This window comes from Bombus affinis, chromosome 17 (assembly GCF_024516045.1).
Source record: "Bombus affinis isolate iyBomAffi1 chromosome 17, iyBomAffi1.2, whole genome shotgun sequence".
NCBI lineage: Eukaryota > Metazoa > Arthropoda > Insecta > Hymenoptera > Apidae > Bombus > Bombus affinis.
In genome coordinates, this window is record NC_066360.1 from 1529364 (window position 1) to 1601452 (window position 72089).

General features: G+C 37.1%; 1 long non-coding RNA gene across 1 annotated transcript; it reads right to left on the reverse strand.

Annotated features, from left to right (window-relative positions):
- Nucleotides 1–20240: 20240 nt before the first annotated feature.
- Nucleotides 20241–27965, reverse strand: LOC126926107 (uncharacterized). Its single transcript, XR_007714270.1, has 4 exons — nucleotides 27828–27965; nucleotides 21008–21055; nucleotides 20467–20935; nucleotides 20241–20387 (listed from the first exon to the last, which is right to left on the reverse strand). It is a non-coding gene; the product is annotated as an uncharacterized LOC126926107 (long non-coding RNA).
- Between the last annotated feature and the right edge of the window lie 44124 nt (nucleotides 27966–72089).

The window sequence follows — 72089 nt, forward strand, 5'->3', positions numbered from 1 at the left end:
GAAGTAATAAGATATCTGTGAGTAACACTGGATAATGCCAGGAAATACTCCTCGCACTTGGAGCAGGTATGTGAGGAAGCAGAGAGATTTGTAAACGCTATCGGAAGCCTCCTGCCTAATGTGAACGGACCCACTGATTCGGTAAGGAAACTTTATTATGTTGTTTGGGAATCGATGGTGTTGTACGCAGAGCCGATTTGGGCATCTTCCCTGGACATCGAGAAGAATAAGAGAATAGTGGTCAGTGTCTAGAGGGCGGCACTGGTAAGGACATCGACAGCGCATAGGATAGTGCCGCACGGGGCACTGTGAGTGTTAACGGGCAGTATGCCCATACACATAAAGGCGAAACTCAGGTGCGAGGAGTATAACGTTAGGAGAAGTCTAGAAGATGAAGAGCTGCCGGATAGGCATACCTGGATGAAGGGAAAGAAGGGGATTAAACAGGTGGCCGAGGACAGGTGGAGGATAGAATGGGCGTTCCACAGTCCCAAAAACTGGACCTGGAGGTTGATAGATGATTCTTTGATCTTTCAGATGATCAAGTACCGGTGTAGGATCGAGAAAGAGACCAACTCGAGATGTTGGGATTGTGGGGAATGTCCGGACGACGCCGAGCATGTCCTTTTCAAGTGCCCCAGATGGATGGAGGACAACGCTACACTCGAGATCGATTTGGGAATCGAGTGGAGTGTCTCGTAAAATAAAAAAAAGGAGTAGCTCAGACGAAAAGAAAAATAAAATGTAACAAAAGAAAACAAGAGAATTTATTTCTTGAACTCTGAGTTTACACTGACTGTGATTTGGTTCTGAGCTCCAGCCGTGACTTTCCAAGACTGAAGCTCTTACAATTTGACTTTCGGTGGGATCTGTTTCCTTTTTGTTTGTCACCCCTCAATATCCCCACTACCACGTAAGCTTACGTGACCGTTGCTATGCTTCTAGAATATTCGGTGGAAGGACCGTTGGGGTATCGACGACTCATTAGGCACTTCGGCGATATACATTGTCGCCAAGGCCGCCACATCTTTATCTCCATCATCGGTCCATCGGATTTGAAGGGTGCCGATCGTGACAGGAACATTGAAGCGGACATCGTGGCGAAGATGGCTGAGGATGATCGGTCGTGGCAGAAGTTCTCAGAGTTCTGTACGCTGGCGATGGTCTTCAGGCAAAGGAAAGAAAAAGAGGTGGAGACGCGCGATGGACGCTCCAGAGGAATAGGAAGAGCAGGAAGAACGGTGTTAAGTACATGAAGATTGGTGTAGGGTACGTAGTGTAGAGGCCAACCTGAAGTATTATCGAATGATCGGGCCGGGTTGGAACCTCGAGTACCTTAGGAGTGAAAGGGGGAGGAGTTTTTAGTTTGTATAGCAATGACATCTGCCGAGTTCCACATAACCCACATACAAATGGCATGGGGTATGCGTAAGTGCATTTTCCTCTCCTCCGAAAAAAGTCCAATTCGAGCATATTCACGTAGACATTATCGTAATGCAGTATTCGCAGGGCTATGCCGGTTGCTTGGTGTCACCCACTTACGCATGTCTGCCTATCATCCCGCGTCTAATGGAATAGTAGATCGCTTACATAGACAACTTAAAGCGGCGGTCAAGTGCCACGACACGAGCAACTGGATCGAAATTCTGCCGAACGTTCTATTAGGCATCCGAACCGCGATGAAGGAGGATCTAAATGTAACGGCAGCTGAAATGATCTACAGCACTGGCATATGATTGCCGGTGAAGTTCTTTTTGGCAACTAATCAGCGGACCAACTCAGAATTCTGTGATATAACATGGCGAAAAACAAATATTCGTTTTTGGAACGCGAATTGGAATCCTCGCCGTACGTATTCTTACGACATGACGCGATTAGAGGCCCTCTACAGCACCTTTACGACTGGCCGTTTAAAGTAACGCGAAGAGGCCAAAGCCAGCCTTTATAGTATCAGAGGACCTTGAAGCAAAAACCGCGGAAACCCGTAACGTGCTTATTCTGGTAGAACATACGAACGCCCGCAACAAAAGCGGTGCAACTATACCAAATCAAAATAACGAAGAAAACACTAACAATAGGTACGTTACGGGGTCTGGGTGAAGAGTACGTTTTCCCGATTGTATACAGGTAGGTTTCGGTTAAGCATCGTAAATTATCCTGACTTCAATCCGACATATATAATACTATATAAGTTATACTATATACATGTCGGATTAGGGTCAGGATTACGGAGAGCGACGTTTAATGAATTCTCATTAGAATTAGCCATTGCCGTGATACAATGAAGAGTTTATTAGCACAGACTTATTAACAAGATTAGGCACTCGTATCACTAGTGATAATGACCTTAGGTTCGAAACGAATCCGCGGTCACGGGATGATAAACGTATGTTCTCGCACAGTTCAAGTCTAACTCTTTGTTAACTAGACGTGAGATATTCACGCGTTGTAAGATAATACTGTCACTCGTCAATGAGATCGCATGAAAGAATGACTCTCCGTCCCGATGATGCCGTCGAGGAAATCTATAATGAGTGTGTCTAAGGACATGAGATCCTCGGTTTCGTTAAAGAAAGCTTTCTTTCCAAAGGTGAGGGAAATTAGCGCTGTTGCTAATTGGTCGATCTCCATATTGGCGTTTCGAAAGAGATGCTGGCCGCCCTTGAGGGGAGGTTGTTGACGGTGGGCATCGTTCGTGGAAGATAGGTTTCTCCTATCTTCCCGTAGTTGCAACAAAGTCTATTTGAAGGACTTCGCTTGACTAAATCGTAAGATTTATAGCGGGTCCTCACGTTAGCTAACCATACACTGCAAAGGCATGCCGACACCCGGCGATCATCTTACCCGGAGGACAAAATCTGCGTGTGGCGGGCCGCGGGACAGAAACCATTGAAGTATTTACTGCCACGTGTCGCTACCACTATTTCTTTTAAGGAGAGGTATGGAGTTACTCTGTGACATTGTTAGATAAAACGTTCATCCCTTTGACCGCGGCTACGTTCGGCGACTGATTGTAGCCTCGAGCCCACGCTCATGATCATAAATCTCGAACAATCGGAGCGACATTTGTTTAATCTAAGTTACAACGTTACGGTATTCCCGCGAATACAAGGAGGGGTTCCGGCGTTCTTTCATCTCCGACATATAGTATTACCATATCACGTATAACGATATATAGTATTACCGTATTACGTATAACGTTATATAGTATTATCATATCCCGTATAACGTTATATATTATTACGTAATATCGTATAACGTTATATAGTGTTACGTTATAACGTATACCGTTATATGGTATTACCATATAACGTATAATTATCATACAATAAACGTTTATTTTCTATACAGAAAGACCGGTTCCATATTTACATACCATTAACTATTACGGAATAACGTATAACGTTGTATATTGTTACGTTGTAACGTATAACGTTATATAGTATTACCAAGTAACGTATAACGTTACATAGTATTGCCATATAACGTATAACGTTATATACTGTTATTTAATAACGTATAACGGTATATAGTATTACCTAAAAACGTAAAACGTTATATACTATTACGTAAAAACGTATCACGTTGAATAGTATTACCATGTAACGTATAATTATCATACAATAAACGTGTATTTTCTATTCAAAAATTCCTGTTTCATATTTACATACCTGGTACTATTACGCAATAGCGTATAACGTTGTATATTGTGAGGTTATAACGTATAACGATATATTGTATTACCATATAACATATAACGTTATATACTAATACGCAACAACGTATAACGTTATATAGTATTACCATATAACGTATAACGATATATTCTATTACGTAATAACGTATGACGGTATATAGTATTATCATATAACGCATAACGTTGTATATTGTTACGTTAGAACGTACACCGTTATATAGTATTACCATATAACGTATAACGTTGTATACTATTACGTATAACGTTGTATATTATTACGGTATAACGTATAACGTTATATACTGTTACGTAATAACGTATAACGTAATATACAATTACGTAATAACGTACCACGTTATATAATATTGCGGAATAACGTATAACGTTATATACTATTACGTAATAACGTATAACGTTATATACTATTACGTAATAACGTATAACGTTATGTAGTATTACCATATCACGTATAACGTTGTATATTATTGCCATATGAAGTACAACGTTATATAGCATTACATTGTAACGTATAACGTTATATAGTATTACCATATGACGTACAACGGTATATAGTATTACCACATTACGTATAACGTTATGTAGTATTACCATATAACGTAGAACGATATATACTGTTACGTAATAACGTATAACGTTATATAGTATTATGTAATAACGTATCACGTTATATACTATTACGTAATATCGTATAACGTTATATAGTATTACCATATGACGTACAACGGTATATTGTATTACCACATTACGTATAACGTTATATAGTATTACCATATACCGTAGAACGATATATACTATTACGTAATAACGTATAACGTTATATAGTATTATGTAATAACGTATCACGTTATAGACTATTACGTAATAACGTATAACGTTATGTAGTATTACCATATCACGTATAATTATCATACAATAAACGTGTATTTTCTATACAAAAATTCCGGTTTCATATTTACATACCTGGTACTATTACCCAATAGCGTATAACGTTGTATATTGTGAGGTTATAACGTATAACGATATATTGTATTACCATATAACATATAACGTTATATACTATTACGTAACAACGTATAACGTTATATAGTATTACCATATAACGTATAACGATATATCCTATTACATATTAACGTATGTCGTTATATAGTATTATCATATAACGCATAACGTTGTATATTGTGACGTTATAACGTACAACATTATTTAGTATTACCATAAAACGTATAACGTTGTATACTATTACGTATAACGTTGTATATTATTACGGTATAACGTATAACGTTATATATTGTTACGTAATAACGTATAACGTAATATAAAGTTACGTAATAACGTATCACGTTATATACTACTGCGGAATAACGTATAACGTTATATACTATTACGTAATAACGTATCACGTTATATACAATTACGTTATAACGTATAACGTTATGTAGTATTACCATATCACGTATAACGTTATATAGTATTACCATATAACGTAGAACGATGTGTACTATTACGTAATAGCGTATAATGTTGTATAGTATTACCATATCGCGTATAACATTATATAGTATTATGTAATAACGTATAATGTTGTATATTGTTACGTTATAACGTATAACGATATATAGTGTTACCTTATAACGTATAACGTAATATACCATTGCGTAATATCGTATATCGTTATATACCCTTTCGTATCATCGTATAACGTTACATAGCATTATCATATAACGTACATCGTTATATCGTAGTACCATATCACGTATAACGTTATATAGTATTACCATATAAGGTAGAACCGTGTGTACTATTACGTAATAGCGTATAATGTTGTATAGTATTACCATATCGCGTATAACGTTATATAGTATTATGTAATAACGTATAATGTTGTATATTGTTACGTTATAACGTATAACGATATATAGTGTTACCTTATAACGTATAACGTAATATACCATTGCGTAATATCGTATATCGTTATATACCCTTTCGTATCAACGTATAACGTTACATAGCATTATCATATAACGTACATCGTTATATCGTAGTACCATATCACGTATAACGTTATATAGTATTACCATATAACGTATAACGTTAAATACTATTACGTAATAACGTATAACGTTATATACTATTACGTAATAACGTATAACGTTGTATACAATTACGTAATAACGTATAACGTTATGTAGTATTACAACATCGCGTATAACGTTATGTCTGAGTACCATATAACGTATAGCGTTGTATACTATTACGTAATAAAGTATCACGTTATATACTATTACGTAATAACGTGTAACGTTATAAAGTACTACCATATAACGTAGAACGATATATACTATTACGTAATAACGTATAACGTTATATACAATTATATAATAACGTATAACATTATGTAGTATAACCATATCACGTATAACGTTATATATGATTACCATATAACGTATAGCGTTGTATACTATTACGTAATAAAGTATCACGTTATATACTATTACGTAATAACGTTTAACATTATATAGTATTACCATATAACGTATAACGTTATGTAGCATTACCATATCACGTATAACGTTGTATATTATTAACATATAGCGAATAACGATATATGCTATTACGTAATAACGTATAACGTTATATAGCATTATCATATAACGTATAACGTTGTATATTATTAACGTATAGCGAATAACGATATATATTATTACGTAATAACGTATAACGTTGTATAGTGTTACGTTATAACGTATAACGATATATAACACTACCATATAACGTATAACGTTATGTAGTATTACCATATCACGTATAACGTTGTATATTATTAACATATAGCGAATAACGATATATGCTATTACGTAATAACGTATAACGTTATATAGCATTATCATATAACGTATAACGTTGTATATTATTACGTAATAACGTATAACGTTATGTAGTATTACCATATCACGTATATCGTTATATCTGAGTACCATATAACGTATAGCGTTGTATACAATAACGTAATAAAGTATCACGTTATATACTATTACGTAATAACGTGTAACGTTATATAGTATTACCATATAACGTAGAACGATATATACTATTACGTAATAACGCATAACGTTATGTACCATTACGTAATAACGTATAACGTTATGTAGTATTACCATATCACGTATAGCGTTACCTAGTATTACCATATAACGTAGAACGATATATACTATTACCTAATAGCATATAACGTTAAATAGTATTACCATATCGCGTATAACGTTACATATTATTACCATATAACGAATAACGTTATATACTATTACGTAATAACGTATAACGTTATGTAGTACTACCATTTCACGTATAACGTTATATATGATTACCATATAACATATAGCGTTGTATACTATTACGCAATAAAGTATCACGTTGTATACTATTACGTAATAACGTATAGCGTTGGATCTGAGATGATGGCGGCAAGCAGAACGGACACGTGTACGACGCTCCGTAGGCACAACCGAAATATCTGGGTAAATTAAAGAACTCGGGCGGAAAGTGCACGAAAGTGAAGTTCCTAGTGCTCCGGAATGAGTGGGAATACAAGAAATAAGGGAGCTCGCTGGTATAAAAGCGAGAGATCGATTGAAAGTGCTGTGTGTGGAAAGTGAGGTTAGGGGCAGAGGGAAGGCCATCTTGGTTCGCGAGACCGAAGCGCCACCGGGCGGGCTACCTGGGTAACCAAGGAGCGGGAGAGCGCCCCCGTGGAGGGCCAGTCAAAACTCCCCGCGTCGAACAGTGATAGGGACACTGCGAGTTTAAGTATCCGGTCATCAGACAGACGACTGGCGACCTTACGATGACATCGGCAAGTATTTAGGACACGAATCGCATACACGCGGAAGGATACACCTCAAAAATACATATATATATATGTATATTAAAATCATAAACACAATATGGACAAGTACTACAAGGTAAGTAAACTTACGGCTCAGGGGGTTTCGGAGCCTCCAGGCCCCGTCGGGGATTCGAGTAGCGTCCCAGGCTCGACCCGACGGTCACCCAACGACTGGATGAACGGCGAGGGGAAGGTCGATCCCAGGGCCTCCCCTCGTTCGGTAAACACGACCGGGGACCAAGAAACACCCGCAGATGTCACAGAGGGAAAGAAGTGCAAAAAAAGCACAAGAAGATACCTCGAATTTGATGAAGACATCGCGGGATTCATCGAGGAGGTCGAGATGCCAATGCAGGCACTCAAGGATAAGACACCACCCACCGTAAAGGCGACCCGATTCGCAAAGGAAAAAATCCCGAAAGGTGACAAGATCATCAGATATTTGAGAAAGTCCCCAGTGGAGGGGAGGGCGGGCAAGACAACGAGAAGCCTGGCCAGAAGCCAGCCGATGGCAAGGAAGGACGAAGCGGCCAGCACCTCGGAGCTGGACACACCGGCGAAAATGTCGGACAGCGGCAGCGAAGCGGCGGCGCCAAGGGAAAGTCTCAGAAGGAAGGCCATGGCGAACAGAGCAACGGCCGAGACCGAAAGCAATGACGAGGACAGCATCGTCATCAAAATGAGCGAATGGAAGACGATGACGGAAATCATCACAGAAGTCTTCCGCGAAATCCAATACATAGGTAGCAGACTCTACCTCATGAGCAAAAAGGATACCGACATCAAGGAAAGGAGGGACGCTATCAGTAAAAAAGCGTCCAAGCTCCACTCGATGTTGGACGAGATGAGGCTCAAGAGGAACGCTAGGACAGTCACAGCCACCTGGATGACCACCCCTCCGGGGAGGAGTGAGGAGAAGGAAGGAAAAAGGAAGGAGAGATCGCCCGTCGAGGGGAAGGGCGACACCAAGAGAAAGAGACCAACGACCATGGAGGCCTCCTACGCAGGAGCCTGTGCCGGAAACAGCTCGGCAAAAGCGACTACTGACTACACGGACAGCGATGTAAAGGATGACTGGATCCCTGTCCGCGGAAGGAGAGGAAAAAGAACGGACACCCCGACGGTGGTCAGTAAGGCGAACGCAGGAAGGGCGGCATTGGACAAGCCAAGGAGGCTGGAGGGACCGAAGAGGAGTCGTAACAGACCCGAAGCCATCCTCGTCAAAGTAGGGCAAGACAAGGAGTGGATCCAGGCCTACAAAGACCTGATGGGGGCAAAGGAGACCCTAAAAGAGAGCTGTGGAATTAGGAGGACCAGAACAGGTGACATTCTAATCGAGCTGAAAGCAGGTAGCAACGCCAAAAAGACCGCGGCGGATATGAACACGGCGCTAAGAGGCAAGGTGAGAGCGCAACCAATGCGCGACAAGACCTCCGTAGAGATCAGGGAAATAGACCCGCTCGTAGGCAAGGAAGAACTAGCCAGGGTGATAGGAATGCATCTGGGCATAAGCGACATCACTGAGGTCGAAGTAAAGACCCTAAAAATGGCGCCGTGGGGCACCCAATCGGCAATAGTGACGATGCCGAAAGCCTACCTGGCCAAAGAGGGGGCGAGCCGGAAGATCAGAACCGGCTTGACGATAGCCTCGATAAAGGCACTACCCAATGTAGTAAAGTGCTACAGATGTCACATGTTCGGTCATATCGCGAACAAATGCACGGCGATAAGCCCTGGAAAGGAGATTTGCAGGAAGTGCGGAGCCAAAGACCACACGATAGCTGCCTGCGCCAACGCACCCTGCTGCTCCATCTGCAGCAAGGAGAAATGTGTGAAATTTGACCACGTAACCGGATCCCTGGCTTGTCCAGAGTATAGAAGGCGATTGAAAGCGAATAAATGAGGATACTGCAGATAAACCTCAACAGATGCAAGCTGGCGCAGGACATGATGCACCAATGCGCGATCGAACTTAGGCCGGATATAATAATAATTTCCGAGCCGAACAGGCAGCTACCGCACTGGTTTAATGACACCAAAGGAGACGCCTCGATATGGGTCACACTCCTCAACGGCAAACTGCCCGATGAAACAACAGAGGTCAAGAGCGACGGGATAGTGGGCGTCCGCGTCGGCGACGTCTTCTGCTTCAGCGGATACTGTACGCCCAATATAAATAGGCTAGCATACTCCGAGTACATAGACACGCTGTCGACTATGACGAAGAGCGCTGCTAGAAGACACGACAAGGTCGTCGTGGCCGGAGACTTCAACGCAAAGTCAACCTGTTGGGGAGGATCGACCACAGACAAGAGAGGGAGAGTCTTAATGGAGGCACTAAGCAGCCACCGGGTGTTTCCACTGAGGCTCAAGGAAAAGTATACCTTCTTCATGAACGGGAAGACGAGCTTCCCTGACATAATAAGCGTATCCAATAAGGTCAGCGAGATACACGCCGGAAGCGCGGTCTTGGACAAATACTCGGCCTCGGACCATCTGTACGTGCTCCACAGGTTTAAGGCGAGGAAGACCTGAACCGTATCGAAGTTCTACAGGTACGTGACCAAGGACATATCGCCGGAGGAGTTCCTGAGCAGATTCGACGACACTCTGAAGAAGGAAGACCTCAACGCGGCTATCGGAGAGGATGGGGCCGAGCCCCTGCAAAAGAGCATCGAAGGTACGTGCGAAGGGATGCTAAGGAAGTCGAACAGTGCGGCGACCCGCAAGTACGCGAACTACTGGTGGAACCCGATGATCGCGGAACTGAGAGCGCAGGCGCACAAAGCGCTCAGGAGGGTGACGAGAGAAAGGAAGAAGAACGCCGGCAACACCGAGCCCCTCGTCAACGCCTACAAGGAGATCCGAAGGCAATTAAAAAAGGAGATCGCCCGCAGCAAAAAAACAGCCTGGGCAGAATACTGCAAGATACTGGAGAGCGACCCTTGGGGCAAACCCTATCGCACGGTCATGAAGATATGTAAAAGCAAGGGACCAACCAACGACATGCCGATCGACATGGTGAAGGCAGTCTTACAGAGGCTATTCACCTTGGGACACGGACCCCCCCCATTATGAGGGCCGCGAAAAGGCAGAGACCGAAGAAGAAGGAGATATTAGCCTCAGCGTCGCCATCGGCGAAGGCGATGTCGTCGATGCCGCCGGAAGAAGGAACACCAAGAAGGCTGCAGGAGTCGATGGCGTGCCGGGCGAGATCGCGAAGCTGGTAGCGAGTCGCAGGAGCGAACTCGTGACAAGGGCGTTCAACGGCATCACTGAAACAGGAAGGATCCCAGTCTGCTGGAAGACGGCCAGAGTAATACTGCTAAGGAAACCGGGTAAGGATCCCAGTCTCCCTAACGCGTACCGGCCGATAAGCATACTCCCAACCATGAGCAAGATCTGGGAAAATGCTTTAAGAAGATCATCGAGAGATGCATCGGAATGGACCCGTTCCATCGGAGGCAATATGGCTTCAGAAAGAAGAGGAGTACGGTAGACGCCATCACGCAGGTGATGAAGTTTGCCAACATCTGCAGACAGAAGAAGGTAGTATGCGTGATGATCACCCTAGATATTAGCAATGCCTTCAATTCGCTCAGCTGGAAGAGCATATACGAGGAATTTGACAAGAAGAAGCTGCCATGGAAGGTCAAAAGGCTAATCGGCAGTTACCTATCCGGAAGGAGGATCATCGTGAGCAACCAGCACGGCACGGTGGAGCACGAGGTGGCGGCGGGAGTCCCGCAGGGATCCATCCTCGGACCATTCCTGTGGAACTTGGTATACGACCGGTTGCTCGAGAGACTCGACAACATGCCAATGGCCAGAGCAACCGCCTTCGCGGATGATCTGGCCATCACATGCTCCGTCGGGAGGAACGAAGGGGCCTCCGCCAAGGTCAACACGATGCTAAGGATCGCCAACGACTGGTGCACGAGTGTCGGGCTCACCCTGGCGAGAGAAAAGATGGAAGTCATGTTCATCACAAGCTTGCGAGTGCCGAGAGTGGTGAAACTCAGGTTGGGCTCCTCGGACATCGAAACGGTCGATCGCATCAGGTATCTCGGAGTCGTCATTGACTCCAGTCGGAGGTTCGGTGCGCATATCGAGATGGCGTGTAACAGAGCCGACAAGTTAATAGGAGCACTTAGGGGAATTCTACCCAACATCAACGGGCCGCCCAGCTTGGCTCGGAGGCTCTACTACAATGTGTGGGAGTCCATCGTAACTTACGGAGCACCGGTGTGGGCTAGAGCAGCGAATACCGATAAGAACAGGAAAAAGCTGAAACGTGCACAACGAACGGCCCTGTGCATAACAACGACGGCATATCGTACCGTCTCCCACGCGGCACTTTGCGTGTTGACCGGGAATCTCCCGATTTACATAAAGATAAAGATGCTCGGAGAGACCTACGAGAGGAACAAGATCCACGGGCCCAGGAGTGGCACGGATGACGACTGCAAGCTGAAGGAGGAACTGGAGGCGATTCGCAAGAAGGCCCAAGAGGACTGGCAGAAGGAGTGGAACAACTACAAAAAAGAAAATATCACAAAGAAGCTAATACCGAGTGCGCTGTTATTTACCAAAAAGAAGATGGACATCGATCACCACACCATGCAGCTGCTAACCGGGCATGGGAGCTTCGGTGTCTATAGGAAAAGGATCGGCAGGGACAGCGACAGCAACTGTCTCGACTGTGGAGACCCGAACGACGATGCAGAGCACGCCCTCTTCGCGTGCCCGAAGTGGGCGGACAGAAGGATCGAGCTGGAGAACGCTCTGGGCGGGAAGATAGACGTGGGCAATCTGATCGCCACGGTGACCGCCAAGGACGAGAGCTGGAATAAATTTAGGCAATTCTGCAAGACCGTCATGTGTCACAGGAGGGTGACAGCGAGGGCCTGGGAAGAAGCAAGGAGGAGAACGAGCGAAACAACAACTACGCGGAGCAATGAGGGCAAGAACACGAAACAACGAAAAACCGCAGAAGGAGACCAGCCCAGTATTCTGAACTGGCTGAGAGGACGACATGAGGAGTAACGGCCCGAAGAAGTAGATACTACGGGGCACGAAAGGACAACCCTGATGACTGCCGACAGGTTTTACCGGGGTTGTCTGCCCCCCAAGCGGAGGAAGAAGGAGGAGGGGTTTATAGTGGGTATGGCAACGACATCCGACCGACTCCCACATAACCCAGTGATGCGGGTCACTGGGCATGCGTAATAGCATTTTCCCCTCCCCACGCAAAAAAAAAAAAAAAAAAAAAAAAACGTATAGCGTTATATACTATTACGTAATAATGTATAACGTTACATATTATTACGTAATATCGTAAAACGTTATGTAGTATTACCATATCACGTATAACGATATATACTATTACGTAATAACGTATAACGTTATGTAGTCTTACCATATCACGTATAACGTTATACAGTATTACCATATCAAGTATAACGTTCCATGTTATTCCGTAATAAAGTTTAACTTTATGTAGTATTACCATATCACGCATAAAGGTATATACTATTTCGTAATAACGTATTACGTTATATACAATTACGTAATAACATTTAACGTTATCTAGTATCACCATATCACGTATAACGATATATACTATTACGTAATGACGTATAACGTTATATGCAATTACGTAATAACGTATCACGTTATATACTATTGCGGAATAATTTATAACATTATATACTATTACGTAATAATGTATAACGTTATATACTATTACGTAATAACGTATAACGTTATGTAGTATTACCATATAACGTATAACGTTGTATATTATTACCATATAACGAATAACGTTATATGCTATTACGTAATAACGTATAACGTTATGTAGTATTACCATATCACGTATAACGATATATACTATTACGTAATAACGTATAACGTTATATGCAATTACGTAATAACGTATCACGTTATATACTATTGCGGAATAACTTATAACATTATATACTATTACGTAATAACGTATAACGTTATATACTATTACGTAATAACGTATAACGTTATGTAGTATTACCATATAACGTATAACGTTGTATATTATTACCATATAACGAATAACGTTATATGCTATTACGTAATAACGTATAACGTTATGTAGTATTACCATATCACGTATAACGTTATATAGTATTACCATATAACGTAGAACGATATATACTATTACGTAATAGCGTATAACGTTATATAGTATTACCATATAACGTATAACGTTAAATACTATTACATAATAACGTATAACGTTATATACTATTACGTAATAACGTATAACGTTGTATACAATTACGTAATAACGTATAACGTTGTATACAATTACGTAATAACGTATAACGTTATGTAGTATTACAACGTCGCGTATAACGTTATATACTATTACGTAATAACGTGTAACGTTATATGTTATTACCATATAACTTATAACGTTATGTAGTATTACCATATCACGTATAACGTTGTATGTTATTACCATATAGCGAATAACGTTATATGCTATTACGTAATAACGTATAACGTTATATAGTATTATCATATAACGTATAACGTTGTATACTATTACGTAATAACGTATAACGTTATGTGGTATTACCATATCACTTATAATGTTATATATGATTACCATATAACGTATAGCGTTGTATACTATTACGTAATAAAGTATCACGTTATATACTATTACGTAATAACGTATAGCGTTATATACTATTACGTAATAATGTATAACGTTACATATTATTACGTAATAACGTAAAACGTTATGTAGTATTACCATATCACGTATAACGATATATACTATTACGTAATAACGTATGTCGGGTTGGTGTTAAGGTTAGAGTTAGGGTTAAGGGCGTGAAACGAATCCCTATTGGCGCTAGACGTGATCGTTATGCGATAGAGGAGACTTTTACTAGTGCAAATATGACTATGATAGAATTGGACAAGTAATCGCGATAATTAGATACTCGAGAAGCTATTGACAATGTTCCTAGGCTCAATAACGCATCCGCGGTCAACGGGATGACGGACTTTACCCTTCGTTAGCGTCTAAGTTACACTGTATGTTAGAGCAAGGGGCAATTATTACGTATAAGAAAGACAGTTCGATTACTGATGAGATCGCACTAGAGAGTCCGTCTCCGTCGCGGTGACGCTGTCGAAGAAAACTATGATGGATGTGTCTAAGGGCACGAGATCATCGGATTCGCGGAGAAAAGTCTTCGTTCGAAGGGTGAGAGAAATTGACGTTGCTGTTAATTGGTCAATTTCCATGTTGGTGTTTAGAGAAAGATATTAGCTGTCCTTGGGGAAAGTTGCTAGCGAGAAGCGTCGTTCGTGGAAGGATAGATTTCTCTTATCTTCCCGTAGTTGGGGCACAGGCCATTTGTCTATTTGAGAGACTTTGTGTAATTGAAATTTAATATTCGTAGCGGGTCCTCGCCCAGCTAAACATATACTGTGAAGATGCGTTGGCATCTGGCAATCGTCTTACCCGAAGGACAAAGTCTGCGTCTAGCGTTTTTAAAATATATCTATCTCCTTCCAAAATCTCGGTTATTACGAATGGACCCTTGAATTTTGGCTTTAGCTTGGTTTGGTTTCTTTTCTCATTTTTGCGTAGTACGAAATCGCCGAGGTTAAACCTAACCACTTTAGCTTTGTTTCTATCAAATCTTTCTTTGTTGTACTGGGCTTTACTCTCTATGTTCTATACAGCCTGCTGTCTTACATCAGGGATATCGACTTCCTTTTCTTCGATATTGTCGGGTAGTAATAGGTCGTACGGTCTCGCTGTTCTACCGATTAGTAGTTGTAAAGGGCTCGAATTAGTCACGCGGTTGGTGGTGCAGTTCAACGCTAGCTGTATTTCCCCAATCGCGTCTTGCCACGGCCGCCCGGTCGTTTCTACTGTCGTGAACGTATTTTCAATGTACGCATAACACGCTCTACCTGTCTATTAGCTCTATCATCGGTCGCTATCGACTGAACTTTAATTCGTTTGCTTTCGCAGAATTCTCGAAATTCATTACCCTTAGAACATCTTTCCTGATCTGCTATTATCCGGCAGGGACTTCCGAATAAAATATAGCGGGTTTAAGCGCTTTAATGGTGTTACGGAAATCTATCTTACGAGTACGATGCAGGTATACGAATTTAGTGAACACATCGATCAAAACAATGACGTACTCCTTTGAATCGCTTTTACCACTCAACTTGCCTGTTATGTCCATGTGGACCGTATGCCAGGGTATGCTGGTCTTAGGTATAGGATGTAGTTCGGCTTGTATCTTACCTGAACTAGCTTTCGAAACTTGACAAGCATGACAGTTCTCAATGAATCGGCGAACGTACTTCGCCATCCCTTCGAACCAGTAATACTCGTACAGTCTCTCGAGCGTTTTCTCCCAACCTAAGTGCATAATTGACTGGTGCACATAGTTAATAACAGACTATCTAAAACCTCTTAGGACTATAGGTAAACAGAGAGTCCTGCCTTTTCTTTGTATCCTACGGTAAAGAGTACCGGACCGTAATTCGTATGTATTCGCGATGTCTTCCGCGAGCTCATCGTTTTGCAATTTCTTGACGATTCCCAAGGTTTGAGAATCACGACGTTGTTCGGCTAATCGCCAGTATTCCGATATTTCGGCCAGATTGATTTCTTTCTCCGCAATTTTATCAATTTTACGGTGGTCTAAATCTACGGGGTTTCGCGAGAAGAAATCTACGTGGGCTGTCCGTTTACTTTCCAGATACATAATGTCAAAAAACAAAAGTCTGCAAGTAGGCCCATCACCGATGGTTCCTGTCATTTAAATGTACTTTGTTACTCGACGCTTTCGACGAGTCGCAATCCGTGACGACAAGAAATTCCCGTCCATGTAGATAGTGACGGAAACGCTCGACTGCGTTTACGACTGCTAACGTCTCTAGTTCGTAGGAATTATACCTAGATTCTGCGAGGGTAGTTCTTTTACTCTAATAAGAGTAATACTCTATTACTTTGCCTTTACCTTCAACTTGATGCGTCAAAATCGCCCCGTAACTCTCTCCGAGCTAGCGTCAGTATGTAGTTCTATCGGGTAATTGGGGTCGAATATCATTAACACCGGCGCGTCGGTCAGGGCGGAAACTGCCTGTTGTCTTATTTTCTCGTGCCTATCTGTCCAAGTTATATTTCTGTTATTTGAGATGAGCGCATACAGGGGTTTCATCACCTGTGAGAATTTAGGGATGAACTTTCGGAAGTACGAAGCTAACCCTATGAACTGCCTGAACTGTGTGACGGCTGTTGGCACAGGTAAAAAGCTTAAGGTGTGTATTTTACCCGGGTTCGGACGAACTTCTTCGTTATGAATTACATATCTCAAATAGAGCACCGATGTCTTTAGAAAAGAACAGTTCGCAATGTTAACAGAGAATCCTGCTTTTACGAGGGTATCTAATACGGTGTTCAATCTTCCTAAAGCTTGATCTATCGAGTCGGCAATAATTAGAACGTTATCGAAATAAATAACAACGTACGAATGAGCGAGGTCGCCTAGGGCCTTGCGAATGGCCCTCCGAAAGACGGACGGCGCAATTCTTCAGTTCAAACGGCATCGTTATCTACTCATATTGTCTGGGAGTAACGAACGCTGTATACTCCGCTGAATTAGGATAAGTAGGAATTTGGTGAAACCCGCTGGCCATATCCAGGCTAATAAAATATCTCGCCTCTTGCAATCTCGCGACTTGATCCGCGATAAGGAGTAAAGGGTACCGATCCGCGACGGTACTTTGATTTAGTTCTCGGGGATCCACTCATAATCTATCTGAGCCGTGTTCTTCTTCACGAGTTACGTAGGGCTCGCGAATGGCGAATTACTAGGCCTTATGATCTTTGCTTTAATTAAAACGCTTATTTTCTCACGTACCGCTCTTCGGTCCTCCTCGCTAAATCTATAAGGACTTCCTCGTACGGTGATGTTAGGATCAATTAATCGTATTTCTAACCGGCCTGTATTTACGCGAATACGTAGGGAATCCGTAACGAATGAATCTTTGAATTTGTCGAGAAGAGAAATTGATCGACTTTTATTATTACCATGTACATCAATGTCAGCTTCATTAACGACGATCTCGTTTGCAGTGGTTTCCTTACAGACATTAATTATTTTTGTTTTACACATAGCGAGGCTATTTTGTGTAATGTTACGTCAAAACCCAGACTTAGAGTTCCACAACTAATCGCGATATCATATTTTAGATAACTATCAGCAAGGACATGAGAAATTATCTTCGATGTAAAAATCATTAATACACACGATGAACAAATGGGAGGCGTATGTTTAATACAAGTATTTCCTGCTCCTCGCATTACTAATATGTCAGTCATTCTTTTGCCAGAAATCTCGAGGTCACGGACTCTTTAATTAGTGAACGCTCGGCTCCCGAATCGGAGTAAAAATGGAAACGACTCACCCTGATGACTTGATCTAACCGATGATGCTTCCAGTACGTAGAAGTCGACTCGCCACTCGTTATTGAAATTATGGTTTTCTTTCATAATCAGGTTAACAGTTGCGCCCCGTGCAGCGGGGTCGGAACGTGCGATTTTAAGGGTTAAAACGTGGTAGCGAAAACTTGTTAGGTTTCACACTCGATTTTGCACTAGCGACTGGGTTACTCGCGCACGATGGTCGTAAGTTCTAGCACTGTTATAATCGGCACTGATCCCACTTCTGATGTCGGGTTGGCGTTACGATTAGAGTTAGGGTTAAGGGCGTAAACGAATCCCTATTGACACTAGACGTGATCACTATGCAATAGAGGAGATATTTACTAGTGCAAACATGACCATGTTGGAATTGGACAAGTAATCGCGATAATTTGATACTCGAGAAGCTAATGACAATGATCTTAGGCTCAATAACGAATCCACGGTCAACGGGATGACGAACTCTACTCTTCTTTAGCGTCTAAGTTGTACTCAATGTTAATGCATGGGGCAATCACTACGTATCCGAGAGTTACTTGAATCGTCGTCGAGATCGTACCGGAGAGTAACTCTCCGTCTCGACGATGCCGTCGAGGAAAACTATAATGGGTGGGTCTAAGGACATGAGATCCTCGGATTCGTCAAAGAAAGCTTTCGTTCCAAAGGTGAGGGAAATTAGCGCTGTTGCTAATTGGTCGATCTCCATATCGGCGTTTTGAAAGAGATGCTGGCCGCCCTTGAGGGGAGGTTGTTGACGGGGGCATCGTTCGTGGAAGATAGGCTTCTCCTATCGTCCCGTAGTTGCAACAAGGACTGTTTGTCTAAATGAAGAACTTTGCTTGACTAAATCTTAAGATTTATTGCGGGTCCTCAAGTTAGCTAAACATACTGCGGAGGTATATTGACATCTGGAGATCATCTTACCCGAAGGATAGGATCTGCGTGTGGCGAGCGACGGAACAGAAACCTTTGAAATATTTACTGCCACGTGTCGCTACGGCTATTTCTTTAAAGGGGAGGTATAGAGTTACTCTGTGCCTTTGTTAGATAAAACGTTCATCCCTTGACCGCGGCTACGTTCGGCGACTGGTTGTCGCCTCGAGCCCAAGCTCACTATCATAAACCTCGAACAATCGGAGCGACATTTGTTTAATCTAAATTACGACATTACGGTATTCCCGAGAATCCAAGGAGAGGTTCCGGTGTTTTTCCATCTCCGACATATATATATGTCGGGGAGTCAGTAGGATTGGAGGTGTGGGCAGGCAACGAATCTTCACCAGTAGTAGCCATTGTCAAGGTGTGATCCAGAGTTTATTAACACAGGTATGGAGATGTGAGACTTGACAAATAAACCGCGGCGGTTAGGTACTCGCGATGCGAATGACAATAGTCTGAGGTCCGATAACGAATACGCGGTCAACGGGACTCTTTTATTCTTAACTCGTCGGCAACGCCTATGTGGTAATCTCAGCTACCACGCGAAGTAAGCACTCTATCGAAAATGATGAAATCGTACTCGAAGCTCTCTCGGTGACGCGGTTTAGGAAAAAACTGAGAACCAATCTCTAGCGGCACCAGGTCTTTTATATTCGTGGAGACAAGTCGTCGTTCGGAGAGTGAGGGAAATTGCCGTTGTTGTTGATTGATCAGTCTTTGGAAGTGTCCTTCACGGAAAAGACTGTTTGCCTATTTTCGTTAATCAAGGTTTAGAGTTTATGACGGGTCATTAGGCTGGCTGCAGATGTTTTGCGAATATGTCTCGACAACCGGCAATTGACCTACCCATAAAATAGGGTCTGCTTATGGCGAGCCATGAGACAGAAACCATTAGTGTGCTTACTGTCGAGTGCCGTTACAACTATTTCTTTTTATGGAGGGCTATAGACTTTTCCATGACTTTGTTAGAAAATGTTCGTCCCTTGACCGCGGCTACGTTCGGTGACTGGTTGTCACCTCGAACCCAAACTCATTCTCATAGATTGCAGGCAATTACAATTGGGCTGAAGGGCGGTGATTGTTTAGCTACGGCTATGGCGGAGTCCAAAAAACAATATTAGGGATTTTTCCCCGGTTTTCGACGGAAGGCTCCGGTGTCTCTCCATCTCCGACATATACATAGATATGTGAAATAGCGTTGTATATAACCGGAAACAATACAAATGTCACACGACTTCTTCAACAACTTCGACTCTTCGTACCTGCCGACAACACCTCACACGATGACTGCGTCTTCTAGGGCCACTTACGGATTCTTTACAATTCTTCTTCTTCTTGCACTGAAATATCATATGCAGTGAATAAAATACGAAAGAAGCAGGATGAACTAAATAAAAGAAATCATAACAAGATACACACCGAGACAGTCCGCATGGGAACCTCTGACAAAGATACCTCCGTATCTATCATTAAACGCATAATAATCAAGATGCACAAACCTGATTTGGAAGTCGACACCACTCACAGCGTGCCAATGCAAGGGAGGAAAACGAATGAAATTGTATTTCGTGAAGACGTTTCACCACTTTCCATAGATCAGAAACTGGAGTTACACAACTAATAACCTAATAACAAGAAAGTAATATAAAATATACACGATTTAATATATAGCAAATATGGACATATAAATCTACAAGGAGCAAAATATATCTCATATCGTCAAATAAAACCAAATTGTCAAAAGATCATCAGGATACGACGCCAACGAAGGTGCCACTGTGCCTATTTGGATGGAAAACCGCCACTTCAGCATCATCCCTCGCACATATTCACACACGCACGTCGATCACGTCATCTCGTACCATTCACGTATCTTCCTCCTCTTGCGCTAAAACAAATTCACAAGTTTAAGGAAACAAACAACATGCGAAACGAGACAGAATACTAAAAACACACTCACACAGTTCGCATAGGCGCGGACGCTTTTGTGTCCATGACTCAACATAACCTGTAATCATCAAACTCCACGTTCTCTCATGGAAACTCTAAAAACCTGCAGCATTGCGATTCCCACCGGAACGAACTGTCACGTGACTGTCATCCCATTGGGGATGTCATTATAAAAAGCGTAGCGACACAATTCAAATCGGAGTAATCGTTACCAGTTAGAATAAAAGAGAGTAATTGTTAACGGGTCAGTTGAATAAAAGAGTAAGAGAGTAATTGTTAGCGTTCGGGAGAATTTAGCGAAAAATAAAATAGAGAGAGTAATTGATAGCGTTCGGAAGAATTTAGCGAAAAATAAAGAAGAGTCAGATTAATTGTTAGCGTTAGCGTTAGCGATTAATTGTTAGTGGTTCAGTTAGAACAATCAGAGTAATTGTGAAAAGAGAGTAACTGCCATTAGTTGGTTCAGTTAGAATATAGTCAGAGAAATTGTTAGCGTTCGGGAGAATTGTGATTAGTTGGTTCAGGAGAATTTAGCGAAAATAAGGAGAGTAATTGTTAGTCGTTCAATTGAATTTGGGTGAGTCTAATATCAGTTCGTTCAGTTGATTTAATTAGAATTTAAGTTAGGATTAGAGAATAATTGTTCGTTCCAGTTCGAGTTTAAGAATTACGAGATATAATTGTTATTAGTCAGTTCGAATTATAAAATAATATTTATTAGTCAGTTAGAATTAAAACAATAGTTGGCTCAAGTTTTTGTGTTAGAATTTCGAATTGTTAAACACGTCCGGACACACTGTTGTTTACACTGTTCAAATTAAATAAAGATTAAAACGAAAAATTATAGAAGTGTCGATCTTTGTAAAACCGGAATCACTCCAGCGGCCTGCCCGTTCATCAGCGGAGACCAACGTCAGGTGAGTCAACTTTAATTATTATTAATAATTAATAATTAAAATAATAAATAATATCAATGATTAGTATAATTCGTCATTAATTCCGCCTGTAATAATTATTTATAATATAATTGTTCATTCCAAACAATCCTCTCCCGTGCTAGTATTCCTGCGCATAGCAGGTTAGCCGAAACGTGGAGATTGTTGACCAGTGGCCTAAACTCCGGTCAACGCTACATAATCTAACAAGAAATATCTAATTGAAACAGTCCTTAGACTGTTTCTGGTGGCAGCGACTACTACATTGTTTAAAATTTCAAAATTTGGATAACGAAACGTAACAATAGTATTACCTTATAACGTATAACGTTATATACTATTGCGTAATAACGTATATCGTTATGTACCCTTTCGTATCAACGTATAACGTTATGTAGTATTACCATATCACGTATAACGTTATACAGTATTACCATATCAAGTATAACGTTCCATGTTATTACGTAATAACGTTTAACGTTATGTAGTATTACCATATCACGCATAACGATATATACTATTACGTAACAACGTATAACGTTATGTAGTATTACCATATCACGCATAACGATATATACTATTACGTAATAACGTATAACTTTATATAGTATTACCATATCACGTATAACGTTATATACTATTACGTAATAACGTATAACGTTATATAGTATTACCATATCGCGTATAACGTTATATATTATTACCGTATAACGTATAACGATATATACTATTACGTAATAACGTATAACGTTATATACTATTACGTAATAACGTATAACGATATATACTATTACGTAATAACGTATAACGTTATATAGTATTACGTAGTAACGTATCACGTTATATACTATTACGTAATAACGTATTACGTTGTATAGTATTATGTAATAACGTATCACGTTATATACTATTACGTAATAACGTATAACGTTATGTAGTATTACCATATAACGTGTAACGTTCTATATTATTACCATACAACATATAACGTTATATACTTTTACGTAATAACGTATAGCGTTATATAGTATTACCGTATCACGTATAACGTTATATACTATTACGTAATAACGTATAATGTTATATATTATTAAGTAATAACGTATAATGTTCTGTAGTGTTGCCATCTAACGTATAATGTTATATACTATTACGTAATAACGTATCACGTTATATACTATTACGTAATAACGTATAACGTTATATACTATTACGTAATAACGTATAACGATATATACTATTACGTAATAACGTATAACGTTATACACTATTACCATATAACGTGTAACGTTATATACTATTACGTAATAACGTATAACGTTATATACTATTACGTAATAACGAATAACGTTATATACTATTACGTAATAACGTAGAACGTTATATAGTATTACCATATCGCGTATAACGTTATATATTATTACCATATAACGTATAACGATATATACTATTACGTAATAACGTATAACGTTATACACTATTACCATATAACGTATAACGATATATACTATTACGTAATAACGTATAACGTTATATACTATTACGTAATAACGAATAACGTTATATGCTATTACGTAGTAACGTATTACGTTAGGTAGTATTACCATATCACGTGTAACGTTAAATAGTATTACCATATTACCTATAACATTATATACTATTACGTAATAACGTATCACGTTATATACTATTACGTAATAACGTATTGCTATATAGTATTATGTAATAACGTATCACGTTATATACTATTACGTAATAACGTATAACGTTATGTAGTATTACCATATCACGTATAACGTTCTATATTATTACCATACAACGTATAACGTTATATACTTTTACGTAATAACGTATAACTTTATATAGTATTACCATATCACGTATAACGTTATATACTATTACGTAATAACGTATAACGTTATATAGTATTACGTAATAACGTAGAACGTTATATAGTATTACCATATCGCGTATAACGTTATATATTATTACCATATAACGTATAACGATATATACTATTACGTAATAACGTATAACGATATATACTATTACGTAATAACGTATAACGTTATACACTATTACCATATAACGTGTAACGTTATATACTATTACGTAATAACGTATAACGTTATATACTATTACGTAATAACGAATAACGTTATATACAATTACGTAATAACGTAGAACGTTATATAGTATTACCATATCGCGTATAACGTTATATATTATTACCATATAACGTATAACGATATATACTATTACGTAATAACGTATAACGTTATACACTATTACCATATAACGTATAACGATATATACTATTACGTAATAACGTATAACGTTATATACTATTACGTAATAACGAATAACGTTATATGCTATTACGTAGTAACGTATTACGTTAGGTAGTATTACCATATCACGTGTAACGTTAAATAGTATTACCATATTACCTATAACATTATATACTATTACGTAATAACGTATCACGTTATATACTATTACGTAATAACGTATTGCTATATAGTATTATGTAATAACGTATCACGTTATATACTATTACGTAATAACGTATAACGTTATGTAGTATTACCATATCACGTATAACGTTCTATATTATTACCATACAACGTATAACGTTATATACTTTTACGTAATAACGTATAACTTTATATAGTATTACCATATCACGTATAACGTTATATACTATTACGTAATAACGTATAACGTTATATAGTATTACGTAGTAACGTATCACGTTATATACTATTACGTAATAACGTATTACGTTGTATAGTATTATGTAATAACGTATCACGTTATATACTATTACGTAATAACGTATAACGTTATACACTATTACCATATAACGTATAACGATGTATACTATTACGTAATAACGTATAACGTTATATACTATTACGTAATTATGTGTAACGTTCTATACTATTACGTAATAACGTACTACTCTATGTAGTATTACCATATCACGTATAACGTTGTATATTATTACCATATAACGAATAACGTTATATGCTATTACGTAATAACGTATAATGTTATGTAGTATTACCATACCATGTATAACGTTGTATACTATTGCCATATTAAGTACAACGTTATATAGTATTACACTGTAACGCATAGCTTTGTATAGTATTACCATATGACGTACAACGGTATATAGTATTAGCACAACACGTATATTGTTATATAGTATTACCATATAACGTAGAACGATATATGCTATTACGTTATAACGTCTAACGTTATATAGTATTACCATATGTCATATAACGTCATATACTATTACGTAATAACGTATAATGTTATATATTATTACGTAATAACGTATAACGTTATGTAGTATTACCATATCACGTATAACGATATATACTATTACGTAATAACGTATAACGTTATATAGTATTACCATATAACGTACAACGTTATATAGTGTTACGATATAACGTATAACGATACATACTATTACGTAATAACGTATATCGTTATATAGTATTACCATATAACCTATATCGTTAAATAGTATTACCATATAACGTATAAAGTTGTATATTCTTACGTTATAACGTATAACGTCATACAGTATTACAATATAACGTAAAACGTTATATAGTGTTATGTTATAACTTATAACGATATATACTATTACGTAATAACGTATATCGTTATATAGTATTACCATATAACCTATAACGTTATATAGTATTACCATATAACGTACAATGCTATATAGCGTTACGATATAACGTATAACGATATATACTATTACGTACTAACGTATAACGTTATATAGAATTACCGTATAACGTATAACGTTATATAGTGTTACGTTATAACGTATAACGTTATATAGTGTTACGTTATAACGTATAACGTTATATAGTATTACCATATAACGTACAATGCTATATAGTGTTACGATATAACGTATAACGATATATACTATTACGTAATAACGTATAACGTTATATAGAATTACCATATAACGTATAACGTTATATAGTGTTACGTTATAACGTATAACGTTATATAGTATTACCATATAACGTACAACATTATATGATGTTACGTTATAACGTATAACGTTATATAGCATTTCCATATAACGTACAACGCTATATAGTGTTACGATATAACGTATAACGATATATACTATTACGTAATAACGTATATCGTTATATAGTATTACCATTGTCACGTCCCGCGTTCCGCACGTGACGCCACGAACCAATAACTTATGAATAATTAAACACGACCAATAATAATAAATTAACTAATAACTAACCAATCAAAATAAAAAGAATTATACGACAGACAATCAAAATGAAATAAATGAATCAATAAGAAGAAACACTACAACCAATCAGCAATGACATATAAAATACAAATAAAATGAAATAATTAAATGAACCAATAAATAAAACAAGCCGCGATTCAAATGTATGAGATTTCTCTGCGAAAACACATGTATATACACACACGTGTATGCATATCTGTGTGTGTGACCTACTTCGTGAATCTAAATAATTGGTAATCTAATAAAATATAAAAGAAATAAAATATACTACACTACATCAGCATTCTAATAAAAGTGAAAATTGTATACAAGATTACTCTGCGACACACACATATATAGATATACACATGCGTACGCGTATCTTTGGGAAAAATTCATAATATATATATATATATATATGTATGTATACGTTATTAAACCATTAAAACGCAAAGAAATAAATATATAGATTTACATTTCTACGAACCTAGAGAATTATATACGAAATCCACATTTCGGAATATTCAACCAATTAACGATCCGAGAAACAATGAGAATAACAATACGCGCACATATACATATGCATATATATATTTTACATAATGGAAAATTACATTGTGAAATGTATATATATATACACACATATTATTATATCGAACAACTACTCATCTAATATACAAAACCACCTTGTAAAAATTACATTACTGAACATTCAACTAAACCAACTGAAGATTTAGTATAATAATATATAATAATATAATAATATATATATATACATAGATATGTGAAATAGCGTTGTATATAACCGGAAACAATACAAATGTCACACGACTTCTTCAACAACTTCGACTCTTCGTTCCTGCCGACAACACCTCACACGATGACTGCGTCTTCTAGGGCCACTTACGGATTCTTTACAATTCTTCTTCTTCTTGCACTGAAATATTATATGCAGTGAATAAAACACGAAAGAAGCAGGATGAACTAAATAAAAGAAATCATAACAAGATACACACCGAGACAATCCGCATGGGAACCTCTGACAAAGTATCTATCATTAAATGCATAATAATCAAGATGCACAAACCTCATCTGGAAGTCGACACCACTCACAGCGTGCCAATGCAAGGGAGGAAAACGAATGAAATTGTATTTCGTGAAGACGTTTCACCACTTTCCATAGATCAGAAACTGGAGTTACACAACTAATAACCTAATAACAAGAAGGTAATATAAAATATACACGATTTAATATATAGCAAATATGGACATATAAATCTACAAGGAGCAAAATATATCTCATATTGTCAAATAAAACCAAATTGTCAAAAGATCATCAGGACACGACGCCAACGAAGGTGCCACTGTGCCTATTTGGATGGAAAACCGCCACTTCAGCATCATCCCTCGCACATATTCACACACGCACGTCGATCACGTCATCTCGTACCATTCACATATCTTCTTCCTCTTGCGCTAAAACAAATTCACAAGTTTAAGGAAACAAACAACATGCGAAACGAGATAGAATACTAAAAACACATACTCATACAGTTCGCACAGGCGCGGACGCTTTTGTGTCCATCACTCAACATAACCTGTAATCATCAAAATCCACGTTCTCTCATGGAAACTCTAAAAACCTGCAGCATTGCGATTCCCACCGGAACGAACTGTCACGTGACTGTCATCCCATTGGGGATGTCATTATAAAAAGCGTAGCGACACAATTCAAATCGGAGTAATTGTTAGCGGGTCAGTTGAATAAAGGAATAGAAGAGAGTAATTGTTAGCGTTCGGGAGAATTTAGCGAAAAATAAAGAAGAGTCAGATTAATTGTTAGCGTTAGCGTTAGCGATTAATTGTTAGTGGTTCAGTTAGAACAATCAGAGTAATTGTGAAAAGAGAGTAACTGCCATTAGTTGGTTCAGTTAGAATATAGTCAGAGAAATTGTTAGCGTTCGGGAGAATTTAACGAAATTAAAGAAGAGTAATTCAGTTAGAATAAAGAAATAGGATAGAGCAATTGTGATTAGTTGGTTCAGGAGAATTTAGCGAAAATAAGGAGAGTAATTGTTAGTCGTTCAATTGAATTTGAGTGAGTCTGATATCAGTTCGTTCAGTTGATTTAATTAGAATTTAAGTTAGGATTAGAGAATAATTGTTCGTTCCAGTTCGAGTTTAAGAATTACGAGATATAAATGTTATTAGTCAGTTCGAATTATAAAATAATTGTTATTAGTCAGTTAGAATCAAAACAATAGTTGGCTCAAGTTTTTGTGTTAGAATTTCGAATTGTTAAACACGTCCGGACACACTGTTGTTTACACTGTTCAAATTAAATAAAGATTAAAACGAAAAATTATAGAAGTGTCGATCTTTGTAAAACCGGAATCACCCCAGCGGCCTGCCCGTTCATCAACGGAGACCAACGTCAGGTGAGTTAACTTTAATTATTATTAATAACTAATAATTAAAATAATAAATAATATCAATGATTAGTATAATTCGTCATTAATTCCGCCTGTAATAATTATTTATAATATAATTGTTTATTCCAAACAATCCTCTCCCGTGCTAGTATTCCTGCGCATAGCAGGTTAGCCGAAACGTGGAGATTGTTGACCAGTGGCCTAAACTCCGATCAACGCTACATAATCTAACAAGAAATATCTAATTGAAACAGTCCTTAGACTGTTTCTGGTGGCAGCGACTACTACATTGTTTAAAATTTCAAAATTTGGATAGCGAAACGTAACACCATATAACGTATAACGTTATATAGTGTTACGTTATAACGTATAACGATATATACTAATACCTAATAGCGTATAACGTTATATAGTATTACCATATAACGTACAATGCTATATAATATGTTACGATATAACGTATAACGATATATACTATTACGTAATAACGTATAACGTTAGATAGAATTACCATATAACGTATAACATTATATACTATTACGTAATAACGTATAACGATATTTACTATTACGTAATAACGTATATCGTTATATAGTATTACCATATAACGTATAACGTTATACAGTGTTACGTTATAACGTATAACGTTATATAGTATTACCATATAACGTATAACGTTATATAGTGTTGCGTTATAACGTATATCGTTACATGGTGTTACCATATAACGTATAATTATCATACAATAAACGTGTATTTTTCTAGACAAAAATTGCTGTTTCGTATTTACATACCTTTTAATATCACGTAATGAGGTATAACGTTCTATAGTACTTCCATATCACGTATAGCGTTATTTAGTGTTACGTTGTAACGTATAACGTTATATAGTATTACCATATAACGTATAACGATATATACTATTACGTAATAATGTACAACGTTGTATATTGTTACGTTATAACGTATGACGTTATATAGTACTACCATGTTTTTTTTTTTTTTTTTTTTTTTTTTTTTTATTTATTTATTTAAATTCACTATTTGTCCAATTTGGACATTTGGTGGAATTTTTTAGCGGTTACATTAGCATGTTGGTGGCTACCCCCAGCGGGGTACCATCCTCGTGTTTGTTAGGTTATGTCCTTTATAAGGTCTGCTGGGTGCTTCCTTTTTAGTCTTCTGTCCATATTTGTGATTTTGTATGTTTCCGCAGCTAGCCGGTTTATGTGTGTTGCTATTCTTGATTTGTATTTCTCGGAGTATCTGCTGATTTCTTCCTTGACCGTTGGCATTCCCAGGTCCCTTCGTATATCTTCGTTTCTGACGTACCAAGGTCCGTTTACTATTGTTCTGAGGATTTTAGCCTGTATTACCTCTATTTTGTTTATATGGCTCATTGCTGCCGTCCCCCATAGTGGTATTCCGTACGTCCAGATTGGTTTTATGATCGTTTTATATATTTTTACTTTATTTTCTGTGCTTAGTTTGGATTTTCGGCTTGTTAGCCAATACATTTGTCTCCTTGTTTTCTGTATTTTTTCTACTATTGATTTGATGTGTAGTTTCCAGGTAAGTTTTTGATCTAAGTGGAGTCCTAGGTATTTGACATGCTTTGTTTGCGTTATATGCGTACCGTTCAATAGGATGTTTGGTGGTATCTTTTTCCGTAGCGTGAATGTAATATGGTTGCATTTATTGGGGTTTGCTTTTAATTGTTTTTCTTGTAGCCAATTTTCTATTTTTACGATATGTTCTTGTAGTATTTTGACTGCCGTTTCTAGGTTAGTATGCCTGGCTAGTATAGCTGTGTCGTCCGCGAATGTCAATACTGTGCTGTTGGTAGTTGTTGGTATGTTCGCCGTGTATAATGTGTATAGTATTGGGCCTAGGACGCTTCCTTGTGGTACCCCGGCCTTGATGTCTTTAACTTGAGAATGTGTGTCCTTGATTTTTATTACGAAGGTTCTGCTGCTTAGGTAGGATTTTATTAAGTGGTGTATTTGCTCCGGGAATTGTTTCCTAATTGTTTGTAGTAGACTTTCATGGTTAATTTTATCGAATGCTTTCTCTATGTCTATAAAGAGGGCTGTGCAGTATTCCTTGTTTTCTAGTGCTACTATTATTTCGTTTATAAGCCTGTGCATTTGCTCTATCGTGGAGTGTTTGTTTCTGAAACCAAATTGGTGATCCGGTATTAGTTTTTTTGTCTCTATTATTAGTTTTATGCGGTCGTATATTATCTTTTCCAGTATTTTGGAAAATACTGGGAGCAGTGATATTGGTCTGTAGGATGCAGTTTGGTGCGGGTCTTTGCCTGGTTTATGTAACATTTTGATTTGTGCTAATTTCCATGGTTTGGGGAAGTATTGAATTCTTAGAATTGCATTGAATATTATTGTAATTAGTCTTATTGCTTTTGGCGGAAGGTTTTTCAAGATTTTACCATTGATTAGGTCGATTCCTGGCGCTTTGTTGTTTTTTGTTTTATCAATTATGTTTCTAATTTCTTGTGCCGATGTTTTAGGTATGGTGTATTCCTTGTCGGCTGTGGTAGTAGTGGTTTGTGGATCCTCCTCCGTATGACTTTTGAGGTTGCTGTTGTTGATAATGTGTGGTGTGAATGTGTTGCAGAGGTGGTTGGAGAATTCTTCGGCTTGTTCTTCGTTGCTTCTTGCCCATGTGTTATCTGCTTTTCTGATTGCCGGGACGGGTATTATTGGCTTCCTTATTTTTTTCGTGGCTTTCCATAGTGAGTAGTTGGTGTTCTCGTGTGTGGAGAGTGTCCCTATGAACTTTGCAAATTCGTTATCGTTGTGCTCCTTTATTTTGTTTTTTATTTCCTTTGCAAGTTTGTTTAAGTGTTTTTTGTTTTCTCGGGTTCTGTATTTTTGCCATTTTGCTTTTGCTTTTCTTTTTTCTTTGATTTTGTCGAGTATTTCTTGCGGGATTGTTATTGTTTGTCTGCTGGTTGGTTCGGGAGTAGTGGTTGTCCTTGCTGCTTCCTGAATAGTTGCTGTCAATGTTGCTACTGCCTGTTCTATGTGTTCAGGAGTTTTTAACGGGATGTTGCAGTTTATTTTGCTTTCTATTATTTCTTTGAAAGTTTGCCATTTGGTGGTTTTGTTGCATAGTGTTTCTGGTTTGCTATAGTGAATTGGTTTGTTTCTGTATTCAATTATTATGGGTGTATGATCGGAGCTGAGCTCGAGGTTGGGTGTTATTTTTAGTTTATTTGTGTTTAGTCCCCTTGTAACTGCAAAGTCCAGAAGATCTGGTTTTTTGTTCAGGTCAGTCGGCCAATGTGTCGGTGTTCCTGTGGATAATATATTGAGGTTATTATTTCTTATGTATTTTTCCAGTGTTCTACCTCGAGGTGTAATGTTTCTTGACCCCCAAAGCGTGTGCTTTGAGTTGTAGTCTCCCGCTGCGATGTACTTGTCCCCTAGGTCCTGGAAGTATTCTTCCCACATTTGTGTTGTTATTTTGTGTCGCGGAGGCACATATACTGCTGACAACTGGAAGTAGTTGCTGCTAGTTTGAACTGTGACAGTGGTTGCTTGTAAATATTCTTTGTTAACTTGGCTGTGTAGATAATGTTTGATATCGTTTCTGACTATCACTGCTGTCCCTCCGTGAGCTTTTCCTGAGGGGTGTTTGGTATCATATATGGTGTAGTATGGTATTTTCAAGTAGCTTTTTGTAGTGAAGTGTGTTTCTGAGACAAGTAGTATGTCTATATTTTTATTGTATATGAATGTTTTAATTTCGAGGGCTCGTTGTTGCAGGCCATTTGAGTTCCAGGCTGCTATTTTTAGAGTGTCCGTTTTTATTTTTTGCTTAGCACGTTTGTAATTAGTTGTAGCATGACTGTGATTTGTTGAGTTTGCTGTTTTAATACTGCATTTTGTTCGCTTATCATTCTGGTTAGCATTTCGGTATTCTTTATGGATTGTTTGAGTAGTTCTTTGATTTCTGCAGTGTCATTGTTACTATTGCTGTGGTATTGGTTGTGTGTATGTGTTGATTGGCTGGTTATTTGAGCATAGCTTAGACCACCAATGGTGTTGGTGCTGATAGGTTTGGTGTTTGTTGCTTGCTCTGTACTTGGAATTATTTCAGGATTTGTGCTGTCCTGTTGGGCTTGTGTGTTAGTGATTGTTCTGCTTCGTAGGGGCGGGAACAGTTTACGTTGTAATTGTTTTCTTACTTCACATCCTTTATAGCTGGCTGGGTGGTTTCCGTTACAGTTGTACTACCATGTGACGTATAACGTTATATACTATGTTACGCTGCGCAACACATCTGCACTTCATCCCGCGCTGCTTGACAGCCAACGGTCTACGTGCTGTCCTTCGAACCCTCCATAGGCCTAAGGACCCACCATAAAGTCGAAATCCTAACTGCATTGTTCTCACATATGGTTTTATTCAATCTGTTTGCTAGAAAAAACTTTCTAATTCATGAACTGTTTTCAGCTGGGTTTTTAGAAGAGTCCGTGGGTTTATTACGTGCTCTTAAGAATTGCGGAGAAAGCAGTTAGTGGTCTAACTTAAAACGCGGAGATCCACCTAACGGAAAATCCGTGTCTCCCTATAAAGAATGTCGCCTAGGACCCAAGTTAGTAGGAGGCTTCTTCGTCCTGTCTTCCTTTCCAACATTGGTCATAACCAATCGGCATCACGGATCATTGCCCTCACTTTCCTAACTGAAAATGTAAGCAACGAATCTGCGTTCTTCGTTCAAAGGGCACTCCCATACCGAGCTTTCCTCCGTACTCACATTAGAATAAACTTTAGAGTTAGATCGTCTCTCACGGTGCCTAGAGTTCCTGCAATCCCTTTAACTCTCACCGTTCCTATATCTCTCAGAGTCACGTCTTCTCTCACGGTGCTTAGAGTTCCTATAATCCGTATAGCCCTCACCGTTCCTGCATCTCTAAGAGTTTCAGCAACTCTCACGGTGTCTAGAGATCCTGCAATCCCTATAACTCTCCCCGTTCCTATATCTCTCAGAGTTTCCTACATCTCTCAAGGTGTCTACACGGCCTAGAGTCTCTTAAGGCTCTCGCATTATCCAGAAGTCCTACAGCTCCTACAGCTCTCACGGGCCTAGAGCATACACAGCTCTCCTTCTCTCATCTAAGAATAATCCTTCTCTTCGTTATCTGTATCTTAATCAACGGCGTTACTACTTTGTGTGATTGTATAAAGTCTTGGAAATATATATTTTTTATAACTCTGTGAATCACAGTGTTATACCAGAACAACTACCCCTATTATCCTGACCGAAATACGGGGATCGAACTATTCGTGGTGTCGATTATTCTAATCGTAGCGGGAATTTACGACTCCCGTTGACGCGTATTCTAACGACCGCGTCTTCCCGCGATAGCTCGAAAATACACTTAATATAAATTTTATCGGTCCGATTATTTAATACTTTATCTAATTTCACAGTAACGTCATCGACCGCCGTTAGGCTTTTTCCCCTCTTTGTTCAAACTAATTGATAGTCGAAAACTAGTATCAAAGAAGTGTGAATTTAGTCTTAGTTTGTAGAAACTATAAAAATGGGAAAAATGGATATCGTATTAAATCGTTAAAGACGTCAATTTACGATAAAAATTCAGAAATTGTTCAATTTGATTTTGTTATAATGAAAAAACCACCTCCAGCTGTGTCAAAACATTGTTACCGTTTGATTAACGTTCCGACACCTTGTTAAGTTATATAAGGAACACGCAAGTCGCGCGCGAGCTTTTTCGTGCTTGAACTCCCGGAGAGTGAACATCGGAAAGGAACTTAAACATAAGGTAAATAAAAAAAATATCAAATAATAACATTGAAACTAATAATTTATAACGTCTAACCCATTAATTTACAACACTTGAGTAATTAATTTATAACATTTAAGCCATTAATTTATAACATTTAAGCCATTAATTTATAACACTTAAGCTATTAATTTATAACATTTATGGAATTAATTTCTAACATTTATGCCATGAATTTACAACATCTAAGCTAATAATTTATAACATTTAAGGTATTACTTTATACATTTAAACCATTAATTTCTAACATTCAAACTATTAATTTATAACATTTAAGGTAATAATTTATAACATTTTAGCCATTAATTTATAACACTTAAGCTATTAATTTATAACATTTAAGCTATTAATTTATAACGTCCAAGCCATTAATTTACAACATATAAGCCACTAATTTATACTTCTAGACCATTAATTTATAACATTTAAGCTATTTATTTATAACATTCAAGCTATTATTTTGCAACATTTAAGCCACTAATTTATAACATTTAAGCCATTAATTTATACATTTAAAACATTAATTTCTTACATTTAAGCCATTAATTTATACTTCTTGACCATTCATTTCTAACATTTAAACTGTTAATTTATAACATTTAAGCTATTAATTTATAACGTCCAAGCCATTAATTTACAACATTTAAGCTATTTATTTATAACATTTAAGCTATTATTTTACAACATTTAAGCCACTAATTTATAACATTTAAGCTATTAATTTATACATTTAAAACATTAATTTCTTACATTTAAGCCATTAATTTATACTTCTTGACCATTCATTTCTAACATTTAAACTGTTAATTTATAACATTTAAGCTATTAATTTATATCGTCTAAGCCATTAATTTACAACATTTAAGCTATTAATTTACAACATCTAAGCTAATAATTTATAACATTTAAACTATTACTTTATACATTTAAACCATTAATTTCTAACAGACAAACTATTAATTTTTAACATATAAGCTATTAATATGTAACATATAAGATTTTAATTTACAACAATTGGACCTTTAAGTAACAACATTTAAAACATTTATTTTAACATTTAAATTATTAATTTATAACATTTGTCCTATTAATTAATAACATGTAACAATTAATTTATTACAATCAAACTATTAATTAACGACATTTTAACCATTACTTAAAAACAATTGTAGCATTAATTTGTGGCATTTAAGTCATTACTTAATAACAATTAGTTCATTAATTTGTAACAATCAAACCATTAATGAACAACTTTTAAGCTATTACTTGATAGCAATTAAAGCATTAATTTATAATATTTAAACCACTAATTTATAACATTTGAACAACGATATCATGGTAAGAACTGTTTTAACACAATCTAGTTTAGATCACCCAAAACTGTCTCGATGATCTAGACCGGACTAATACCTCCCGATTGGTGGGACGTCGTGGGCAACCGCGGGGTACGGGCACTTTGGCCATAATTATTCACAAGGTAAATACAGATGTAAAGTGCATTGTGATTCTACTCGGTACAATGATCCATCTTGGAACGAAATATAAAAATCTCTTTTCTCTTCATCCTCTTGCTTACTACACAGAAAAAATTGTCCTCGTTATTTTTCGCTTCGCGGTCGCTTAATTCTTTCACACTGTCGCGTGGTATACTCCCAAATCTCTTTACGTAGGCCCATGGTCAAGTAGGGTCGTACCTCGACATTCTGCCAAAGGGTTGAATGTCGAGATGGATGTATAACGTTAAATAACCCATAGGCGGGTCTCTTGCGTAATCACCTCCGCGTAATGAGACCTGGTAATTGACATCGTTTTCCAAAAAATTAATCCGTTGATTAATCTTTGGAAAACGATACCAAGCTAAGAACTACGAACCAGTCCGGTTTGGATCTCCAAATGCCGCGAACAGAATTTTGGATGATCCAGACTGGGCTGCACCGTGGGACACCGTTGGACACCGTGGGATATGTCTTGTCTCTCAAATCCATTCTGAGCCCATTCTGTATAATGGTACTTATCTGACTTGGAATCTAGTATAAAAATCGATTCTTCCTTTGCATTGAATCTTGTGGTTATTTTGTGCACGGGAGTGCGTTGCGTAAGTCCATTGATTCTTTGGAAAGATCGGGAACGAACGAGTTCGCGCCGCGATTTTTCTTTCATTGTCTGTTTGTTCGGGCTTCTTCTTACTTTCCCATTTTTAAGAGAAAATTATTGCGGTCATGTTAGAGTTTATAACTTTTGGATGTATTCAAAAGTTTTGAGCCACGAAAATAGAATGTTAAACAGTTTAGAACAATGACTCGAATGTCCCTTTTTCAGAACACGAAATTGTGTATGCAGTGTCAATAGGTTCGGTTAAATAAAGTATTGTTCTATTTCCGATATATGAGATCATTCTTTTATTTCAAACGAATTTTTAATAAGTTATTTTATTGTTTCAAATTGAGTTATATCTCAATAATTCACTTATGGAATTCAATTTTTTTTTATGTATTATGTGAATTTGCTACAGTTAACGTCATAAACTTGCAACATAGTAACAGTTAGATTCAAATACCTCGAAACAAGTATTCTTTAAACATTAGTGGCGAACTTTTGAATTCTTGCAAATATTTTCCAATATTTATAACAGGCGACTATAGTGTATTAGTGCAATGTATATTTCGTATTCTAATGACGAAAATTCACAGTATATATTCTAATTGCGAACAGTATAATTCTTGAAAACGATTGCATTGCATTCACGGTATTCGTAAGCATTTGTTTGCTATCGAGAAATATCTCACAATTTTCAACTTATAGTTTCATACTTGTTCCAGTTTCTTAATAATAATTTTTAAGTGTAAAGAAATAGCAGTATTTTCTAAATAAACGTTCAATAGGAAAAAGGAGAAAATTGTTGAAACAACGTTTCGCTTCTTTTCCACCCCCCCCCCCCCACCCCCGCCCCTAAACTGCTTTATTTTCAGGAAATATTTGTGACCGCGCGCAATGCGGTTGTAGAGTCAGTGTTTGCCACGCAATAGTTTCTTTTCAATATTTTAAAATCACGATAGTTTTGATCAAATTCGATCGAATAATCACACGCGAACATAATAAAATTTTATCAATCAAATTTGTACGCGATATTAGAGTTATTGTTCGCCGATCATAATTTAAGCGGTCGCGGTAACGTAGTCTTTTATTTTTCTTTTTTTATATATTTATTTTTTTGAATATTCGTTTCCGGTATTAGAGTCAGTGCCTCCCTCAAGAGGATAAAGCCTCTCCAGGAGCTCAAGAATGTAAGTAGTTTTATATATTGTATTTCAATTTGTTCTATTTAGTATATTTTGTTTGAAATGTCGTTAATTACAAAATAAAAATGATCGATGATTTAGAAAGCTGTAAATGTCCTTTTTAATTGAAATAAAGTCTTGAAGTCTTAACATTAAAGTACAATAAAACTGTCTGATACTCATAAAAAATCACTGAATATTTGTTCTCAAATTTTTATATTAGATTTCCAATTTACATATTTATTAGAATTTAGTCTTTATTATTGCTAAAGTTTCAAGTTTGTTATTATATATTAACGATATTAATGATATCTTATGTTTTGTTATAGATATATCACTGCTTCAACTCCTTCGTCTTCTTTGGGAATGTTTCAACAGTGGCTAAAAAGCCAAAAATGTAATTATCTTTACACATTGTACTTCAATTATGTATATTCTGTATATTTTTCTTTGATCACTATCAATTAAGAAATACAATTTGATTGAAAATTTAGGAGATTAGCATTTTCTGAGGTTATTCTTTCATTAAAATAAAATAATTATTAAAATCTTAATACCGAATTATGAAACAAATGACTAACATATTTCAGAAATCTTTAGATTCTTAATTTTTAGATTTTAAACTTTCATATTAGAGTTTCAGTTTTTACACTTATCAAAGTTTATTAGAATTTCCATCTTTATTATTACCAAAGTTACTAAAGTTAATAAACTTTCATTTTTCATTATCTCCAACTTTTTAAATAATCAGCAATCACTCATCGTGTTTTGTTCTGTAACAGATTTTTCGCAATCTCCATTTCCACCACTGGACCCTACACAGTTCCTGATGATATTCGCTGGGGTGGCGCAGCATCCATGATACGTCCTTTGTTTCTCCGCTTCGAACGGTGAGTCGCATGCATTTCTGTTCCTCCGGTCACTCAATCATGTCGTAGGATGAAAGGTCCGAATCGGCACGGGTGATCGGTTGTATTACGTAGAATTTTTTTGCGAGCATAATGACCGCGGGTATTTCTTATACCCGTGAGTAGTAACACTCATTTTTTGAAATTTATTAGTTTAGGATAGGTCTTCTCGCACATCGCGATTATAATAATTAGTTTTTTAATAATTAGGTTAAACATATACACTTGAGAATATATTCGTGTTAGTTATAAATATGCATGTTAATATTCCGTATGAATATTTGCAAATGGCAAATATCTACATGAATATATCTGTATGACACGAATATACTTGATCTTAAGCAATGAATTGATCGTGACAATCTTAAGTCACGTTCGTTTATTTCACTTCGGCTAGAACTTAAAATATGAGTTAAAATTCATTTTTTCCGTACGAAAATGTGTGAAATTTTACGTGCAAGAAGACACTTCGCGACAGGCAGAATTTTTAATCAAAGCAATAATTTTGAACATTGCTTTTACATTTTCGAGTATTTGCTTTGATAAAGAGATCGCCTGAGATTATTTCTTTCTTACTAATATATTTAGAGTCAATTATTCCATTTGATCGAGTCTCAGTCTTTTTCAATTAACGCTACCTTTTCTGCAATATTAAAATTTTCTTCCGATTTATTAAATTAATAAAGTAGAATTACTTAGTTAGTATTAAATTAATAAAATAGAGTTAATCAGAAAGAAGCAGCAAAGAACGTTAGTCCGTTAAATAAAAATTACACAAACTAATCATCTTTTTAGATCAGGATTTTCAGGTTTAACTCTTTCCGTGCCCATTGTCAGGATCTCATTCACGTGCCCAGGTGCTACTTGAATGGGAGAAAGACATTGGGCACGATGACCTAGAATTAAGTAATGTAATAATTTCTCAGCGACTGACCATGTGTTAGTGTATCGTGCACGACGTATTTTCCACATTACGCGTGTGTGTTGTTAGGTCGTGGAATTGCGTCGCTTTTTCTCATTCCTTAAAACTTCAAATATTAAAAATGTCGAGACATATATCGATTCAATTTACGTCTCGATACAATTAGAATTTCTGATAATATCATCCACGGGACTAAGTGTACTCATACTCTTAATATCGCTATCAATCGCAATTATAATTCCAAGTTTACTTATATCTATTTTAAAAATATAATTTTCTCAGACGTGTTTTATTACGTATTACGCAATGGTCACTAGCCTTCGTCAGTCGATTTCAGGAAAAAGGTACGTACCTTAGAGCGTGCATGATATGTTAAGCTCGGGTGTCGGAGGCGTCCCGGGACGTCCTCTCTAGTGTAGGACCTTTGCGCCCGGGCGTTTGTGTGAGAACCGTGGAGCGAGTGTGTTGGTGTGCCTGTTTTGCCATTTTTAAATATAGCGCTAGGTAGGATAGGTAGCATACTTTCTGGTATGTCTGTTAATTATAAGTAGGTAGGACCGGGCAGGTTGGCACAGTCTCTGGTCGGGTAGGCGCGTTTTCGCGTGACCAACCTGTTTCTGGAAATTTATTTGAAAAATCGACGGTGAAACTGGCACGAGTAGAGCATGCTCTCGTCTCTGGTTTTGCCTTTCGATTTTTCGAATTTCGCGGTCGCGGTCGCGAATGGGCTCGAAACGAACGTTTATTGCTCGAGCACGCACGTGCGAGTGGGCAACGATCACTGCTGTGATCGTTGGTCAGTCCATGTGCACTTCAATCAGCTTCCACGGTTTATATTTTTATTTTACCTTTATAAGTTTTTTTTTTGTTTGCGATTTAGAAGTCTCGAGCTTAGATTTAAGTTACAGCGGGCATTGCGCCCGAAGAAGGAAGAGGCTATAAGCCGAAGAGGCCCGACAAACTGTCACTCAAGAGGGCAACTACTAATGGATCCCCATCCTCTGGGTCATCCTGAGCATGGGAAGTCATTATCGTTACTACTTTGTTACTATGCTCGCTTTTAGTATTTGTAGTAGTAGTAGTAGCAGTAGTAGTAGTAGTAGTAGTAGTCTCTGTTTTTTTGGCCGTTGTATATATCGGTCCATCGTTCCATTGGGCAAATCGCGATTTTTTCTTATTAGTGTTGCGACAAGTTAATTACGGGTTGTATTAGAGTTACGAAATAGTATTACTACTTTTCATTAGTGTGACGAGAGAATGATTACGGTTTGAATTAGAGTTGCGATAAAATGATAATCGCGTTTGTTTTAGAGTTGCGAATTACGATATCGCGATTGTCTTTTTCAATTTTTAGAATTTTTTCTGTTTTTCTGTTTAAGTAGCAATACTAGGATATTTAAAGTAGCTTTTTCAAATAGTAAATAATAATTTTCATTAAATTCACTTTAAGAATTAGCGTTGCGACATTGTTCCATCGCGAGTTCTACTTATTTTTCCTGTTAGCGTTGCGTTAATGAACGATCGCGTTTTGTTAAGTAGAGTTGCGTTCACAAACTGCCCAAACCCTCCGACTGCATTTGTCGGACACTGCTCCTGGATCACACGTACAGACTAAAGAGCTGTACAAGTGTGATCGTTCATCCGCAACCTCCAAAATGGTTGCACTGCGATCTCTCGCTATTAGCGTTGCGTATTGCTTAAATACGAGTGCGTAGATTTATACTTATTAGCGTTGCGTATCAGATATCGGGAATTTTCAGATTTTTCTTTTTTTTTTTTTAATGGTAGATTAATTGATATTGCAGATATAACGAAGCACTCTTCGCGTTTGATTTTGAGAATTTTCTGCTTCATAAATATTAGTAGTAAATTAGCGTTGCGAAACAAGAATATTCAGTTCCACTCTCGGCGTGTTGATCGGGTTTATATAGAGTGGAAGACGATTGAATTTTAGTAGCCCTTCTGGCTACTGCTTTGTTTCTTTTTCAGCGCTCCTTATTAATGCGCCCCTTATTACTACGTTTATTACTGAAAATACTGCTATAAGACATATTCCTTTGTCAGCGTTAACGTTACCATGACTGCTAAAATACAGAACTTTATTACGAATGTATAATATATATATATATATATGTCGGATCGCCGTTAAGATTTGAGTTAGGGTTGAGGGCGTGAAACGAATCCCTATTGGCGCTAGACGGGATCATTATGCAATAGAGGAGATATTTACTAGTGCAAATATGACTATGATGGAATTGGACAAGTAATCGGATAATTAGGTACTCGAGAAGCTAATGACAATGATCCTGGGCTCACTAACGAATCCGCGGTCAAGGGGATGACGGACTCTACTTTTCCTCAGCGTCTAAGTTGTACTCAATGTTAATGCACGAGGCAATCACTACGTATCTGAGAGTTACTTGAATCGTCTTTGAGATCGTACCGGAGAGTGGTTCTCCATCACGGTAACGCTGTCGAGGAAAACTATGATGGGTGTGCCCAAGGGCACGAAATCATCGGATTCGTGGAGAAAAGCCTTCATTCGGAAAGTGAGGGAAATTGGCGTTACTGTTAATTGGTCAATTTCCATGTTGGTGGTTAGGGAAGGGTGCTAGCCGCCCTTAGGAGAAAGTTCGAGAAGAGGAAGCGTCGTTGGTGAGAAAAATAGATTTCTCCTATTTTCTCGTAGCTGGGACGAGGACTGTTTGTCGGTTTGAAGGACTTTAGTTAAACAGACCTTAAGATTTATAGCAGGTCCTCGGGCTAGCTGAACATGTACTGTGGAGACGCGTCGACATCTGGTAATCATCTTACTCAAAGAATAGAGTCTGCGTGTGGCGAGCCACGGGACAGAAATCGTTGAAATGCTTACCGTCGTGCCCCGTCCTAAGTATTTCTTTTAAGGAGAGCTATAGGGTTACTTCATGCCTTTGTTAGACAAAACGTTCATCCCTTGACCGCGACTACGTTCGGCGACTGGTTGTCGCCTCGAGCCCGAGCTCACTATCATAAATCTCAAATAAGTACAGTCGAATCGAATGACAACAGTTTCTTAATTCGGCTATGGTGAAATCTAAATTACAATACTAGGGGTCTTCCCAAAGTTCCGAAGGGAAGGTTCCAGTATTCTTTCATCTCCGACACGGCCATTCTGACTATCACACGTCCTCGTGTGTAACTAAAATATTGAGTTTCCTAACATTAGACTCGATACAATTGACATTATTCACAATTTAACTAGATGTTCGAATAAGGCAAGGGTCCAGTGTAGCAACAAATCCTGTTCGGGGGTTTGGCAGCAAAGAAATAAAAGATAATGAAAATTAGTAGCGTTATAGTTAGTACTCAAGGTGATAGTTGCATTCTGCAGGTTATTAGTCGGATCGTATCGGCATGATGGACCATTTTCGATTTCGCACTCCAAAGGATCTCGGTCTTCTAGATCGTGTGAGCACATAGAGCTTTGTTCCACGGTTTCACCGAGCTTTACCATATTGTTGCCCCGAGATGCATACGAACCACACCGCATGTTCTCACTGAGCCCTTATCATACTGTCGCCCCGAGATGCATGCGAACCACACCGCATGTTCTCACTGAGCCTTATCATACTGTCGCCCCGAGATGCATGCGAATCACATCGCATGTTCTCACTGAGCCTTATCATACTGTCGCCCCGAGATGCATACGAATCACATCGCATGTTCTCACTGAGCCTCATCACACTGTCGCCCCGAGATGCATGCGAGTCACATCGCATGTTCTCACTGAGCCTCATCACACTGTCGCCCCGAGATGCATACGAGTCACATCGCATGTTCTCACTGAGCCTCATCACACTGTCGCCCCGAGATGCATACGAGTCACATCGCATGTTCTCACTGAGCCTCATCACACTGTCGCCCCGAGATGCATGCGAGTCACATCGCATGTTCTCACTGAGCCTCATCACACTGTCGCCCCGAGATGCATACGAGTCACATCGCATGTTCTCACTGAGCCTCATCACATTATTTCCCCGAAACACGTGCGAACTCGCTCTGCCGGGTGTTACTGGCATAGTGCTACTGATCTTCCGAGGTCGAAGTGCTCATATCGTCATGGTCACTGTTATTGCCTTCACTACAGACATCCAACTCGGCAGGGGTGCAACCATCTGGCATTTTCCTTAACCTGTCGTGACTGTACTTGTACGGTCGCTTACCGTCTAATGTCCTTAAGATATACCTGTCCCCTTCCAAGACTTCTGCTATTACAAATGGACCTCTAAATTTTGGATCTAGTTTGGTTTGATTCCTTTCCTCATTCTTGCGTAATACGAAATCACCGAGATTAAACCTAACCGCTTAAGCTTTAGCTTTGTCAAATCCATCCTCATCATACCTAGCACTAGTTTCCATCCACTTTATTGCCTGTCGTCTTATATTGGAGATATCGATACTTTTGATGTTATCGGGTAACAACAGATCGTGAAGTCTTGCCGTTCTACCTATTAGTAGTTCTAATGAGCTCGAGTTTGTCACGCGGTTGGTGGTGCAATTCAAAGCCAACTGTATTTCCCCAATCGCGTCTTGCCACGGCCGCCCGGTCGTCTCTACTACCGTGAACATATTTTCCAATGTACCCATAACACGCTCTACCTGTCCACTGGCTCTACTACCACCGATCGCTATCAAGTGAACCTTAATTCGTTTGCTTTCGCAGAATTCTCGAAATTCTTTTACCCTTAAAACATCTTCTCCCGATCTGCTATTATCCGGCAGGGACTCCCGAATAAAATATAGCGGATTTAAGCGCTTTAATGGTGTTAAGGGAATCTATCTTACGAGTATGATGCAGGTATACGAATTTAGTGAAGACGTCGATCAAAACAATGACGTACTCCTTTGAATTGCTTTTACCACTCAACTTGCCTGTTATGTCCATGTGGACCGTATGCCAGGGTATGCTGGTCTTAGGTATAGGATGCAGTTCGGCTTGTATCTTACCTAAACTAGCTTTCGAAACATGACAAGCATGACAGTTCTCAATGAATCGGCGAACGTACTTCGCCATCCCTTCGAACCAGTAATACTCGTATAGTTTCTCCAGCGTTTTCTCCCCACCTAAGTGCATAACTGACTGGTGCACATGGTTAATAACAGACTATCTAAAACATCTTGGGACTGTAGGTACACAGAGAATCCTGCCTTTTCTTGGTATCCTACGGTGCAGAGTACCGAACCGTAATTCGTATGTATTCGCGATGTCTTCCGCGAGTCCGTCGTTTTGCAATCCCTTGACGATTTCCAAGGTTTGAGAATCACAACGTTGTCCCGCTAAAAGCCAATCTTCCGAAATTTCGGCCAGTCAACTATTTTCTCTTTGATTTTGTCGAATTTAATAGGGTCAACGCCTGTGGGGTTTCGCGACAAGAAATTTGTGAGCCGTCCGTTTACTTTCCCGATACATAATGTCAGAAATAAAAGTCTGCAAGTAAGCCCATCACCTATGGTCCCTGTCATTTAAATGTACTTTATTACTCGATGCTTTCAACGAGTTGCAATCCGTGACGACAAGAAATTCCCGTCCCTATAGATAGTGACAGAAATGTTTTATGGCGTTTACGATAGCTAATGTATTGTGTTCATAGGAGTGATATCTGGATTCCGCGGGGCTGGTTCTTTTACTGTAATACCCTATTACCTTGTTCTTACCTTCGGCTTGATGCGTCAAAATCACCCCGTAACTCTCCGAGCTAGCGTCAGTATGTAGTTCTATCGGGTAATTGGGGTTGAATATCGTTAGCACCGGCGCGTCGGTCAGGGCGGAAACTACCTGTTGTCTTATTTTCTCGTGTCTATCTGTCCAAGTTATATTTCTGTTATCTGAGATGAGCGCATATAGGGATTTCATCGTCTGTGAGAATTTAGGGATGAATTTTCGGAAGTACGGAGCTAACCCTATGAACTGCCTGAGTTGTGTAACGGTCGTTGGCACAGGTGAAGAACTTAAGGTGTGTATTTTACCCGGGTTAGGACGAACTTCTCCGTTATGAATTACATATCGCAAATGGAGCACCGATGTCTTTAGAAAAGAACGTTTCGCAAAATTAAAAGAGAATCCGGCTTTTACGAGGGTATCTAATACGGTGTTCAATCTTTCTAAAGCTTGATCTATCGAGTTGGCAATAATTAAGGCGTCATTGAAACAAATAACAACATACGAATGAGCGAGGTCACCTAAGGCTTTGCGAATGACCCTCCGAAAGACGGACGGTGCAATTTTTCAGTCCAAACGGCATCGTTATCTACTCACATTGTCTGTCGGGGTAACGAACGCTGCAAACTCCGTTGGATTAGGATAAATAGAAATTTGGTGAAACCCGCTGGCCATATCCAGGCTAATAAAATATCTCGCCTCTTGCAGTCTCGCGACTTGATCCGCAATAAGGAGTAAAGGGTACCGATCCGCGACGATACTTTGATTTAGATCTCGGGGATCCACTCGTAATCTATCTGAGCCGTTTTTTTTTCTTCACGAGTTACGGCTCGCTAATGGCGAATTACTAGGCCTTATAATCTTTGCTTTAATTAGAACGCTTGTTTTCTCACGTACCGCTCTTCGCTCCTTCTCGCTAAGTCTATGAGGACTTCCTCCTACGGTGGTGTTAGGATCAGTTAATCGTATTTCTAACCGGCCTGCATTTACGCGAATACGTAGGAAACCCGTAACGAATGAATCTTTGAATTTGTCGAGAAGAGAAATTGATCGACTTTTATTATTACCATGTACATCAGCGTCAACTTCATTAACGACGATCTCGTTTGCAGTGGTTTCATTACAGACACCAATCATTTTTGTTTTACACATAGCGAGGCTATTTTGTGTAATGTTACGTCAAAAACCAGACTTAGAGTTCCGCAACTAATCGCGACATCATATTTCAAATAACTATCAGCAAGGACATGAGAAACTATCTTCGATGTAAAAAATCATTAATACACACAATGAACAAATGGGAGGCGTATGTTTAATACAGGTATTCCCTACTCCTCGCATTACTAATATGCCAGTCATTCCTTTGCCAGAAAATCTCGAGGCCGCGGACTCTTCAGTCAGTGAACGCTCGGCTCCCGAATCGGAGTAAAATGGAAACGACTCACCCAGATGACTTGATCTATCCGTTGGTGCTTCCAGTACGTAGAAGTCGACTCGCCACTCGTTATTGAAATTATAGTTTCCTTCCATAATCAGGTTGGCAGCTGCGCCCCATGCAGCGGAGTCGGAGCACGCGATTTTAAGGGTTAAACGTGGTAACGATAGTTGTTAGGTTTCACACTCGATTTGCACTAGCGACTGAATTGCGCACGACTTGCGACTTGCGCACGATGATCGTAAGTTCTAGCACTGTTATAATCGGCACTGATCCCACTTCTGATGTCGGATCGCCGTTAAGATTTGAGTTAGGGTTGAGGGCGTGAAACGAATCCCTATTGGCGCTAGACGGGATCATTATGCAATAGAGGAGATATTTACTAGTGCAAATATGACTATGATGGAATTGGACAAGTAATCGGATAATTAGGTACTCGAGAAGCTAATGACAATGATCCTGGGCTCACTAACGAATCCGCGGTCAAGGGGATGACGGACTCTACTTTTCCTCAGCGTCTAAGTTGTACTCAATGTTAATGCACGAGGCAATCACTACGTATCTGAGAGTTACTTGAATCGTCTTTGAGATCGTACCGGAGAGTGGTTCTCCATCACGGTAACGCTGTCGAGGAAAACTATGATGGGTGTGCCCAAGGGCACGAAATCATCGGATTCGTGGAGAAAAGCCTTCATTCGGAAAGTGAGGGAAATTGGCGTTACTGTTAATTGGTCAATTTCCATGTTGGTGGTTAGGGAAGGGTGCTAGCCGCCCTTAGGAGAAAGTTCGAGAAGAGGAAGCGTCGTTGGTGAGAAAAATAGATTTCTCCTATTTTCTCGTAGCTGGGACGAGGACTGTTTGTCGGTTTGAAGGACTTTAGTTAAACAGACCTTAAGATTTATAGCAGGTCCTCGGGCTAGCTGAACATGTACTGTGGAGACGCGTCGACATCTGGTAATCATCTTACTCAAAGAATAGAGTCTGCGTGTGGCGAGCCACGGGACAGAAATCGTTGAAATGCTTACCGTCGTGCCCCGTCCTAAGTATTTCTTTTAAGGAGAGCTATAGGGTTACTTCATGCCTTTGTTAGACAAAACGTTCATCCCTTGACCGCGACTACGTTCGGCGACTGGTTGTCGCCTCGAGCCCGAGCTCACTATCATAAATCTCAAATAAGTACAGTCGAATCGAATGACAACAGTTTCTTAATTCGGCTATGGTGAAATCTAAATTACAATACTAGGGGTCTTCCCAAAGTTCCGAAGGGAAGGTTCCAGTATTCTTTCATCTCCGACATATATATATATATATATATATATGTCGGATTAAAGTCAGGATTATGGGGATGGGCGTTTAATGAATTTTCGTTGGAATTAGCCATTGCCGTGATACAATGGAGAGTTTATTAGCACGGGCTTATTAACAAGATTACGCACTAGTGATGATGACCTTAGGTTCGAAACGAATCCGCGGTCACGGGATGGTAAACGTATGTTCTCGCACAGTTCAAGTCTAACTCTTTATTAACTAGATGTGATGTATTCGCTGGTTGTAAGGTGGCACTGTCATTCGTCGATGAGATCGTACGAAAGAATGAATCTCCGTCTCGACGATGTCGTCGAGGAAAACTATATTGGGTGGGTCTAAGGATATGAGATCCTCGGATTCGTCAAAGAAAGCTTTCTTTCCAAAGGAGAGGGAAATTAGCGCTGTTGCTAATTGGTCGATCTCCATATCGGCGTTTTGAAAGAGATGCTGGCCGCCCTTGAGGGGAGGTTGTTGACGGGGGGCAACGCTCGTGGAGGATAGGTTTCTCCTATCTTCCCGTAGTTGCAACAAAGTCTATTTGACGGACTTCGCTTGACTAAATCTTAAGATCTATAGCGGGTCCTTACGTTAGCTAAACATACGCCACAAAGGCATGCCGACACCCGGCGATCATCTTACCCGAAGGACAAAATCTGCGTGTGGCGGGCCGCGGGATAGAAACTATTGAAGTATTTACTGCCACGTATCGCTACGATTATTTCTTTTAAGGAGAGGTATAGAGTTACTCTGTGCCTTTGTTAGATAAAACGTTCATCCCTTTGACCGCGGCTACGTTCGGCGACTGATTGTCGCCTCGAGCCCAAGCTCATGATCATAAATTTCGAACAATCGGAGCGGCATTCGTTTAATCCAAGTTACAGAGTTGCGGTATTCCCGCGAATCCAAGGAGGAGCTCCGGCGTTCTTTCATCTCCGACACGGCCATTCTGACTATCACACGTCCTCGGGTGTAGCTACAATATTGAGAGTTTTCTTAACGTTAGTCTCGGTACAATTAACATTGTTTACAATTTAACTTAATGTCTAAATAAGCTGAGGGTCCAGTGTAACAATAAAATTTTGTTCGGAGGTTTGACAACAAAAGGAATAGAAGAGAACATGAATTAGTAACGTTGTAATTAATATTGGAAGTGCTAGTTGCATCCTGTGGGTTATCAGTCGGGTCATAACGGCGAAATGGACCAGTCTCGATTTCGTACCCCAATGGATCTCGTTTTTCTAGATCGCACGACCGCACCAAACTTCGTAACGCTGTAGCTCATGGTGCGCGTGAACACATCACTTGCCCCTTAGTCGAGCTTCATAACACTATAGCTCATGGTGCGCGTGAACACATCACTCGCCCCTTCACCGAGCTTCATAACTCTATAGCTCATGGTGCGCGTGAACACATCACTTGCCCCTTTACCGAGCTTCATAACTCTATAGCTCATGGTGCGCGTGAACACATCACTTGCCCCTTTACCGAGCTTCATAACATACTCCGTAAGGTGCTACGGTCTTTGTGCTAAGGATCTTCCGAGATCGAGGTACTCATGTCGTCGTGGTCACTGTTATTGCCGTCACTACCGACGTCTAACTCAGCGGGAACGCGACTGTCCGGCATTTTTCTTAATCTGTCGTGACTGTCTTTATACGATCGTTTACCGTCTAGCGTTTTTAGAATATATCTATGTCCTTCCAAAATCTCGGTTATTACAAATGGACCCTTGAATTTCGGCTCTAGCTTGGTTTGGTTTCTTTCCTCGTTCTTACGTAGTACGAAGTCGCCGAGGTTAAACCTAACCACTTTAGCTTTGTTCCTATCAAATCTTTCTTTGTCGTATTGGGCGTTACTTTCTATGTTCTGTACGGCCTGCTGCCTTACATCGGAGATATCAACTTCTTTTTCTTCAATATTGTCGGGTAGCAATAGGTCATACGGTCTCGCCGATCTACCGATTAGTAGTTGTAAGGGGCTCGAATTAGTCACGCGGTTGACGGTGCAGTTCAACGCTAGCTGCATTTCCCCAATCGCGTCTTGCCACGGCCGCCCGGTCGTCTCTACTGTCGTGAACATATTTTTCAACGTGCCCATGACACGTTCTACTTGTCCGTTAGCCCTACTGGCACCGGTCGCTATCAAGTGAACTTTAATTCGTTTGCTTTCGCAGAACTCGCGAAATTCTTTACCCGTAAAACACCTTCCCTGGTCCGCTATTATCCGACAGGGACTCCCGAATAAAAATATAGCGGATTTAAGCGCTTTAATGGTGTTAAAAGAATCTATCCTACGAGTATGATGCAGGTATACGAATTTAGTGAAGGCGTCGATCAACACAATGACGTACTCCTTCGAATCGCTTTTACCACTCAGCTTGCCCGTTATATCCATGTGGACCGTGTGCCAAGGTATGCTGGCCTTGGGTATGGGATGCAATTCGGCTTGTATCTTACCTGAACTAGCCTTCGGAACTCTACAAGCATGGCAGTTCTCTACGAACTTGCGAACGTACTTCGCCATTCCTTCGAACCAGTAATACTCGTACAGTTTCTCGAGCGTCTTATCCCAACCCAAGTGCATAATTGACTGATGCACATGGTTAATAACGGACCACCTAAACCCTCTTGGAACAATAGGTAAACTGAGAGTCCTGCCTCTTCTTTGAATTTTCCGGTGGAGAGTACCGGACCGTAATTCGTAAGTATTCGCGATGTCTTCCGCGAGCTCATCATTTTGCAATTTTTCGACAATTCCCGAAATTTGGGGGTCACGACGTTGTTCGGCTAGTAGTCAGTCTTCCGAAATTTCGGCCAGATTAACCATTTTCTCTTTGATTTTGTCGAATCTAATAGGGTCAACGCCTGTGGGATTTCGCGAAAAGAAATCTACGTGGGCCATTCGCTTGCCCTCCCGATACACAATGTCGAAGGTAAACGTTTGCAAGTAAGCCCACCACCTGTGTACCCTGTCATTCAAATGTACTTTGCTCTTAGACGCCTTTAATGAATTGCAGTCCGTGACGACAAGAAATTCCCGTCCGTGCAGGTAGTGGCGGAAATGTTTTATGGCGTTTACAACAGCTAATGTTTCGAGTTCATAAGAGTGATATCTGGATTCCGTGAGGCTGGTTCTTTTACTATAGTATTCTACTACTCGATTTTTACCTTCCACCTTGTGCATTAAAATTGCCCCAAATCCTTCGGAGCTAGCATCGGTATGTAATTCTATTGGGTAATTGGGGTCAAATAGCATTAACACCGGTGCGTCGGTCAGAACGGAGATTACCTCTTGTCTTATTTTTTCGTGCCTGTCCGCCCATGTTATATTTTTACTGCCGGACGTAAACGCGTATAAGGGTTTTAACAATTGCGAAAATTTAGGGATGAACTTCCGAAAGTACGAGGCTAGCCCTATGAACTGCCTGAGCTGTGTGACGGTCGTCGGCGCGGGTAGGGAGCTTAAGGCATATACTTTACCCGGGTTGGGACGGACTTCTCCGTTCTGGATTACGTATCCCAAATAGAGTATCGACGTCTTCAGGAAAGAGCACTTAGAAAAGTTAAACGAAAACCCGGCGTTTACAAGGGTACTTAACACGATGTCCAACCTCTCTAAGGCTTGATCTATTGAGTCGGCGATAATTAGGACGTCATCCAAATAGACAACGACGTAGGAATACGCAAGGTCGCCCAGGGCATTGAAAATGGCCCTCTGAAAAACAGACGGTGCATTTTTCAATCCGAACGGCATCGTTACGTACTCGTACTGCCCGTCGGGTGTAACGAACGCCGTGTATTCCGCCGAATTAGGATGTATAGGAATTTGGTGGAACCCGCTGGCCATGTCCAGGCTAATGAAGTATTTCGCCGTTTGTAACCTCGCGATTTGGTCCGCGATAAGGGGTAGGGGGTACCGGTCCGCGACCGTATTCTTATTCAACGCTCGAAAATCTACGCACAATCTATCCGAACCGTCCTTTTTCTTCACGAGTAGCATGGGGCTCGCGAACGGCGAATTGCTAGGTCTTATAATGTTAGCTCTGAGTAGTTCGTTGATTCGCGCTCGTACGATTCTCCGCTCTTCCTCGCTAAGTCTATAGGGGCTTCTTTGGACGGTGATGTTAGGGTCGATCAACCGTATTTCTAATTGACCCGTATTTACGCGGGTACGTGGGAAACCCGTGATGAACGAGTTTTTGAATCTGCCGAGAATGGAAATCAATCGGTCTTTATCGTCGCCGAGTACCTCGGTGTCTACATCATTGAGATCGATCGCAGGTTCGGCGATATTATTACAGACATTAACCGTTTTCGACTTACAAATATCGAGGCTATTGCGCGTCATGAGTACGTCGAAGCCTTGGCTTAAAATTTCGCACCCAATAATAATATCGTGTTTTAAGTAATTGTCGGCAAGGACGTGAAAAATTACCTCCAGTGTAAGACCGCTGATACATACGGCGGACAGAATTTGGGTCGTACTCTTAACGCAAGTGTTCCCAATTCCACGCATTACTACTATCTCGGTCGTTCTCTTGCCGGAAAATTTTGAAGCTACCGATTCTTTGATTAATGAGCATTCAGCTCCGGAATCAAAACAAAACAGGAACGACTCACCCTCGTGACTTAATTTACCGGTCGGGGCCTCCACCACACAGAAGTTAACCTGTCGCTCCTCTTTCGTAGCAGGGTTTCCTCTACGTAAGGTCGGGCAGTTGGGCGCGATGTGGCCCTCCTCGTTACACCTGTAGCAGGACACCTTCGAAGACGTGGCAGCCCGGTTTTCCCCTGATTTTCGATTGCGTTTCTCCGCCTCCAGTCTTGTCCTCTCGCGGCACTCAGATGCTTTATGTCCGTGTCTACCACAGTGGTAGCACTTGTGTCGGGAGTCAGAAGGCTTATGCCGTTTAGCTTCGGGACTCGCGGAGGAGTTGCTTACTGAAGACGCCGGCCTCTTCACAGAATCGGAGAGCACTGTCATTTCGCCTGTGAGCTGGTCCTCGGTCTTGATATCGTTCGTGAGTGCTATCCGTAGGACGCGCTGGTCCTGTGAACCTATATGAAGGAGCACGGTAGCGTTGACTATCTCGTCCTTGGTACACCTTTCCCACCTCGCCATCAGGAAGGAACGTAAACGGCTGCTGTAATCTCCCAGGGTTTCTTCCTCCAGTCGTGCTTGGTTTTTCATCTTCCATAGCGCCGTGGCGGCTGTCTCTTTCCCACCAAAGCGTGTAAGGAAACGGTCTTTAAACTTTGGCCAAGAGGAAATTTGAGTAGCAGGTACTTGTGTAAGCCACTGCGCTGCCGAGCTTTCTAGAGCGGCACTCAAGGCACAAAGTAGCGCACCGCCTTGCAAAGGTTTTTCTTCCATGATCACGTCAACAGTCGCACACCATGCGGCTGGGTCAGAACCCAAGCTTCCGGGGTTAAAACGCGGAAGCGGCACGATCGTAGATGTTTCACTCGGTCTTTGCTCTCGCGGCTGAGTTATCTGGCGCACGATGGCCATGAGTTGTTCCATCGTTACGTATGGCCCTGATCCCACTTCTGATGTCGGATTAAAGTCAGGATTATGGGGATGGGCGTTTAATGAATTTTCGTTGGAATTAGCCATTGCCGTGATACAATGGAGAGTTTATTAGCACGGGCTTATTAACAAGATTACGCACTAGTGATGATGACCTTAGGTTCGAAACGAATCCGCGGTCACGGGATGGTAAACGTATGTTCTCGCACAGTTCAAGTCTAACTCTTTATTAACTAGATGTGATGTATTCGCTGGTTGTAAGGTGGCACTGTCATTCGTCGATGAGATCGTACGAAAGAATGAATCTCCGTCTCGACGATGTCGTCGAGGAAAACTATATTGGGTGGGTCTAAGGATATGAGATCCTCGGATTCGTCAAAGAAAGCTTTCTTTCCAAAGGAGAGGGAAATTAGCGCTGTTGCTAATTGGTCGATCTCCATATTGGCGTTTTGAAAGAGATGCTGGCCGCCCTTGAGGGGAGGTTGTTGACGGGGGGCAACGCTCGTGGAGGATAGGTTTCTCCTATCTTCCCGTAGTTGCAACAAAGTCTATTTGACGGACTTCGCTTGACTAAATCTTAAGATCTATAGCGGGTCCTTACGTTAGCTAAACATACGCCACAAAGGCATGCCGACACCCGGCGATCATCTTACCCGAAGGACAAAATCTGCGTGTGGCGGGCCGCGGGATAGAAACTATTGAAGTATTTACTGCCACGTATCGCTACGATTATTTCTTTTAAGGAGAGGTATAGAGTTACTCTGTGCCTTTGTTAGATAAAACGTTCATCCCTTTGACCGCGGCTACGTTCGGCGACTGATTGTCGCCTCGAGCCCAAGCTCATGATCATAAATCTCGAACAATCGGAGCGGCATTCGTTTAATCCAAGTTACAGAGTTGCGGTATTCCCGCGAATCCAAGGAGGAGCTCCGGCGTTCTTTCATCTCCGACATATATATATATATATATATATATATATTTACATGTATGAAATTGTGAGCGATTTCATGCGCAACAAAGTATTATAACGAAATATCTTAATGTTGCTATGAAGGCTTGAAATATTTTTTAAAATTTAATTCATTGCAATTGGAATTAGTGCTGGTGATTGTTCGTTCTTAGAACCATAACTTTTAGAATTTTTTCGACCGCGATATTTTCACTTCAATCTTTTAACAGTAATGTAGAATTTTATAAATATTCGAATTTCATTTGCACGAAACAAAAGTTTCGTCACGAAACAAAGACATCGTCACGTTTGTAGCAAAAATTCTGCAAAAAATGACTTATGCACATACCTTTCGGTTTATTATGTTGCAAATCACTATGTCGTTGTAGAAAATAACAGATACCGTCAGAAAAGTTAACAGATAAAGCAAGTGATTTTATAATAACCGGGGTTTCTCTCATCTTAGTTATTCCAAATGAACTTTTCAATTTTTAATTCAGTTTAAATTCAATTACTTAAAATTCTTGTTTCCAACGTAACCCTAGTTTCGATTAAAAGATACACACGATTCTCTATATTTGCTAAAATTTAATCAATAGTAATTTGATCTATAATCGACCATTATTAATAGTTTATTTTTCATAAAATGTTTCATAAAATGTTCTCGTTTTAAAGATGTCTGTTTCTTCCATATACCAAATCCAGTAAATGAGTTTGTTTCAGATTTATCAATTTACAGAAAATACGTTTCAGTTACATATATGAACATTTCATAGCATATTAAATATGTATGCTAGATGCCCAAATGACTTTTCTTCCATCGTCTGATTGTTCAGGCTTCTTCCCGTTTTCCCATTTTTAAAAGAAGCATATCGCGGTCACGTTGGAGTATATAACTTTTCGATATCTTCATAAGTTTAGTACAACGAGTCGTATGTCCCTTTTGCAAGACTCTAAATTGTATATACAGTGTCAGTACTTTCATTTCCTTTCTGTGGTTCCAAGTTAGACATACGTATCATCGATACCGAATGTTGCCAGTACGGTTGCGAATTATCGTACAATGTTTGTACCGATCGATGTAATTGTTTTCGCAGATTAATAAGTTGATTAATTTTCAGTTATAGTTTAGTTATGTTAAGTGCATTGTGAGCTCATTCTGTACAGCGATACTTATCCATCTTGGAACGAAAAATTGTACCCGCGATTTGTCGGTTCGCGATCGCTCAGTTGTTTCAAACTGTCGCGTGACGTACTCGCTCGTGCGTATTCCGGGTACGTGCGGGTCAACGTGCACTGGACAACTCTTTGGATTCGTAAGGCGGCCCAAGCACACCTCAGTCTTGGTAACTGCTCGACGACTGCTCGACGTTCGCACCGGATCGCGGGAGTTGTCGTCGCGCCGCTGATGCTTGCGAATCTGTTGGGGATTCAGTCGTGGATCTGCACTCCTGTCCGATTGGTACTTCGGTACTCGGGCAGGGACCTGCAATTTCACGTCCTCCGTAATCCTGTTCGGGCCCGCGGGGGTGGGCCCCACTGTTCATTTGAGGCCTATACCTTCGTAATCCTGTTCAGCGGCCCCTCCCAGGGTTCCACATGTTCAGTTGGAGTGTGTCAAGTTGCCGGCCTATGTGCTGGATCCACGGCTGGATCACCAGCGGATCACTGGCATCATCGGTCGGCGCCATCAACCGCGACTCGTATAAGTTTCGAAAGGCGAAACAGGAATCGAGTTATGGTCAATACTTGGGCTTTCCGCTAATCCTTCGGGTTATCCGGTGCACGGGGGTACGTCGCGTAAGTTTGTGAGTTGGTTCGTTAGCTTCATTTTCTTTGATTCGTTCCAAGTTAGATAAATGTGTCTTTGATACCGAACGCTGCCAATAGGAATACCAATTATTGTACAATATTTGTACGGATCTATGTAATCGGTGTGTGGGAGATAGCTGTGGCGTTATGTATGCTTTGCTCCACGTTTGTAAAGATTCATGTAAGCGCTGCGTTGGAAATATGTGTTTCGCAGTTAGGGTACGAAACAACTATTTCTTTATGCAGGCCCATGGTCAAGTAGAGTCAGAACTCGACATTCTGCCAATGGGTTGAATGTCGAGATGGATGTATAAAGATAAATAACCCATGGGCGGGTCTCTTGCGTAGTCACCTCCGCGTGGTGAGACCTGGTAATTGGCATCGTTTTCCAAAAAATTAATCCGCTGATTAATCTTTGGAAAACGATACCAAGCTAAGAACTACGCAGCAGTCCGGTTTTGATCTCCAAATGCCGCGAACAGAATTTTGGATGATTCAGACTGGATTGCAACGTGAGACACCGTGAGACGACAACTACTACTATCACGGATAACATAAGGCACCTCTACAAAAACATTCTTACTTGTCCTTGCTCCAGACACCATTTAGGATACTACATTCATAATATATGTAGCGGCACTCCGCAGCGAACTTCCCAACGGTTTCTATCCCGTGGCTCGCTACACAAAGACTCTACCCTTCGAAGAAGACGACGGCCAGATGTCGATACACGTTCACCGAATATATTTTCAGTTAGGACCCGGACCCGCTATAAATCTTAGGACTTACGTAGCCAAGGTTCTCTAAAGGGACAAATAATCTTTGCCTGAACAGTTCCTACACATACCATCCGCTGCGGGGAAACGCAGGAAATCTGCTTTTCCTCACGTACGACGCTCCGCGCTAGCAACTTTCCCTCAAGGGTGCCTTACATCCCTTTCCAGCGACCAACTGAGAATTTAGTCAATTAACAGCGACGTCCATTTTCCTCACTTCCGAACCAACACTTTCCTGAACGAATCCAACGATTCCGTATCCTTAGACGTAACGCACAGAGCTCGAACTTGTAACCGCTAACCAATAATCGTATAACGCGTCCTGCGCAGAAAGGTATATCGTGAACCTATATAAATAAAGAAATTAATAAATAATTACCGTTGAAGAATGTCGAGTGATTCTTCTTTTACACCTATCACGCACATCGCATCAACTCACAGAGATAGATATATATGTCGGATTAGGGTCGGGATTATGGAGAGGGGCGTTTGATGAATTCTCATTACAATTAGCCATTGCCGTGATACAATAAAGAGTTTACTAGCACAGGCTTATCAACAAGATTAGGCTCTCGTAGCACCAGTGATAATGATCTTAGGTTCGAAACGAATCCGCGGTCACGGGATGATAAACGTATGTTCTCGCACAGTTCAAGTCTAACTCCTTGTTAACTAGATGTGAGGTATTCACTGGTTGTAAGGTGGTACTGTCACTCGTCGATCAGATCATACGAAAGAATGAATCTCCGTCTCGATGATGCCGTCGAGGAAAACTATAATGGGTTTGTCTAAAGACATGAGATCCTCGGATTCGTCAACGAAAGATTTCGTTCCAAAGGTGAGGGAAATTGGCGCTGTTGCTAATTGGTCGATCTCCATATCGGCGTTTTGAAAGAGATGCTGGCCGCCCTTGAGGAGGGGTTGTTGACGGGGGGCATCGTTCGTGGAAGATAGGTTTCACCTATCTTCCCGTAGTTGCAACAAAGTCTATTTGAAGGACTTCGCTTGACTAAATCTTAAGATCCATAGCGGGTCCTCACGTTAGCTAACCACACACTACAAAGGCATGCCGACACCCGGCGATCATCTTACCCGGAGGACAAAATCTGCGTGTGGCGGGCCGCGGGATAGAAACTATTGAAGTATTTACTGCCACGTGTCGCTACGACTATTTCATTTAAGGAGAGGTATAGAGTTACCATATTATATGGTGTTACCATAGAACGTATAATTATCATACAATAAACGTGTATTTTTCTATACAAAAATTCCGGTTTCATACTTACATACCATTTACTATTACTTAATAACGTATAACTTTGTATATTCTTACGTTATAACGTATAACGATATATAGTATAACCATACAACGTATAACGATATATACTATTACGTAATAACGTATAACGTTATATAGCATTACCATATAACGTTTATCGATATAAACTATTACGTTACAACGTACAACGTTATATAGTATTACCACATGGCGTATAACGTTATATACTATTACGTAATAACATATATCGATGTATATTCTTACGTTATAACGTATAACGTTATATAGTATTATCATATAACGTATAACGCTGTATATTGTTACGTTATAACGTATAACGTTATATGGTGTTACCATATAACGTATAATTAACATACAATAAACGTGAATTTTTCTATACAAAAATTCGTGCTTCATATTTACATACCTTTTAATATCACGTAATAACGTATATCGTTCTATATTGCTACATTATAACGTGTAACGTTGTACAGTATTACCATATAAAGTATAACATTATATACTATTACGTAATAACGTATAACGATATATACTATTACGTAATAACGTATATCGTTATATAGTATTACCATATAACGTATAACGTTGTATATTCTTACGTCATAACGTATAACGTCATACAGTATTACCATATAACGTACAACGTTATATGGTGTCACGATATAACGTATATCGATATAAACTATTACGTAATAACGTATAACGTTATATAGTATTACGATATAACGAATAACGATATTTACTATTACGTAATAATGTATATCGTTATATAGTATTACCATATAACGTATCTCGATATATAGTGTTACGTTATAACGTACAACGTTATATATTGTTAAGTTATAACGTATAACGTTATACAGTATTACCATATAACGTATAACGTTATACAGTATTACCATATAACGTATAACGTTATACAGTATTACCATATAACGTATAACGTTATACAGTACTACCATATAACGTATAACGTTATACAGTATTACCATATAACGTATAACGTTATATATTGTTACGTTATAAAGTATAACGATATATAGTATTACCATATAACGTATAACGTTATATATTGTTACGTTCTACCGTATAACGATATATAGTATTACGTAATAACGTATATTGTTATATAGTATTACCATATAACGTATAACGTTATATAGTGTTACGTTATAAGGTACAGCGTTATATATTGTCAAGTTATAACGTATAACGGTATATAGTATTTCCATATAACGTATAACGATATATACAATTACGTAATAACGTATAAAGTTATATAGAATTACAATATAACGTATTGTTATATAGTATTACCATATAACGTGTAACGTTATACAGAGTTAAGTTATAACGTATAAGGTTATTTAGTATTACCATATAAAGTACAACGCTATATAGCGTAACACTATATAACGTTATACGTTATATGGTAATACTATGTAACAATATACGTTACTACGTATTGGTATATATCGTTATACGTTATATGGTAATCCTATATAACGATATACGTTATTACGTAACAGTATATATCGCTATACGTTATATCGTAACACTATATAGCGTTGTACGTTATATGGAAATAATATATAACGTTATAGGTTTTATGGTAATACTATGTAACGATACACATTATTACGTAATAGTATACATCGTTATACGTTATATGGTAATACTATATAACGTTATACGTTCTAGCGCAATACTATACAACGTTATACGTTATATGGTAATATTATGTAACGTTATGGGTTATATGGTTGTACTATATATCGTTATACGTTATAACGCAACACTATATAACGTTGTACGTTATATGGTAATACTGTATGACGCTATACGTTATAACGTAAGAATATACAACGTTATACGTTATATGGCAATACTATATAACGTTATAGGCTGTATGGTAATACTATATAACTTTATACGTTATATGGTAATACTATATAACGTTATACGTTATAACGTAACACTATATAACGTTATACGTTATATGGTAATGCTAAATAACGTTATACGTTATTAAGTAATAGTATATATCGTTGTACGTTATGTGGAAATACTATATAACGTTATACGTTATAACGTAACAATATATGACGTTATACTTTATATGGTAATACTATATAACGATATACGTTATTACGTAATAGTATATATCGTTATACGTTATATGGTAATACTATATAACGCTATACGTTATTGCTTAGTAGTAAATAACGTTATACGCCATATGGTAATACTATATAACGTTATGCGTTATTGCGTAATATTATATATCGTTATACGTTATAGCGTAATAGTATATAACGATATGGGTTATATGGTAATAATATATATCGTTGTACGTTATTGCGTAATAGTATTTATCGTTATACGTTATATCGTAACACTATATAGCATTGTACGTTATATGGTAATACTATATAAGGTTGTAGGTTATATGGTAATACTATATAACGATATACATTATTACGTAATATTATATATCGTTATGCGTTATATGGGAATACTATATAACGTTATACGTTATTACGTAATAGTATATAAAGTTATGCTTTATATGGTAATACTATATAACGATATTCGTTATTACGTAATAGTATATATCGTTTAACGTTATAGCGTAATAGTATATAACGATATTCGTTATGTGGTAATACTATATATCGTTATACGTTTTTGCGTAATAGTATATAACGTTATACGTCATTGCGTAATAGTATATAACGTTATACGCCATATGGTAATACTATATAACGTTATACGTTATAGCGTAAAAGTATACAGCGTCATACGATATATGGTAATACTATATAACGTTATACGTTATAACGTAACACTGTATATCGTTATACGTTATATGGTAATACTATATAACGTTATACGTTATTTGGTAATTCTGTATAACGTTATACGTTATTACGTATTGTATATATCGTTATACGTTATAGGGAAATACTATATAACGTTATACGTTATAACTTAACAATACATAACGCCGTACGTTATAACGTAACACTATATAACGTTATACGTTATATGGTAATACTATATTTGTTTCTATTTTTGTTTCTATTATTGTTTCTATTTTTGTTTCTATTTTTCTGTCTATTTTTGTGCCTATTTTTGTGTCTACTTTTGTTTCTATTTTTTGTTTCTATTTTTGTTTCTATTTTTGTTTCTATTTTTGTTTCCATTTTTGTGTCTATTTTTGTTTCTATTTTTTTGTTTCCATTTTTTTGTTTCTATTTTTGTTCCTATTTTTGTTTCTATTTTTGTTTTTATTTTTTTGTTACGACTTTTTTGTTTCTATTTTTGTTTTCCTATTTTTGTTTCTATTTTTTTGTTTCTATTTTTGTTTCTATTTTTGATTCTATTTTTGTTTCGATTTTTGTTTCTATTTTTGTTTCTATTTTTGTTTCTATTTTTTTGTTTCTATTTTTGTTTCTATTTTTTGTTTCAATTTTTATTCTATTTCTGTTTCTATTTTTGTTTCTATTTTTGTTTCTATTTTTTTGTATCTATTTTTTTGTTTCTATTTTTGTTTCTATTTTTGTGTCTATTTTTGTTTCTATTTTTGTTTCTATTTTTGTTTCTATTTTTGTGTCTATTTTTGTTTCTATTTTTGTTTCTATTTTTGATTCTATTTTTGTTTCCATTTTTGTGTCTATTTTTGTTTCTATTTTTATTTCTATTTTTGTTTCTATTTTTGTTCCTATTTTTTTGTTTATATTTTGGTTTCTATTTTTGTTTCTATTTTTGTTTCTATTTTTGTTTCTATTTTTGTGTCTATTTTTGTTTCGTTATATGTTATATGGCAATACTATATATCGTTATACGCTGTATGGTAATACTATTTAACGTTATAAGTTATATCGTAACACTATATAACGTTGTACATTATATGGAAATGCTATATAACGTTATACGTTATAACGTAACGCTACATGACGTTATACGTTATATGGTAATACTATATAACAATATACGTTATTACGTAATAGTATATATCATTTTACGTTATATGGTAATGTTATATAACGATATACGTTATATCGTAACGCTATATAACGTTATATGTTATATGGTAATACTATTTAACGTTATAAGTTATATCGTAACACTATATAACGTTGTACGTTATATGGAAATGCTATATAACGTTATACGTTATAACGTAACGCTACATGACTTTATACGTTATATGGTAATACTATATAACAATATACGTTATTTCGTAATAGTATATATCGTTTTACGTTATATGGAAATACTATATAACGTTATACGTTATAACTTAACAATATATAACGCTGCACGTTATAACGTAACACTATATAACGTTATACGTTATATGGTAATACTATATAACAATATACGTTATTACGTAATAATATATATCGTTATACGTTATATCGTAACACTATATAACGTTGTACGTTATATGGAAATGCTATATAACGTTATACGTTATAACGTAACGCTACATGACGTTATACGTTATATGGTAATACTATATAACAATATACGTCATTGCGTAATAGTATGTATCGTTATACGCCATATGGTAATACTATATAACGTTATACGTTATAGCGTAATAGTATATAATGTTATACGCCATATTGTAATACTATATAACGTAACGCTATATAACGTTATACGACATATGGTAATACTATATAACAATTTACGTTATGACGTAATAGTATATATCGATTTGCGTTATATGGTAATGCTATATAACGATATACGTTATATCGTAACGCTATATAACGTTGTACGTTATATGGTAATACTATATAACGTTATACGTTATGGCGTAATAGTATATATCGTTATACTTCATATGGTAATACTATATAACGATATACCTTATTACGTAATAGTATATATTGTTATACGTGATATCGTAACACTATATAACGTTGTACGTTATATGGTAATACTATATAACGTTATACGTTATTGCGTACTAGTATATAACGTTATACGCAATATGGTAATACTATATAAAGTTATACGTTATACCGTAATAGTATATATCGTTATACGTTATATCGTAACACTATATAACGTTATACGTTATATGGTATTACTATATAACGTTATACGTTATTGCGTAATAGTATATAACGTTATCCGTTATATGGTAATACTATATGACGTTATACGCTATAACTTAACAATACATAACGCTCTACGGTATAACGTAACACTATATAACGTTATACGTTATATGGTAATACTATATATGACGTTATACGCTATAACTTAACAATACATAACGCTGTACGGTATAACGTAACACTATATAACATTATACGTTATTACGTAATAGTATATAACGTTATCCGTTATATGGTAATACTATATGACGTTATACGCTATAACTTAACAATACATAACGCTCTACGGTATAACGTAACACTATATAACGTTATACGTTATATGGTAATTCTATGTAACAATATACGTTATTGCGTAATAGTATATAACGATATACGCCGTATGGTAATAGTATATAACGTTATACGTTATAGCGTAATGGTATATATCGTTATACGTTATATGGTAATATTATATAACGTTATGGGTTATATGGTAATACTATATATCGTTATACGTTATTGGGTAATAGTATATAACGTTATACCTTATATGGTAATACTATATAACGATATACGTTATTACGCAACTGTAAATATCGTTATACGTTATATCGTAACACTATATAACGTTGTACGTTATATGGTAATACTATATAACTTTATACGTTGTAACGTAACACTATATAACGTTATACGTTATATGGTAATACTGTATGACGTTATACGTTATTGCGTAATAGTATATATCGTTATACGTTATATCGTAACACTATATATCGTTGTACGTTATATGGTAATACTATATAACGTTATACGTTATTGCGTAATAGTATATATCGTTATACGCCATATGGTAATACTATATAACGTTATACCTTATAGCGTAATAGTATATAATGTTATACGCCATATTGTAATGCTATTTAACGTTATAAGTTATATCGTAACACTATATAACGTTGTAAGTTATATGGAAATGCTATATAACGTTATACGTTATAACGTAACGCTACATGACGTTATACGTTATATGGTAATACTATATAACAATATACGTTATTACGTAATAGTATATATCGATTTGCGTTATATGGTAATGCTATATAACGATATACGTTATATCGTAACGCTATATAACGTTGTACGTTATATGGTAATACTATATAACGTTATACGCTATTGCGTAATAGTATATATCGTTATACTTCATATGGTAATACTATATAACGATATACGTTATTACGTAATAGTATATATTGTTATACGTGATATCGTAACACTATATTGCGTTGTACGTTATATGGAAATGCTATATAACGTTAGACGTTATAACGTAGCGCTACATAACGTTATACTTTATATGGTAATACTATATAACGATATACATTATTACGTAATAGTATATATCGCTATGCGTTATATGGTAATACTATATAATGCTATACGTTATTGCTTAATAGTATATAACGTTATACCCCATACGGTAATACTATATAACGTTATACGTTATAGCGTAATAGTATATAATGTTATACGCCATATTGTAATACTATTTAACGTTATAAGTTATATCGTAACACTATATAACGTTGTAAGTTATATGGAAATGCTATATAACGTTATACGTTATAACGTAACAATATATAACGTTATACGTTATATCGTAACACTATATAACGTTGTACGTTATATGGTAATACTATATAACGTTATACGTTATTGCGTACTAGTATATAACGTTATACGCAATATGGTAATACTATATAAAGTTATACGTTATAGCGTAATAGTATATATCGTTATACGTTATATCGTAACACTATATAACGTTATACGTTATATGGTATTACTATATAACGTTATAAGTTATTGCGTAATAGTATATATCGTTATACTTCATATGGTAATACTATATAACGATATACGTTATTACGTAATAGTATATATTGTTATACGTAATATCGTAACACTATATAGCGTTGTACGTTATATGGAAATGCTGTATAACGTTAGACGTTATAACGTAGCGCTACATAACGTTATACTTTATATGGTAACACTATATAACGATATACATTATTACGTAATAGTATATATCGCTATGTTTTATATGGTAATACTATATAATGCTATACGTTATTGCTTAATAGTATATAACGTTATACCCCATACGGTAATACTATATAACGTTATACGTTATAGCGTAATACTATACAACGTTATACGTTATATGGTACTACTATATAACGTTACACTTTATATGGTAATACTGTATAACGTTATACGTTATAACGTAACAATATATATAAATTTATACGTTATATCGTAACACTATATAACGTTGTACGTTATATGGTAATACTATATAACGTTATACGTTATGGCGTAATAGTATATATCGTTATACTTCATATGGTAATACTATATAACGATATACCTTATTACGTAATAGTATATATTGTTATACGTGATATCGTAACACTATATAACGTTGTAAGTTATATGGAAATGCTACATAACGTTATACGTTATAACGTAACAATATATAACGTTATACGTTATATCGTAACACTATATAACGTTGTACGTTATATGGTAATACTATATAACGTTATACGTTATTGCGTACTAGTATATAACGTTATACGCAATATGGTAATACTATATAAAGTTATACGTTATAGCGTAATAGTATATATCGTTATACGTTATATCGTAACAGTATATAACGTTATACGTTATATGGTATTACTATATAACGTTATACGTTATTGCGTAATAGTATATAACGTTATCCGTTATATGGTAATACTATATGACGTTATACGCTATAACTTAACAATACATAACGCTCTACGGTATAACGTAACACTATATAACGTTATACGTTATATGGTAATACTATATATGACGTTATACGCTATAACTTAACAATACATAACGCTGTACGGTATAACGTAACACTATATAACATTATACGTTATTACGTAATAGTATATAACGTTATCCGTTATATGGTAATACTATATGACGTTATACGCTATAACTTAACAATACATAACGCTCTACGGTATAACGTAACACTATATAACGTTATACGTTATATGGTAATTCTATGTAACAATATACGTTATTGCGTAATAGTATATAACGATATACGCCGTATGGTAATAGTATATAACGTTATACGTTATAGCGTAATGGTATATATCGTTATACGTTATATGGTAATATTATATAACGTTATGGGTTATATGGTAATACTATATATCGTTATACGTTATTGGGTAATAGTATATAACGTTATACCTTATATGGTAATACTATATAACGATATACGTTATTACGCAACTGTAAATATCGTTATACGTTATATCGTAACACTATATAACGTTGTACGTTATATGGTAATACTATATAACTTTATACGTTGTAACGTAACACTATATAACGTTATACGTTATATGGTAATACTGTATGACATTATACGTTATTGCGTAATAGTATATATCGTTATACGTTATATCGTAACACTATATATCGTTGTACGTTATATGGTAATACTATATAACGTTATACGTTATTGCGTAATAGTATATATCGTTATACGCCATATGGTAATACTATATAACGTTATACCTTATAGCGTAATAGTATATAATGTTATACGCCATATTGTGATGCTATTTAACGTTATAAGTTATATCGTAACACTATATAACGTTGTAAGTTATATGGAAATGCTATATAACGTTATACGTTATAACGTAACGCTACATGACGTTATACGTTATATGGTAATACTATATAACAATATACGTTATTACGTAATAGTATATATCGATTTGCGTTATATGGTAATGCTATATAACGATATACGTTATATCGTAACGCTATATAACGTTGTACGTTATATGGTACTACTATATAACGTTATACGTTATTGCGTAATAGTATATATCGTTATACTTCATATGGTAATACTATATAACGATATACGTTATTACGTAATAGTATATATTGTTATACGTGATATCGTAACACTATATAGCGTTGTACGTTATATGGAAATGCTATATAACGTTAGACGTTATAACGTAGCGCTACATAACGTTATACTTTATATGGTAATACTATATAATGATATACATTATTACGTAATAGTATATATCGCTATGCGTTATATCGTAATACTATATAATGCTATACGTTATTGCTTAATAGTATATAACGTTATACCCCATACGGTAATACTATATAACGTTATACGTTATAGCGTAATAGTATATAATGTTATACGCCATATTGTAATACTATTTAACGTTATAAGTTATATCGTAACACTATATAACGTTGTAAGTTATATGGAAATGCTATATAACGTTATACGTTATAACGTAACAATATATAACGTTATACGTAATATCGTAACACTATATAACGTTGTACGTTATATGGTAATACTATATAACGTTATACGTTATTGCGTACTAGTATATAACGTTATACGCAATATGGTAATACTATATAAAGTTATACGTTATAGCGTAATAGTATATATCCTTATACGTTATATCGTAACACTATATAACGTTATACGTTATATGGTATTACTATATAACGTTATACGTTATTGCGTAATAGTATATATCGTTATACTTTATATGGTAATACTATATAACGATATACGTTATTACGTAATAGTATATATTGTTATACGTAATATCGTAACACTATATAGCGTTGTACGTTATATGGAAATGCTATATAACGTTAGACGTTATAACGTAGCGCTACATAACGTTATACTTTATATGGTAACACTATATAACGATATACATTATTACGTAATAGTATATATCGCTATGTTTTATATGGTAATACTATATAATGCTATACGTTATTGCTTAATAGTATATAACGTTATACCCCATACGGTAATACTATATAACGTTATACGTTATAGCGTAATACTATACAACGTTATACGTTATATGGTACTACTATATAACGTTACACTTTATATGGTAATACTGTATAACGTTATACGTTATAACGTAACAATATATATAAATTTATACGTTATATCGTAACACTATATAACGTTGTACGTTATATGGAAATGCTATATAACGTTAAACGTTATAACGTAACGTTACATGACGTTATACGTTATATGGTAATACTATATAACAATATACGTTATTACGTAATAGTATATATCGTTTTACGTTATATGGAAATACTATATAACGTTATACGTTATAACTTAACAATATATAACGCTGCACGTTATAACGTAACACTATATAACGTTATACGTTATATGGTAATACTATATAACAATATACGTTATTACGTAATAGTATATATCGTTATACGTTATATCGTAACACTATATAACGTTGTACGTTATATGGACATGCTATATAACGTTATACGTTATAACGTAACGCTACAAGGCGTTATACGTTATATGGTAATACTATATAACAATATACGTTATTGCGTAATAGTATATATCGTTATACGCCATATTGTAATACTATATAACGTTAAGCGTTATAACGTAACACTATATAACGTTATACGTCATATGGTAATACTATATAACAATATACGTTATTACGTAATATTATATATCGTTATGCGGTATATGGGAATACTATATAACGTTATACGTTATTACGTAATAGTATATAACGTTATGCTTTATATGGTAATACTATATAACGATATACATTATTACGTAATAGTATATATCGCTATGCGTTATATCGTAATACTATATAATGCTATACGTTATTGCTTAATAGTATATAACGTTATACCCCATACGGTAATACTATATAACGTTATACGTTATAGCGTAATAGTATATAATGTTATACGCCATATTGTAATACTATTTAACGTTATAAGTTATATCGTAACACTATATAACGTTGTAAGTTATATGGAAATGCTATATAACGTTATACGTTATAACGTACCAATATATAAGGTTATACGTTATATGGTAATACTATATAACAATATACGTTATTACGTAATATTATATATCGTTATGCGTTATATGGGAATACTATATAACGTTATACGTTATTACGTAATAGTATATATCGATTTGCGTTATATGGTAATGCTATATAACGATATACGTTATATCGTAACGCTATATAACGTTGTACGTTATATGGTACTACTATATAACGTTATACGTTATTGCGTAATAGTATATATCGTTATACTTCATATGGTAATACTATATAACGATATACGTTATTACGTAATAGTATATATTGTTATACGTGATATCGTAACACTATATAGCGTTGTACGTTATATGGAAATGCTATATAACGTTAGACGTTATAACGTAGCGCTACATAACGTTATACTTTATATGGTAATACTATATAACGATATACATTATTACGTAATAGTATATATCGCTATGCGTTATATCGTAATACTATATAATGCTATACGTTATTGCTTAATAGTATATAACGTTATACCCCATACGGTAATACTATATAACGTTATACGTTATAGCGTAATACTATACAACGTTATACGTTATATGGTACTACTATATAACGTTACACTTTATATGGTAATACTGTATAACGTTATACGTTATAACGTAACAATATATATAAATTTATACGTTATATCGTAACACTATATAACGTTGTACGTTATATGGTAATACTATATAACGTTATACGTTATTGCGTACTAGTATATTACGTTATACGCAATATGGTAATACTATATAAAGTTATACGTTATAGCGTAATAGTATATAATGTTATACGCCATATTGTAATACTATTTAACGTTATAAGTTATATCGTAACACTATATAACGTTGTACGTTATATGGAAATGCTTTATAACGTTAAACGTTATAACGTAACGTTACATGACGTTATACGTTATATGGTAATACTATATAACAATATACGTTATTACGTAATAGTATATATCGTTTTACGTTATATGGAAATACTATATAACGTTATGCGTTATAACTTAACAATATATAACGGTGCACGTTATAACGTAACACTATATAACGTTATACGTTATATGGTAATACTATATAACAATATACGTTATTACGTAATAGTATATATCGTTATACGTTATATCGTAACACTATATAACGTTGTACGTTATATGGACATGCTATATAACGTTATACGTTATAACGTAACGCTACATGACGTTATACGTTATATGGTAATACTATATAACAATATACGTTATTGCGTAATAGTATATATCGTTATACGCCATATTGTAATACTATATAACGTTATGCGTTATAACGTAACACTATATAACGTTATACGTCATATGGTAATACTATATAACAATATACGTTATTACGTAATATTATATATCGTTATGCGGTATATGGGAATACTATATAACGTTATACGTTATTACGTAATAGTATATAACGTTATGCTTTATATGGTAATACTATATAACGATATACATTATTACGTAATAGTATATATCGCTATGCGTTATATCGTAATACTATATAATGCTATACGTTATTGCTTAATAGTATATAACGTTATACCCCATACGGTAATACTATATAACGTTATACGTTATAGCGTAATAGTATATAATGTTATACGCCATATTGTAATACTATTTAACGTTATAAGTTATATCGTAACACTATATAACGTTGTAAGTTATATGGAAATGCTATATAACGTTATACGTTATAACGTACCTATATATAACGTTATACGTTATATGGTAATACTATATAACAATATACGTTATTACGTAATATTATATATCGTTATGCGTTATATGGGAATACTATATAACGTTATACGTTATTACGTAATAGTATATATCGATTTGCGTTATATGGTAATGCTATATAACGATATACGTTATATCGTAACGCTATATAACGTTGTACGTTATATGGTACTACTATATAACGTTATACGTTATTGCGTAATAGTATATATCGTTATACTTCATATGGTAATACTATATAACGATATACGTTATTACGTAATAGTATATATTGTTATACGTGATATCGTAACACTATATAGCGTTGTACGTTATATGGAAATGCTATATAACGTTAGACGTTATAACGTAGCGCTACATAACGTTATACTTTATATGGTAATACTATATAACGATATACATTATTACGTAATAGTATATATCGCTATGCGTTATATCGTAATACTATATAATGCTATACGTTATTGCTTAATAGTATATAACGTTATACCCCATACGGTAATACTATATAACGTTATACGTTATAGCGTAATAGTATATAATGTTATACGCCATATTGTAATACTATTTAACGTTATAAGTTATATCGTAACACTATATAACGTTGTAAGTTATATGGAAATGCTATATAACGTTATACGTTATAACGTAACAATATATAACGTTATACGTTATATCGTAACACTATATAACGTTGTACGTTATATGGTAATACTATATAACGTTATACGTTATTGCGTACTAGTATATAACG